Source organism: Elgaria multicarinata, chromosome 8, assembly GCF_023053635.1.
Source record: "Elgaria multicarinata webbii isolate HBS135686 ecotype San Diego chromosome 8, rElgMul1.1.pri, whole genome shotgun sequence".
Lineage (NCBI taxonomy): Eukaryota > Metazoa > Chordata > Lepidosauria > Squamata > Anguidae > Elgaria > Elgaria multicarinata.
In genome coordinates this window covers 20,473,222-20,545,069 of record NC_086178.1, presented here as the reverse complement: position 1 = coordinate 20,545,069, position 71,848 = coordinate 20,473,222, and the positions used below count along the sequence as shown (strand labels likewise).

Sequence of the window (71,848 nt, the reverse complement as noted above, 5' to 3'; positions counted from 1 at the left end):
TCTTGCAATACAACACATCTGGAAGGTGCCAGATTGAGATTATAATCCTTTAAAGGCTTCTGGAAATATATCGGTGTCTTAGGGCTTGTTTTCATGCAAGCTGCCCTAACCTGTCATCAACTATATATGTGCCTGAACCATAAAATCATGCATGGCATGGAGAGAGAACTTCTTCTCCCTCTGCTATGCCACTAGACCTTGAGGTCACCCACGTAAACTGGCCAGCAGTTTATTCAGGACAGTCGAAGAGTGGGCTTGCTTGCACAAATGCACCATCACCTTATAGAATTGGCTGCCTTATAGAACTGTGTGGATGGTCGCTGGCTTGAATGGTTTGCTTTTAAAAGGGGATTAAACAAATTCATGGAGAACAGATCCGCCAGCAACTACATGGGCCTTTGATCTGAAACAGTAGGGCTCTTCTTTTGTGAACCAGTTGATCACAAATGGGGCCTGCAGCAATATCTGTTTGTCAGCGATACTTCTTCCAGCTGCCACCATCATGAGAATTGCTTCTGACAGATCTGTCATAATTCACATGTCATTTCTCTAGACGAGTCTGCATGCAAAGTTATTACAGATGGTGTGCATCTGTAATAACAGAATGGGATTTAGGTGAACTACAGGGCCGGCACCACCATTAGGCAGAGTGAAGCAGTCACCACAGGCGGCAGATGCAAGGAGGCAGCACTGAGGTGCTGCCAGACAATTGGGAGTCAGAAATCTGCTTTGTTGGAACTCTTGTAATTCAGCCGAGACCGCAAGACAGCATAGGAAAGACCAGAATAAAGAAGAAAATCCACCATTGGAAGCTGGTGGCTCTGATACCAGTGGGGCAATGAATCTGCTCTGGTTTCACTCAGAACCGGTCAGAACTCTAAAGGAGTTATCCAAGGTGCAAAGCACTTTGGATAGCGCCATTAGAGTTCTGGCTCATTTTGACCAAAACCCAGAGCAGATCCACCGCCCCGCTGACCTCAGAGCCACCAGCCTCCACTGAAATCTACGGTAGATAGTAGGACACATACTTGCACTGGACAAGGCCCACCCTCCACCGTGGATGTAGACCACACTGCGCTTCAGCGTCTTCTCCCTTGCTGCGGAAGGTTCATACACTCTAACCTCCACGCCGTCAAACTGAGTGTCCGTTATCGTCACAAGTTCAGAAAACTGTGGATTATTGAATGTCTCAAATGTGCCGATGACAAAGTTCAGCACTCGCAGGTGATGGCCGAGTCCCAGGTAATGAGCCAGGTTACACTACAGGGGGAAAAAAAGCAAAAGCGAAAAAGGGAAAGGATTTGAAAGGAGGTAAACACACCCATGTAAACATTAACTTGGCTGTTTGCATTAGAATGTGCATTGACTTCTGTGTCTTTCTGCTTGTTCGAAAGAACATTCCTTGAAATAGACTTACAAGAACATAAGAAGATTTGAAGGAATAGGATTCCTTTAAAAAAAAAAAAACCAGAATGTTGTTGTACTTATGCTAATGCCATTAATTAATGTGGACTGGTACATTTGCATGTGCACATTTTTGCAATTTCCCCCAGAAAGTGAAAAAGCAGCTTGGAATCCACATGACTTGAAAAAAGCCAGTCTGCTTTGCAATCCGCAGATTGGATTCATAGAACTCGTTCAAATCTGTTGTGAATTTCTCTGAGATCCTTCATATACATGTATTGAAAGTGAAATAATTCAAATTTATGTGGCTACATTTTGTTCTTTTGTTTTGTTCTGTTGAAATTTCACAATTAAAATTTATTATTATTATTTTTAAAAAAGGATTGCAAGCGTTGAAAAGCGAAGTTGAAACTCACTGGTGTGTGCTATGCTTTTACTTCCCCTTTCTTCATTTTATCTTGTCCTATCATAAGATGAGGTTACAACATGATGCAAATGCCTCTAAAGCTTACTATGAGTTTCATCCCATGTACCTGTTTCCCTCGAATTATACCATAGTGTAAAGCTGTCCTTGTTATTGTTGTTGTTAGCTAAATCACGCCCCAGGTGGCAGCGCTCCTAAGATCCTTTGCATACCAGGAAAAGGGTTTAAGGAAGAGAAATGCAAAAAAATCATTAAAAAAATGGATGACCCAATCCGATTCAAATTTGGTATGCTTAAAGCCCTCCTTAATATCCATTACTGTGCCAATTTTGATGTCTTTATCTTTAAAACTTACGCAATGTAAGCATTTGTTTAATTTGTACTTTAAACATATCAAATCTTCCTCCTGCGCCCCCAGTGGCCGCTCGGAGAACAACAAAAGATTCGCTCCTAAAGGGGTAGTAAAATACGTCGGTTCTTTTGGCTAAGAAGCACAATTAAAGCAGGATGCATGGGAGTGCTTCACAGTCAAAGCAGATTATAAACTGGAAAACTTCAGAGTCCTTTGCACGCAATTCGCAGTGATTGCACAGTATAACGCTGGTGTGATGAAGCTCTATATGTGCTGACGATTGGCAGCAGGGAAATATACAAAGTGACGGAGCTTAAAATATATATAAAATGTAAGTGTCCCCATGGGGTGAAAAGCTTCACCTGATGTTTTTTACAGCTGAAGCCCAAGTGTTGAAGGCATAGTTACAGAAGTCAGTTGAAAGGTTGGCAACTCTACTCTCCCAGGACTTGAAACACAGACGCTTGGAGAGAGGCTGGCAATGCTAGTGTGAGCGAACTGAAGGAATGCAAGTTTGGAGACTGAAATCATGGCAGCCTGTCTGAAAGTTTTTTTTAAAAAAGAAAGAAAGTAGATACTCCAAAGGGCCGGGGAGAAGACAGAAACCTTTAGCAGAGATTTTGCAATGGATCAGAGGACTAACAACTAACAGTTGCAAAACAATTATGTGTCAGAAAGCACTTTTTCGCTGCGCAATGAAAATGGCGCCCGCAATGTCCCTCTTCCCTTGTGGGATTTTGTGCAGCTGTATAGATGCTGGGGCAGGATCGCAGAAACAGGTAAGTCTGTGATCCTCCCCCCTCCCCCCGCAACACCCTTAGGTGTAGATGAGCTCCAGTCACATTCAAACCACAAGCCTGTCCAATTATGTAGGGTTTTTACACATGATAGGTATAGCTCTGAACAGCCAAACTCAACTCTTCTACCCTAGGCCCAAGACCCACAAACACTCTTAGGCTCTTTGAATCCAGTCAACTCAAGGTCAGCACAGAAGGAATGTTGGAAAGGGGTTGTTTGAATGTTCTGCTAAGACCCTGCGGCTGATTTGCGATAGCACTACAAATGCTTTGAAATTCTCTCTGATCCTGATCAGATGACACACTAAGCCATGGTGGTTAAGCGTTTTGACCCAAACAAGATGGCTTAGCGTGTCGTGTCAACCATTCCTAACCATGGTGGCTACATAACCACACTGTAAACACGCTCAATAATCATTTGCTGCAAAAGGGTTAGCGGCCTAACCATGGCTTAGCATGTGTCATCTGAACAGGGCCTCTTTGGCTGGTAACAGCAACCAAAATTAATAGCAACAAATTGTCAGAACTCCAATGCTCCACGCTGGAAGGTGGTTAAAGGTGTGGTATATAAAACAGAGACAACTAGGGCTGCTATCTGTGCATAGAAGTTGGGAGACAGTGTCAGTGGGCTTTGTGAGGCTTGCTTCTGAATCGGAATAAAAATGCACACAGTCAGGGTGCAAAATTAAACCAGGAACATTCGTCTGCAAGCCACTTTTATGTCTCTGTGTGAAGAAACTTGTTTTTTTTTTTTAAAAAAAAATCTAATGTACATATTGTCGATACAAGATAATAGTTGCATTCAGATGTAACACTAAACTATGGATTCTTCTGAACTCCCTTCTCCTTTTCCAAAACAACCACAAAGAAATCAGAAGCTTTCAGTTCTCTTTTTAAGTTAACCAGAGTTTAGGGTTGCATCCAAACCTTAAACTGTGGTTAAAATTAACTATAGTTTATTGAAACAAGCCAACAGCATTAGCCAGTTACCCTAAACCAGGGATGCACAACCTTTTTGGCTCTGAGGGCCACATCTGGTGTTGGCAGGAGAACGCACATCCTCTTGCAAGCACAGACACAGACACAGAGGCAGAGTGGGGGCACAGACACATACACAAACATACAACACGCACACACCAGGGGAGAGGCACACACTACCTTCAGCTTCTTGGAAGAAAAGGCATGATATAAATGCAGTAAATAAAATAAATTTAGAACATTTAAATCTCCCCCCGCCTCCGCTCATCTCCACAAGATTAGAATTGCAAATTATCACAGCCTCTGTTGTTTAAACTGCAAACCTAGGGTGACCATATGGAAAGGAGGACGGGGCTCCTGTATCTTTAACTGTTGCATAGAAAAGGGAATTTCAGCAGGTGCCATTTGTATGCATGCAGCCCCTGGTGAAATTCCCTCTTCATCACAACGGTTAAAGCTGCAGGAGCCCTGCCCTTTTTTGTATCTGCCGTTGTGATGAAGAGGGAATATCACCAGGTTCTGCATGCACACAAATGACACCTGCTGAAATTCCCTTTTCAGTACAACTGTTAAAGCTACAGGAGCCCTGTCCTCCTTTCCATACGGTCACCCTATGCAAACTTTCAGACTGATGTGTGAAAGGGCAGATTTATTATACGATGAGACAGACGTTTCGTACTTCTGGGTGAAAATAAAAAAGCTTTGCGCAACTTGTATGGTGGGTAAGCAGCTTTGGCAGAACTGGGTAATACGTGTCTTCCAACAAAGCACAAGGGGGAACGGACTGGGACAAACGGTAGCAAGCTGAAAACACATCCAGAAATAGGGTAAAATTCAATGGCTACATTTCAAGAAACATAAGACCAGCTGGTGCTGTCCAAAGGCAGCAGGGAAGGGGAGTCAAACTTTACAGAAGTATCAATCATTAGCAAGGTGTTCAACATGAAAGTGCAACACAACACAGGGCTATGCTAGACGGAGGTTTCAGCCCGGGCTGACCTCTGTGCGTCCAGATGATGCACAGGGGATCCCGGGGTCAGCCAGGGCTGAAACATCCTTCAGCCCGGGCTAACCAGAACCTCTTTTGGCCCGGTATTACCCGCGGCCTTGGGCTGATCTTGAGACTGTGGGTGTCTAGCTCGTTCTGCTGCTTTTCCCGGCTACCACGCTTACTCACAAGTAGCTGGGACAAGCGGCGGAGCCCGGGGAAGGTGTGTGTGTGTGGGAAAGATTGGAGCTCAGGGGAGGTGGGGGGGAAGATCAGAGGCAAGGGGGAAGGGGATTGGTGGGTGGGCGACGGAGCTGGTGGGGATGGGGGGAAACGAAGCCAGTGGGAGAGGGGTGGACACATGGCCAGGGAGCGGGGAGAAGGTTGTTGTTTTTTTAAAGGGCCTTACCTAAGTGCAAGAGCGTTCCTGTGTCCGGCCCCTTTAAATAATAAAAAAATGGCGGACACGACGGGGCTTTGCTTCCCCCTGTCGCGTCCACGTCTAGCAAGGCGTGAAAACCTGTGCTACTTGTAGCACGGGCTCGCCGCTCCTCCCGCCTATATTAGGCAGTAGGTCTAGCAAAGCCCCCAGTAGCTGCCTAACAGTGAAATCCGATACACGTCTACGCAAAAGCAAGTCCCATTGAGTTCACTGAGGCTGATCCCCAGGCGTAGCGTATAGGACTGCGCCTTCAATCATTACTGTTAAATAATAATTTAAAATAATTAGATCATAAGAGAACTTCAGGGGGGGGGGGACCTTTATGGTTCCTCTCTTGGGTGGAAGCCATCTGCTGTGAAAAACGTGATGGCAGAGTTAATTTGAAAAGTCAAATAAAGGTCCATTTCCTTTCCCAGATAACTATTACTAAGCTAATCTATGCACTTGTTTCTTTTCTATTGCTTCTTCTGAGCCACATTTTCAATGCAGGGATGTCATTTCATTCATTAATTCATTGCATTTCTATACCGTCCAATGGCTGAAGCTCTCTGGGCAGTTTGCAAAGATTAAAAATCATTAAAAACTACATTATACAAAGTGTAAAACCATTTGCAGATAAACATATAAACAGACAACATACACACACAGAAGACATATATCTAAAATGATCAGCAAAAAGCCAAAATCAGGGCCTGATTAAAACCTCCTCATATGCTTTCAAATGCTGGAGAGAAGAGAAAGGTCTTACCCTAGTGCCAAAAAGATAACAATGTTGGTGCCAGGCAGGCATAATTGGGGAAATCATGCCATAATTGAGGGGCCATCACTGAGAAGGCCCTCCCCCTTATTGTCGGCCTCTGAGCTTCCCTTGGAGGAGGCACCTGGAGGAGGGCCTTAGATGCTGAACGTAGTGTACTGGCAGGTTCACAGCAGGAGAGGTGATCCGTCAGGTATTGGAGTCCTGAGCCATGTAAGGCTTTATAGGCTAAAACCAGCACCTTGCATCAACATACATTTAGGAGAAGGAGGGTACTGCTCCCTTTCTGTTTCTCCCCCACACTCCAGAGTCTCAGACTACATTTCTAAGGAGAACTTGTAATACTAGTGAACTCATTGGTTCTGCGTCTATTAAGTATTACATGGACCTACATACAGGTATGCAAGTTAAAGATACAGGTGCTCTTGCTTTAAAAGGGGGTGGTGGACCTATGTTGATAACATGGCTATAACATCCATCTCTAGCAGGGGTGCAGAACCTGTCACATGCAGGCTCAACCTGGCCTGTGGAGAACCACAATCTGGCCCTCACAGCCTCTTGGGGTTTTCTCTGAGGGTGGGCTTAGGACCTAAACCGGACCCCTTGGAGAGCATTCCATGCTGTTTATCTCTGATCTCAGATAACAATGGGGATTTCCCTGCTGTCGTGGACAAGCATCAGAACCCCTGATGTTATTGCCAATTGGGTATAGCGGTGGGGATGCAGGCCAGCCTGGGCGTTGGGACTCTCCCACACAGGGAAGAAGAGTTGATCTCCCTGGTGCAGGCGACTCCCACCGCCCCTCACTGGGACTCAGCTGCATGCAGGGAAGAGATAGTCTAATGTAGATATGAAGACCTGGGTTCAAGTCCTCACTCACCCGTGAAACTCAGCGGATGACCTTGGACCCTTCTCACTGACTCCTTGTCTCTTGCACATACGCTTGAAAAAAGGAACACTCCTGCCACCATTATGCTGCCCTCTTCACAAGGGCCTGTGTTCGTTTTATGGAAGACGTGAACACAGCTCTACTAGGTGATCAGTTGGCAGTACAGGGATGGGCAACCTGTCCTCCTCCAGATGTTGTGGGACTGCACCGCTCCCCCGCCCCTCACCATTAGTTATGCTGGCCAGGGCTGATGGCTCTGAAGTCCAACAACATCTAACTGGCCAGAAATGGCCCACAGCCGGCCGGCCTAAAGTGTCAAAGAGCTTTCAGAGGGGGTCAACAAGTGGCAGCTAGAGCAAGTCATTCCCCCTGACCTGTGCCTTTATTTTATTTATTGCATTTATATCCCACCTTTTTTCCTCCAAGGAACCCAAGGCAATGTACGTAATCCTCCTTCTCTCCATTTTAGCCTCACAACAACAACCCTGTGAGGTAGGCTGGGCTGAGAGTCTGTGACTTGCCCAAAGTCACACAGTGGGTTTCCATGGCTGAGTGGGGGACTAGAACCCAGATCTCCTGACTCTCAATCCAACACTTTAGCCACTACACCACACTGGCTTTCGAAGTGAGCCAGCAATGCTGATTGGCAGTGGCTTGCCAGGGTTTCAGAAAGGAGTCTTTCCCTGTCCTACCTGGAGATGCTGAGGACTGAACCAGGGAACTTTCTCATGTAAAGCATGTGCTCTACCACTGGGCTACGGCCATTCTCCTAATGGACCTCTATCCCCCCTCCACTGCCTAACAGAGCTAACGCAAGACAATTCGCTGGCACCAACCACCAAGTTCTCCATGTGTGTTCAAGTCCCTGCTACACCAGCTTATCCTTGAACAAAGCAGATTAAGGCTGCAACCTTCTGACAAAGACAGCCCAGCTTATTGTTGCAGAGCTCATCAGCCAGGAAGATGTTCTGTTCTGGGATTGGATTAAGCTGCAGGTGCAGAGCAGACATCCAATTTCAGGTGCATTGGCAGAGTCACGATTCAGAGGCTGCTTTGTTCCCAGTTTGGAAGATGAGCCCGACAACTGCACAAAGAGACTGCAGTGGGGTCCAATCATGACCCCTCGCCAGGTTGCGTCAGTCACCAGTCACATGCTTTGAACGGCCTAAAGCAGTGAGCTCCACCCACAACGACATATCTATAGTTGAAGCATCATGGTCAATTATTCTAGGATCAAAGAGGCCACTCAAGACAGAGGTCAACAAAGGTTAATAAAGGGATGGTTAAACTGCTTCTGCCCTGCTTCAGAGATTCCTGTGAAGATCAGGTTGGCCATGGTTGCAGACAGAATGGTGACTCAATGGACCTTTGGTCTAATTCCGTAAGGCAACTTCTCATTCCTGAGCTCAATTGTCAGCTCATTTCACTTCAACCTCCAGTTGACCCCCATCATGCAAACAAATGAAACTAAGGCCTTAGCTAGACCTAAGGCTTATCCCAGGATCGTTCCAGGGTCGTCCCTGCCTGCTCCTGGGATTCCCTGTGTGTCATTTACATGAACAGGGATGACCCCAGGACAATCCCGGGATAAACCTTAGGTCTAGCTAAGGCCTATTTATTTATTTATTTATTTATTACATTTTTATACCGCCCAACAGCCGAAGCTCTCTGGGCGGTTCACAAAAATTAAAACTATAATAAAACAACCAACAGGTTAAAAACACAACTACAAAATCTGTTCCGGAATCAGCCTACAAGAAGCAACTGTATATGGGGCAATTTTATAGCACGTGGTTCAAAGCACTTTACATATGTTTCATTCCTGCAAGAACCCTGCAATCAGGGATATTAATACTGTGTGCAAGAGAATTCACATTTAGGTTCACATTTAACCTGGTGCATTCCATATTTACTCTGAGCTAAGCCCTACTGAAGCCAATGGAAATTACACCTATTGAAAGGAACCTTCACTCAGTGATAGGACACGTATAGAAAGGTCCCAGGTTCAATCCTTGGCATCTTCAGTTAAAATATCGCAGAGAGCAGATGATGAGAAAGATCTTGGTCTGAGAGCAGCTGTCAGTCACAACAGCCCATATGGAGCTACATGGCCAAATGATCTAGCAGCATCACACCGTAATCACCAGTCCTCCCAAATGAGATGCTTTAGCCCAGCTTTCCCCAAAATGGGGCCCTCCAGGTGTTGGACTACAACTCCCAGCATTCCCAATCAGCCATGCACAACACCTCTGCAGCACAACACCTCTGGCGGGCACCATGTTGGGTGAGGCTGCGTTAGCCTTATGCAGGTGTTCTAGGCATGTGTAGCTTCTGTATATGAGGAAGGAAAGCATAGACCAGTGTGCTGGCTTCACCCCTCCTTTGGCAACCTCACCACCTTCTAGGTAGGGAGTGCACATGTCTACAAATCAGGGTTCAGTCAGCAGCCAGATACAGAAGTGCTCATCTGAGGAATAGGGGCCCCTTGTGAGGAAAGGTATACTTGTAAGCAAGGCCCTGCACACTTATGGGTCTCTCGTCAGCAACTGGGTCAACAGAGTGCTGGACTAAATGGACCTTTGTTCTGTTCCAGCACGGCTCTTCTTATGTTCTTAAGCAGACCTTGACTCAAGTGACATTATTGGCCCAAAGCTGTGCTCTGAGTGGAACTCTGAAGGCTCAGGCTTAAAAGCCTTCCATTCCAGTTTCATTTGTTTTTAAGTGGATAGTTGGGTAGTTAGGCCCTGAGCCTGAGAACTGATTCAGTTGTTGTTGTTGTTGTTGTTGTTATTAATATTATTATTATTTGTATCCCACCTTTTACCCAATGCTGGGCCTCAAGGCGGCCTTACAAGGTTTAAAACATACATTTGGTGGGAGGGAACATAAACGTTTAAAATGCACAACAAAATTATAAGACATTAACATAGATGGAGGGCCAGATTATTCTCCAAAGGCCTGCTGGAACAAAAAAGTTTTAGCCTGCTTCCGAAAGCCCATCAAGGAGGTAGCCAGCCTAGCTTCCCCGGGAAGAGAGTTCCAGAGCACCGGAGCAGCCACCGAGAAGGCCCTGTCCCATGTTCCCACCAAGCGTGCCTGTGAAGAAGGTGGGACTGAAAGAAGGGCTTCTCCAGAAGATCTCAAAGCACGGGCAGTTGCCTACTCCAGTCCTGAAGAAAACACAAGGGACTCAATTTGTTTCTGTGTTATTTGACTTAACATGTTAAAAAGAAGTGTTGTCATTAGGCCAAAGCACCATTTGTGCCAAGACCAAAAAAAAAAAAGAGAGAGAGAGAGAGAGAGAGATCCACATAATTGTATCTAAAGAAGCCAATAAACACTGCTTCCTGCTCAGAAAGGAAAGGTGTTTGAGCAAACTCATGTCTGTCCAGCCTCCCTTTATATGTTGTACATGTTGGTAGGATTACCAGTTTCACTAAACTGGCCCAACAAGGTTCTCCTTTTTCCTTCCCATACCAGAGTCCAAACTAGATGTGATATTTGTCACTAACAATGCAGTAGTTATTTTCAATGGAACTTACTCCCCAGTTAGCATCTATAGCATTGCAGCCTAAGTTGTATTTGCTTAGCTACTTTTTCTCAAACAAATAGCTGGTGTGGTGGAGCCACTAGAGTAGAATCAGGACCCTGGCATGGGGTGGGTGGGTTATCCCTTTGGTGCAATGTGATCCCAATTGCCTCCTCCTGTGCTTGCTATTCCTTTAACAGTTTGGCCCTTAGTAAACTAAAGGAGAGAGAGTAAATCGCCACCACTTCATAATGCTACCTATCAATCTTCGAAACCTACACTTTTTGAATGGACTAATAACTTTTACTACTCCACTTACTCAAGCATGAGCCCACCTAGCAGTTTCCAGTTAGTACCAGACTTAGCTCCCAGTCTGGTACTAAATCTGGCCCTAGACTAAATGGTCGTCTTTGCCCTTGTAACACAGACTAGAGCAGTTCCATTTTAAAGCAACGTTCTACAGCTTGGGCATCTAGTTGCCACAGGCTAGGGTGTGGTACCACAGGCCAGGGTGATTTGGAGGTCAGTTCAGGCGGTGCCACAGGCTAAGGCATCTTTGCCACCCTCCTCTCTTTGTTCAGCTTTTGAATACCTTTTTTTTTTTTTACTTGCATAATTGTAGCTCATTTCATGACTTTGATGCCCAGTTTTCATGCATGATTTAACCTGTCACAGAAGATGATGAATCTGCACAATCTCTACTTATTCATGCCATGTGAACTCTTGGCTTTGTTTTTCAGTTGTTGGGAGGGACAGTCAAGTCAATAGCCTGGCCATCCCAGGTGGTTGGCCTGGGTTGCCTGCCCCTAAATCCAGCCCTGTTTCGATACTCTTGCGGGTGACTGTTCTGGGATACTCTTGCACTCAACATGGGAACACTGTTCAGGAAACAATTCCACATTTCAGGTTCACAGTCCAGTTCTACTCCTTCACCAATTTTCAAAGGGGGAAGGAAAGATGCGGAACAAACAACATCAACAACAATAATAATTTTATTTCTTACACACCTCTCCCTCTGGATCTCCATGAGCCCTCTTTTGTATCTGGTCAAGAGGGCAGGGCTCCTGTAGCTTTAACTGTTGTGATGATGAGGGAATATCAGCAGGTGCTGCATGCATAGAAATGACACCTGCTGAAATTCCCTTTTCTATACAAGTGTTAAAGTTACAGGGGCCCTGTCCTCCTTTCCATATGGTCACCCTAGTATTTGTCTTAAATAGTGGTGCCATCAGGGAAGGGGGTTGGGGCAGGGTTCCAGGGCAGCTGTCCTCAGAATGAACGGGAGGGCTTCCAAAAGCAGTAGGGCTTCCTTATCACATTTTGAAGTGAAGTAATACCAAGAAAGACACCTCCTTTGAATTAAGACAATTATGTTCAGAGAGCCTTACTTAGGACCCAATCCTATGCATGTCTAGAGAGAGAAAAGTCCTACAATTCCCACCATGCTGGCTGGAGCATGCTAGGAGTAGTAAGATTTTCTCTCTCTCTAAATATGAATAAGATTGGGTCCTTAAGGTGCTTCCAGACTGCTGGCTCCAAAAACTATAAATCAAAATGCCTTGACCCAGTTCGTATGTAATGTGACAACTATGTGTTTTGTGCTGCCACCATTTTGAATATGAAACCTCTAATCAGCTGATGCTTCATGACATCCGAACCAAGATACTATGGGTTAACTATGTGTTAAACAACTGAAAATTAACCTACAATTCGTTGTTAGGTTAACTCTGGGTTGTTTAACCCACGATTAACCCATAGTGTCCCTTTTTGGATATCATGGAGCAACCTCCAATTGGGCCAACCTGGAGAGTGCAATGGCACATGTCGTGGCAAATCATTGGTTAATTAACCCATGATCTGCTGCTGTTATGTACAAACGGGGCCATTGTGTAGCCATTTAGTCTTTTTTCCCCCTTAACAGATTTCAACAGTTTTTTGAGTGTGGAAAAAAAAAATCCAGACTGACATAAGTAGCGACACAACACTGGAGAGTTGCAAAAGAAAAGCAATGATGTCTGGACTGGAACACCATCAAGATGACGCTCCTGTAAAATTCTGTGAATGAGGCGGGCAATTGCATGACAAAAGCATCACCTGGAAGCCCCGTAAAGTTACCTAAGCGCACTACTGATTGATGTTTTACAAAATTTCTACCTTCATAGAACCCTTTTCACACCACAATGTCTGCTGAAGAGCCCCTATGTCTTCCAGAGAATACATGAAATACACGAATTTCATGTAAGACAATGGCCAGGCCTGACCATCACTGCATGGAAAATGAGAGTGTAATAGAAGCAACACTTTTGGCTGCAGATTGTAGAGGGAACTCTAGTCGCAGTGGAGAAAGTCACCCTTCAGAGAAGCTTGCCAGCTATACACTGATCTGCTCACTGAAGAGTCCTTGCTGAGTTTCCAAGGAACCCCGGCATTCCCCGGGGCAGAGTTAAACTACCAGGGTATTAGAGTGAAAGCTGATGCACATTTTAAGGGAAGGATTTGGTATTTTAAGCTTTGCACACTGTCGCCTGACACACCTGCTTTTAAGGAGCCTTGGGAGGAAGCAAAATGTTATCTGTTATCCATAAAACAGTTTTATGGGTTTTTCTTGAATGATTGGGTCTGCAGATTACTAGGAAGCCTAGGAAAAGCAGTACATAAATACTTCAAATACATAAACAGCAATGCAGTATCCAAAGCACTGCCTCTTGAACTAATGTGCTTTGCTAGCATCAGGCTGCAATCCATTACATGCTTTCTTGGGAGTAAGCTCCATTGAACTGAATGGGGCTTATTTCCAAGCAAGCACGTCTAGGATTGCTCTGCAAGTCTGGAGGAAAATTATGATGGGAGCGGAGAAACGGATAACAAAGTCCCTACAGGTGGCCTAAAAATCATTTTCAACAAAATAAAAAACAAATCGACACAAAGGCTGCCTTGTGTGCATGCAAATTAACAAGGCAACAGGGCGAATCTCGTTTGCAAGAGACAGTGGAGTCATGAAAGGCCAATTCTTCACACACACACCCACACACACCCCAGGAAGTCATTTCTAACCAATACCCATTCTGGAGGGATTAAAAAAGATCCCTTCTCTTAATTATGGGTTCAGAGCAGCGCCTCTAAGATAGCAATCCTATGCATATTTAGTTAGAAAAGAAGTCCTACAATTTCCAGCATCGGGAGATAAATACAATAAAATACAATAAAAATAAAAACCGAGGCGCGTTTTTGCAGGGCGGCCGCGATGGCTAAAAGGGAGCGAGGCGTTCATACCCGGGGGCGGCGAAGGTTCGCCCATCACGGATCATCAAAGCCTCATGACCTTCCCGGGGAAGAGTGAAAGAGATGCAGGGGAGGGGAGGGGACGGAGGGAGGGACCGGGCTGCAAAGGGATCCGCTGCCGCCGCCGCCGCTTTGCTTACCGATTGCTGAACGACCCTGAAGGCCGCATCCAGCAGCATGAGCCGCCACGGATCCGAGACGGTGCTGGGCAAAGGCAGGTAGACGTAATAGGCTGTCAGCGCCAGCAGCCCGGCCAGCAAGACGGCGGCGGACTTCATGCCGAGCGACGAGGATGCTGCCGCTTGCTGCTGTCGCCCGGAGCGTCACCTTCCTCGCCCTTCCTCCTGGGCAAGCGCGGCGGGGCTGGGCTGGGCTGGCTGCGCTCGGGGCTGGGCTGCTGTGGGACCGAGCGGGGCTTCTTTTGCGGCAAAGGTTGCTCGCGGCCCCCATTCAAGGGTTTCATAACCTCCGCAAGCCAATCAGAGGGGGGAGAGGCGAGAGGAAGTCCACGCGCTTCCGTCCCCCTTGCGAGCCTCGTGCCCTTGCGATGGTTTTCATTTCGGGTCGCCGCTGGGGCTGAGCCGCGCGCGCGCGCGGAGACGCCTAGGGGCCGGCCGGCCGCGCTGCAGCCCTCCAGATGTCCGCCCCCAAAGGCCCAAACGGACGCTGGGCTCGCAGGCGCGGCTCCGTCCTTCCTTCACGTCGACTCCGGAGCGCTGGTGCGGCTCGGTCAGTGTAGACATAGGAAGCTGGCGGCTCCGATTTCGGTGGGTTTGTGAATCCAGCCTGGGTTTCACTCAGAACCGGCCAGAACTCCAAAGGAGCGAGCCAAGCTGCTGAACCCTATCCCCCAAATCGGTTCAGCACCTTGGATAGCTAGAGTGCCGGCTGGTTCTGGCCGAAACCCAGAATGCATTCACGGCTTCACCAAAATCGGAGCCACCAGCCAACATTGGAAGCTGCTTTAGGCTGAGTCAGAACCTGGGTGCATCCAGCCCGGTGGTGGGTTGTGGGTGGGTTGTGACCCAAAAGTGAGTCGTGAGATCAATCTAGATGGTCTGCTGCTGCCATGTTGGGCAATTGTGAAAGTGGGTCCCATGTTGCAGATTGGGAGTCTGAGGTGGGTCTCAGTTCTGGACCAGTTGAAGACGATTGATCTAGCTCTTGTTGACACTGACAGGCAGAGCAGTGGCTCTCCAGGAACTTCTGCAGGCAAGGATGTGCTCTCCCTCTGAGCTTCAGTCCCTGCAGCCTATCTATGAGGTCCATCAGATGAGTGTTTTATTGCACGCACGTTACTGGGCACTCGCAGATTTTCGCAGGTCCCTCTCATGACGTCGTCTGCCTCCCGAGCACCGAGCGCCCCTTCTAGCCTTCTTTGCACACAAACAAACAAACAAACAAAACACCCCAGTAACTTATTTTTAAAGATGGAAGTTACTGCTATCTCCTGCTGTCTGCGTGTAGGAGAAGTGGAGCAACAGAGAACACCTGAATGGGCCATGTGCATGTTGTTTACTTCTTCTTTCAAAGGAGGAAGTAATGAGGGACAAATTCGTGGGTGGAGAAGCGAAGGTAAGCAAACATGATTTTCCTCCTTGTGATGACACTCCATACCCTCTCCTGTTCTACTGATGTGGGACGATCACAAATGAGAACTCTCTTTTTTTTCCCTCCTCCAAAAGGAGAGAGGAATTCCAGAGAATTCTAACACCTGGATGTTATAAGTGGCTGCAGAACATTTGTAAAGATAAAAGGGGTTGGTGGAAGGACCTATGTAGGAGGGAGTGACCACCAGGAACTCCATCAAGGCCCCCCTCCACTTCTGTCACACAATACTTCCTCTTTCTTCTCTGAGAAGAAAGAGGAAGTGAACAATGACCATGTAGCCCATTCAGTGGGCGTTTTTATCACGACACTTTCCCTGAACACAGCAGATCACGACAAGTTTCGCTTCTAAAAATTAATCAGTCTTATTGGGGTCTTATTTTGTGAAGGAAAGAAGGCCCGAAGGAGCAGGAAACACATGGGAGGTGGACAGCATCATCAAAAGGACCCACGAAAAACTGTAAATGTGCAATAAAACACTCCTCTGGTGATGCTCTTAGACACATTGCTCCATAACCAATGGCATTAATCTGATGGTATCCCAAATCTCTTTCCACTTGAGATTTGATCTATCAGCCTCCTACAGTTGTTTCTTTTTAATGAAAAAGAAACATTTCAAATTTGGGGCCAAACTTATGAGACCAATTATGAAGCCAAATTTATGAGACCAAAACCAAAAGATAGTCTGATCTGAAAATGCTGGTACAGATGTTGAACTTGAGGTTTCATTTCAGCCTTCACCTGTTTACTAGATTTTGTTCCTAAGCAGCCATCTCACCAAGGATCTCCTCAATATTTTTTATGTTCAGTAAAATCACAAGGGTAAAGAAACAAGGCATTAACAGGGAGAGTGTTACCTTTGTGCCAATCCATAGGGATGAAGTTTACACAAAGATTAGTGTTCAAGTTATTTAATTCTTCCTGGGGATCAAACCAGGATATATGTGTGAAAGATACTTCTTTGTTCTAACTGTACAAGCACCAGCACATCCAGTCTCGGATACCTGCCAATTTACTGGCTTCATCCATCCACCCGTTTATTTATTTATTGTAATGCTTCAGTATATAAGTTTCTTAGCACCGTTTGGGGCTGGCCTCAGGGTGTTGCTCTCTTCCTTTTTATTCCAGAGGCTTTGAATAAGCCACCTGAAATAGCCGTCCCCGGTGTAAAAGCCCTGCAGGTTGGTAAGCCAAATGGTGAAGCTCATGCAGCTGCGAAAACAGTCTTTAAAGTGGTCAGTGGTCAGCTCCACCCCTGTGGCCTGTAGCTGTTCCGCATCAGTGTTGGAACTTGAGTCTAGGGCCCCATAGCCCCCTTCCCCCCACCGCTTTGCCACAGTAACCAATTAAAGAACAGCGTACAAGGACATCAGAAACGGACTCCATTCCTGTAGTCATGCCGGTACTACGACTTAGGTGAGTTCAAAACTTGACGTGATCGGAGTATTGTTATTTTTTAACTCAGGGTTGGCAACAGTTTCTTGTTCTTGTAACGTATCGGGAACGTAGAACAGTTTGAAAGTATGAAATGGTGATCAACGGGGCTGGGGAAGAGAAATGTTAGTTTCTCTGAAGTCGTCTAAAGGGAGCACCCATAAAACCATTACATTACCTGGCTGAACCGCTGTTTTGCATACATAAATTAGTCCATAATCACCCAGAACATAAATCAGTCACAAGTCAATGCATAAGTATTTGGCTGTGGTTAGAAAGCCTGTTTTCTAGCTAACAATAGAGCTACAAATAACATGGGCATTTCCTGGATTATTTCTACATTCCCTGTTGTTTATATTATGGTTTTGTAGCTCTTTCAGAACCTTGGAGGCAAGAGAGAAGTCCAATCTACCCATTCCCTGAAAAAGCTGGGGGCTGTCTTGGTGCCACATGCCCCCTCGCCCGTCTTCCGGGGTTGCGCCAGGTAAATCCCGCAACAAGGAGCAAGTGCAGGGTTTATGGCCACAGCCCCTTGGCCCTTCCTTCCTCCCCCCCTCCTGTAGCAATTCTGCAGACAACTGATAAACAAACATTTACAGGGTCCTCTGTAAAAGGGAAACTTCTCAGAGTCTTTTCTCCATGCTGAAGGCAGCGTGGAGACATTCTGGCGGCCATTTGGCTTGCTGGGCCACCCCCTGCCCTCTACCTGGGTGGATGGTGACCAATCAGGAGTCACCATCTGGCTGGCCACATGCCTGCATTGAGGATGGAGCGAGGTTAGATAGCTGAAGGGCTGTGTCTGCCACACTCCATCCTGAAAAGTCAGGGTAAGTCCCCGACTTTTAAAATGCGGAGCTTCTTTGGAAAGACCAGCAGTGGCTCCGAGGTGGCTGCTGCGTTGTATAATCAATGCAGCACCACCACGGAACTACCTCAGGGCTTCAAGAGTATATAGACTGCATTTACATCCAAGTCATACTAAAATCCCATGCATACTTACCTTTGAGCAAACCCCACTGAAAAGAGAGAGGCTTACTTCTGAGTAAGCAGAAGTAAGACCTCAGAAGTAAGCATAGAGTTGTACAGCACTTCTTTCCACTTTGCTATTTTAAACTTTTTTTTAAAAGCTTCTGAGTGACCACACTATTAAAAGTCAGTTCTATATGTGTTTTAAGAGGGGAAATTAAAAAAAACCCCTAAAAAATCAAGGGATGAACTGATCTGATTAAGACTTGGCATGCTGAAAGCTCTACTTAAGAGCTCTCAAGGTTCCACGTTTCATCACTTTATCTTTAAAAATGGGAGCTGCAGGCAAGGAGGGTGTGGTTGGAGCAGTAAAAAGTCCACTCATTCCAACATTCCATACGGAGTGCTGGAGGAGGAGAACACCCAACAAAGGAAAAAGCAAGGGGACAGCACTACATGGAGGTTTAAGAGCGCATTAAAGTCACTTGGGGAAAATAATCCAGACATTCCCCACTCCAAAAAGGAACAAAACATGGAGGGGAAGAAGCAAGATGGGCGCAGGTCAGGGACGACATCATGTGAGTACTGGGCTGCAAAACCGCATACCAGGCATGGTGAGTGTGCAACGAATTGCTGGTGTGATGGAGCTCAGAGACTGGAGTTCACAGTAGAGTGGAGTTCACTGCCCTGTTCCCCACTGACTCCTAGGCATCCTTATGTGTCAATAAGCTCCACTTTCCCCAGCAGTGAAAACAATCAGAAAGATATGAACTTGAAGGAATGGAAGGGCTAGATATTATTTGCTTTCTGGCTTGATTGCCTCATAACTGCTGAATGGAACCAAACATCTGTGCTGCAAAAAATATTCCAAAAATGAGGATCAAGGCATCAAGGGTCGTCATGGAGGGTTTTGGGGGTTTTTGAGCTACACATACATGGAAAACAAACACAGAGATAAAAATAAACACACATGGATAAAACACGCACATGGATAAAACACGCACATGGATAAGAATCCACACACAGAGAGATGGATAAAAACTAACACATGGAAGATCATGAATGCAGATTTCCTGCACTATGGCAGGTTGCAGCCTCAAGATGGGAGAGACTCTGAAATTGCAGTAAGTGGAACTTTGGTAGTCAATTATTCAGGTTCAGGTGGCTCACCGTTTGCTGTCTGAACAAGGAAAAATCAAATGTCTGAAGAATATTTTTAAAAATGCTCCCAAGAATTTAGCACATTAAGAGAAATTGTGCACACACTGCTATTTATATCAGATCCCCCTATCATGTTTATGCTGTAAGACAAATTTCAGGGTCTTTATCAATAAAAAGAATCAGTGAATGCAGAAGTAGTCTTTTCCAGCTCACAGATTTTGAGTACGAAAGAGAAATAAAAAGGAGAAACATTAAACGCATTAGATTCAGTCAGTTGTGTGCCTCTATTCATGTATTCATATTTCATTTACAGCTTTCCATATCCGCCCTCATTAGAAAGCAGAAAGACACCACCAATCCTACAGATGGCATGGCTTATTAGTTTTATATTTTGGTGCTTTCTCTGAATGTTCAAAGCAATTATTTCTAAATTATTGTTTTTATACCTTTCAGGGATGTTGAAAGGTTTTCTTGGCAGATTAAACAGGAAAGGTTCCTGGTCTAGATTTTAAGTCTGATGAAATGTGATGACATGCCAAAATATAGAGACTGAAAGGGCATGACAAAAAGGGATTTATTCGGTGTTTATTTAAGCCATTAATCTTCAGCTGGTGAGTTGTGACCCCAAAGAGGGTCGTGACCTGACCTCATGGGGTAAGATCATTCTATTGTGCTACTACTTGTCCCTTAAAAAAAGAGAGGCTTTTATCTGTGCCACTAATTTCAGGAAAGGATGAGGGTATTAAAACAAAAAAAGCCGTATGTGTGGAATATAAAATGGATGCTCTTGGTATTGTTGGCTCCAGATTTTGGGGTGCTCCTGAGCACAATACCCTCATCATAAGGACAAAGGAAGTGCCATGCCGGATTCGACCGAGGGTCCATCTAGTCCAGCACTCTGTTAACACACTGGCCAAGCAGCTATCAACCAGGAATCCACAAGCAGGATACGGGTGCAACAGCACCCTCCCACCCACATCTACAGCAACTGGTGGATATAGGCTTACTGCCTCGGATACTGGAGGTAGCACATAGCCATCAGGGCTAGTAGCCATTGATAGCCGTCTCCTCCAAGAATTTATCTCACCCCCTTTTAAAACCATCCAAATTGGTGGTCATCTGAATGCAGCCCTCCTTAACACTGTCCATTCATTCATTTGTCCTGTCCTTTTAGGGCCAGTCCTTGTCTTTCCTCTACCTCTACTCTGCCCAAAAGTACAGGAAAGACAAGTTGAGCCAGCTGCTCCTTTTCCTTGCTCTTCTAACTGCTCACACACTTGGAGAGGGCAGCAACAGAAAAGTGGGCCCTGGGGAAGTCAGCTGTGGGCCCTGCTAAGATGTGGACTTCAACACGTCCACAATGGTGCCAACTCCTGGTGTCATTCCTGGCTGCTGAGTGAAGAAAAAGGCTACAACTCCCAGCATGCACTGGCTGGGAGGGCTGAACCTACTGGAGCCCAGGGACAGTGGGCACTTGTGTCCCTCCCGTTGCTGCTATCACCCACTTACAAACGCGATCGCTCACTCGCTCACTGCCATGATCAGCTGCCCACCGCTGTGATCGCCCACTCCCTGATGCAATCTGGAATAGTCCCTGGTGAGCGAATAATTGCGGTGGCAGCAGCAGGGAAGACATGAGTGCGTTCCTAGTATTCTATACAGATTAGAATGGTTTCAGTCTGATGTGCGTCCAAACTCAAGAAAACTAGAATTGAAAGTTTAGCCAAGCCTTCCCCGTCCTGGAGCCCTGTTAAAAGCCCAGTGCCTACTAGCCCCACTGAATTCAATGAGAAATGCAAGTTAGTACACAATGGAACTGCAGCCTTAATAGTAAACATGCACAAGGTTTGAGTTATTAGCTGGACTGGCTGTACCCTTAGGCAGAGGGAAGTGGTCACCTGAGGCAGTAGATTTTGAGTGTCATGAAAGGATAGCAATTTGCTAGTTATTGTTGTATTTTTACTGCTAGAGATGGTGGGGAGAGGTGTTCATGGGATTATCTGCCTCATGTGCCAAAATAACTTGTCTGGCGATGGGTACTATGCATTTTACTTGGCTGCATATGGGGTGCCATTTGCCTCAGGCAGCAGAATGTCTTGGAACAACCCTGGTTATTAGGCGTAGTGATTGCAGACAATAAAAGGTTTCTAGCGGGGTAGCTGTGTTAGTATTGCAACAAAATCAACAAAGGGTTTTGTGGCACCGTAAAAAATGAACAGATGTATTTATTCTGCAAAAACTTTCATGATTCATTTTCTTTGAGATTCAGAGATGAGTAAAAGGTATAGTTCCCCCTCAAATATACAGTCATCTAGTAATGAAGTAGTGAAGAAGAATGTGTGAATTAAGCATCCTGGAGGGTTATTTTTTGTCTTTGCCCCAGAGCGAAGGATTGATCTAGGATTAAGAAAATTGAGCCAGCAATCCCCGAAATTACTTTGTGCGTCTAAGACAGGGATGGGGTACATATCACCTGTACTATTTGTGATAGGCCCATTCTTGAACTCTCCAGATGTAGTTGGAATGCAAATCCCATCAACTCTCACTATTGACCATGCTGGTTAGGGCTGATGGGAGCTGAAGTCCAATAACATCTGGAGGGCCACTTAATAGAATCATAGAATAGCAGAGTTGGAAGGGGGTTACAAGGCCATCGAGTCCAACCCCCTGCTCAATGCAGGAATCCACCCTAAAGCATCCCTGACAGATGGTTGTCCAACTTCCTCTTGAATGCCTCTAGTGTGGGAGAGCCCACAACCTCCCTAGGTAACTGATTCCATTGTCGTACTGCTCTAACAGTCAGGAAGTTTTTCCTGATGTCCAGCTCTGGCTTCCCTTAACTTGAGCCCATTGTTCCATGTCCTCCACCTTGTTCTCCACCCCTTGTGTAAAATTAGGATAGGCAAGAGTCAGCGCAAACTCTCCTGCCACTGCCACCCCGCTTTCCTCGCAACCCTTGAATCTGCCTCTCCCTTGCTATGACCCTCTTCTCCTGCCTGCTGCATCTGTCTCCCCCTCACACACGATCGTGATTGGCCACTCACAGAAGTTTGCAGGTCCATTACACAATGTTGTCAACTACCAGGACATCTGCCATGCTATCACCTGGAAATCCCGCTATTAAAAGAAACATGGCTAATGTGGTAATGTCCAGAAAAAAAGGAGATCTCCCAGTGTGTAACTCTGGTGTTGTGCAATAATTCCACCACTAGATGACACTGTCCCAATGGAAGTGAATAGAATAGTCAGAGATGGGAAATATTCAATCCAAGCCACTTGGCTGCCCATGGCTTCCCATGTAATTCAGCCTATTGCAATCCCAGAAAGAAAATGGAGGCAGAAAGCAGCGGGATTTTTAAAAAACGTTGAGAAGCTCTCAGAGGATCCACAGTGTGTGTGTGTGTTGGGGGGGGGGATCACCCTGCTTCATGGGAGGGCCGTTCCTGGTAGGCAACCTATCTCCTGATTTCTCTCCCTCAAAATTGGTTCTGGTAAATGTCAAATCAATGAATAATATTTCTTCATGATTATACCTGCAAAGAGGTGGCTATATATGAATAAGTACCAACCAATTGTTGCCCTAGAACAAGTCATGAGTTTCAGGGTGGTTTGTAAATCACTCCAACCACCCATCCTCACTGGGTTTGGACATCACGACAACCTGTGCTGGAGAAGGTAATTATGATAATTTAATTAAAAAAACCTTAGCAAAGAAAGCTGGAACTGCAGCTTCCTAATCTGAAAAAAAGCTTCTCTCACACAGCAAATAGTCCTTGGGCAGGTCATGTTGAAACTGAGTAAATATGAACATTTTATTTATACAGTAAATATTTCCTACATGTGAGTTACAAAGCTTGTGCCACAATCAGTGAGATGGAGCCAGTTATAAGCATGCTTACTTGGAAGTAATAGCTCGTTCTCACATGCTGAAGATGGGGGTAGCAAACCTGTGAATTGTATCTAATGTTAATCTAACTTAAGTCTCATGCATTTCAATAGGCCTACTCTAAAAGCTTCATCCCATGTACCCGTTTCCCTCGAATTATCCCCATAGTGTAAAGTTGTTGTTGTTGTGGTGGTGGTGGTTAGCTAAATCGCACCCTAGGCGGTGGCGCTCCTAAGTTCCTTTGCAAACCAGGAAAAGGGTTTAAGGGGGAGAAATGTAAAACTCAATGACTCAATCTGATTCAAATTTGGTATGCTTAAAGCCCTCCTTAATATCTATTACTGTGCCAATGTTGATGTCTTTATCTTTAAAACTTACGCAGTTGTAAGCATTTGTTTAATTGGTAGTTTAAACATATCAAATCCTCCTCTTGCACCCCCAGTGGCCGCTCGGAAAACAACAAAAGATTCGCTCTTAAAGGGGTAGTAAAACACAATGGTTCTTTTGGCTAAGACGCACAATTAAAGCAGGATGCATGGGAGTGCTTCACAGTAAAAGATTATAAACTGGAAAACTTCGGAGACCTTTGCACGCAGTTCACAGTGATTGCACAGTATAACACTGGTGTGATGAAGCTCTTAGTCTGCAAATCCATGTACACTTACTTAGTTGAAGAAACTCTCATTGAAGTCTGTGAGACTTAATTCCAAGAAAACATGCATAGAATTGGGCTTCTATGGGGCTTTCTGCCAAGAAACTGTGCATATGACTGCAGCTGTGTAGTCTGATGCATGTGTATTTGCTGAAAGTAAATCCCACAGACTCCAATGGGATTGGTGTAATTGCTAGAATGTCATACTAGGTCGGGGGACACTGGGATTCAGTTCCCCATTCAGTCATGAAGCTCACTGGGTGACTTTGGGCCAGTCATTATGTGGCAATCAAACCTACCTTACAAGGTTGCTGTGACGATAAATGGGGGAGCCACACAATAATCTGGTTCAGATTAAACACTTGTTGTAGAAATTCACTTTTAACAATAAAAAGGTTGTTTTACTAAAAGAAGTTCACCCTGTGTGCTAAGGCAAAAGGTAAATGTAGAATGTGCAGAGTCAGCTGTCTCTCATGGCCAAGAATATGGTGCAAAGGGAAATGGATAGATATTTCTTAAGGCTGAGACATGTGGAGGATGTGAGCCAAAGGGAGATACAGAATGTATAAGTCAGCTACTTCCCATATAACCAGGCTACAGGTTATGCCATGATTTCATGCTTAAAACATTGTAAGCTTTGTGATTGGACAATTGACCGCTGCAATAAGGCGTGCTCTAATTACATATGGAAACTGCAGAAATCTATAAGCGTGTTAGACCTCACGGTGGTGGCTAGTTCTCTTGGCCGGTGTGCTAAGAGACTCCATTGAGCGAGAGCTACCTGAGTCTTGTCCAGTCTCTTGACCGTGTAAAGAAATCCACAACACCACTCCTGCACACGCTGCCTGATTTCCTACAAGGGAGTGTGGGTTTGGGGTGATTTGTCAACCACTCCTGCTACCCACCAGGTTCACAGGTAAGGACAACCCATGCCTGTCAAGGCTAATTAGGGCAGTATGTGCGAGGTTGATTAATAAGCCGTGGCTTATTAAGCACCCCCATGTCGTGTGAATCAGGCCACCATGTACACCACTTCGATTTCCTTTGGGGCTAGAATATAAATGCAATAAACAAATACATAAATCTACAATAAACAAATACATAAATATACATTAAAATTGTGTGTTTACTTGAAAGTCCTATTGAATGCAGTGAGGGCTTACTTCTGAGTAAACATAGGACCTGTTCTGAGTGCAATGGGACTTACTTTCAAGTAACTATGCATACAACTGAAGCTGAACCTAGTCTACTTGGAAGAAAGTCCTATCAGATTCAATGAAATTTACTCCTTATCAAATGTTATCGCTTAGGAGTAAGTTATCCTGAATCCAATGGGACTTAAATTCTAAGTAATCACGTATATGGGGACCAGGGCTATTAAATCCCTTGATGTATCATAAATCATTGTCTTGTTATGGCACATAATTTCGCCTCATTTTGTGTGTGTGATTCCTACGCCATGAAACGACAACAACAAATGTTCTTATGGCATCCAGAAGACTAATGAATTTATTGTGGCGTGAACTTTTTATATATAGACCAGAAAGCACTATATATAAAATAAATATTTTTTCACTTCCTCTGATACAAGAAATAGAAAACCGCTTGTTTTATTCCCCCCCTCGCCCAAAGAACTCTGGGAATCATAGTTTTGTGAGAACTACTTTTAAGATTCCATAATAGGAGCGCTCACGTCACTCCCCGACTTCAAAAAACCACAATTCCCAGGAAGCCTTGCGCGGGGAAAAAAAACCCAAGCAGGGGTCGGAACATTGTTTTTAAATACGTAGTGGTCCGTAGACATGCCGCGAAGGCTCGTTTCAGACTCTATCGTGAGGGGGTGGCAACTGCGGTCTAGAGGGGAACGATGAACGGGCAGCTGCCGCGGGGCAATAATATCCAGGTCCTTGAGCCCTCAGCCGCCGTTACAACCGTTTGAAAAAAGATCCCCCCTCCCCCATCAACCAGTCCTCAGGTGAGTTCAGCCCCGTGATGGGGGAGGGGAACAAAGAAGATTGTGAGGCGAAAAGAGCCGCGGTTCTGCTGCAAAAGCAGAGGTGACCCGTCCCGCCCAATAGCAACGCGCCTTTCAAGCGAGCGCCGCTCAACCAAACATTCAAAACAAGGCCGTCTCCATAGCGACTTGTGGCAAAAGAGGAGAAGCCGAGCTTGATGTCCTCACGCCGAGCCCGCCGCTGAAGCCAACCCACCAATAGGAAGCTGGCAATTTCCGAGCTGCCCTTTGCGTCTCCTAGCACCTCCCCCCGGTTGGTCAGCGCAGCCAATGGGAGACGGGCAGGGAGCGGACGCTCGCTTTTTGAATTGGGGTGTGTGGGTGTGTGTTGTGTTGCGCTCGGCTCGCGGACGGAGTCGGGCCTGGAGGGAGAGGCCTCGGTGGATGGTGAGGCGAGGACGGGAGAGCGAGCGGGAGGGTGCTGGGGGTGTGGACGGCGCGGGCGGCGGCTGGGCCGAGGTTGAGGGCCTGGGCCGAGGGAAGCGACGGTTAGAGGGGTGGGAAAGGGAATGAACTTGAGTGACATCTGTGGAGGAGTCCATTGCCGAGGAGGAGCGGGGGTGGGGATGAGCCGGGGCTGCTTAATTTCTCTCCCTGGCGAAATTGGGCTGCGCGGGTGGGGGTGGGAGAATGAGAGATGCCAGGGCTGTCTGAACGCCGCACACTCGGATCTGGACGTCCCTTCCAAACCCTAGAATGTGGCGATTCTCTGTAGCTTTCCCAGTGGTGAAGCGAATGCAACCTGCGTTTCCTCTCGCACCTGCTTGCATCTCTTCGCCTTTCCTGTACTTAGGGAGCAGCCCTGTGCATGTATAGAAGGGAAGGGGCGCGCGCGTAAAGAGAAGCCCTACGATGCCCAGCACTCGCTGGCCAGCCATGCTGGAGAACTTTGGTAATTGTAGGACTTTTCTGTGTCTAAAGATGTATAGCATCGTCCCCTTAGTAGCTACGTTTCTGGCATTGGAAACAGGTTAATCATGACCGAGGCCTAGTGCAGGTTACTGGGTGAATAAATGGCTTGTATCCAATGTTTGTCCTTCTTAGAGTGGGACCATTTTAAATGAATGGGGTTTCAATTAGACTAATGTCGGAGGCATTAGTCTAATTGGATACAACTCCTTGGGTTTTTAAAGTAAGTTATAAGTTAATGGTTGCTGTGTTTTCTTTTAGCACTCTAAAAATGTCTTAGTGCTTTTGTTTTGCAAGGCTTACCTCTGCAGCATCTCTCATTTAGTCATTTGCCATTCATTTCACACCAGCTGCCATTTCACCCCTATTTTCAACACCATACTATACCGAAATATATGTACCTAAAGTTTGTGCATATCTTTCTATCTATGCCTCCATTTTTTTCTGCTTCCTCTGTTTTTATTTTTAGATTGTAAGAACATAGCAGGTGGGGAACTCAGCAAACCTGATTATTCTAAATAGCCATTTGTGTAGAAGGTGCAATGCCTCTGAGTATCTGCTAGATCAGGCCAGAGTTCCATTTAATCCAGTGCCATGTCCTAACAGGAGCCAGTCAAGATACTGGTGGGAAGCTTCCCAGCAGGGTATAATGGTGATCAGTATGCAGTGTTTAGGCTCAGCATCAGGTAACAGGAGAGAGAAACTCTCTGAATACAGAGGTTTTATTTATTTATTTATTTATTACATTTCAATACCGCCCAATAGCCGGATCTCTGTGGGCGGTTCACAAAAATTAAAACCATTCAATATATAAAACAACAGTATAAAACCATAATATAAAATACAATATAAAAGCTCAACCAGATAAAAACAAAACAAAACAGCAGCAATGCAAAATTACAAATTTAAAACCATGTTATTTAAAATTTATAGATTGTTAAAATATTGGGAGAATAAAAAGGTTCCCTTCTTAGCTATCATGGCTAAAAACCAACTTGACAGTACTATTCATGAATTTGTCTATCTTTTTAAAATAGTCACTCTTAAACTAGTGGATTGTTGCTGGCAGGTGCCTAGTTGCCTGACCTAAAATAAGAGATGTTTTAGAGTTGTAGTGTCTGAAATAACAGTTGCCACTTGTGCTCTTCAGCAATGTGAAGGGTAAAAATTTAGGACATTTATTGCCCTATGTACTGATGAGATACTCTGGAATAAAAAGATAGCCCTTCAGTTCACTACTGTGTAATGTTGTAGTTGAACCCAATTAAGTACCAACCTATTGCTGCTCTGCTCATTCTCTGGAAACTATTGGGCTATGTGTATACTTGACTTTATGAACCTGGTGTCAAAGTATATGCCCCAGCTTTTACCATATTGGTTCTTCGTAACATGACCGATGGAAATAGAAATAGTAGGAAAGATATCTCTCTGAGGTCAGAATCTGTGTGGTTACGCTAATGAACGGTCTGTCAGATTGGGAGAGCTGTGCTGAAATTGTTGCCTCTGCCTTAGACTTTGATTGGGAAAAAGATAATCTGTTCTTTAAATTGGAATACTATAGAATTATGTTCAGGGAGAGGATCAGGGAACAGCATTTAAAATTCAGCTCTGGAAAAATCGCAGGTCTGCATGTGATGCTGGAAATGACATTTCTTTCACAACTATGCTTAAAATCTTTACTCTTTTCTAGGTGGGTTTATGAATGGAATTATATAATTGTTAGAAATTGGGGAATTGTGTGCATTATAATGTGGTCATTTGAAGTTTCGAACTCGGAGCTTGATACTGCCCCTCTTTGCTTCATTTGGCTGATATTATTGTTCACCGATCTTGAGAAAAAAACCTACTCACATGTCTGGTAATTGCTGGAAAAACAGTCTCTGCAGTTCAGCTCGAAGTTGCAACTGTAATTCTTGGCTGCTCCAGTCACATGGCTTGCATGATTATTTCCCATACGGGCACCGCAAGTCCAGCAGGCTGCTGACACTGATACAGGAAGTAACCAGAGGAGTCGCAAGGAAGCATTTTTTTTTTTTTTGCAGCTACCACAGTTCATGGTTAATTCATGAATCGGGCCTATGTGGTGCTTGCAGGATCAGACTGTTCCTTCTTGCTTTCTTTTTGCTAGGCGATTGTTACTGTTTCTAAAAACTGGAAGAGCTGTCTTTCTTGTACTCCTGTTTGGGATTTGGGAGCAAGCCACATTTAAGTTGCAGCCAGTTTTTACTCTTTATTTAGCAAAACTCTGTATATCACAATGCTGATTAAGGATGCCAGACTGAGCAGCTTCTGTTTTGTGTTATAGGACAAATTATGCCATCTATTCTGTGCTGAAATTAAGCTTCTGGGGTTAACAATTCCTGTCAAAGGATTTGGAGCACAGGAGTTTGGGAGAAGGTTGTAAACTTGGGCTGGGCTAACTTCAGTCTTGCAGGTTTATCTCCTCCCTACTTCCACCCCAGGGCACTGTTGTGTTGTTATTATTATTATTTATTAAATGTATATACCGTCCCATAGCCGAAGCTCTCTGGGTGGCTTACAGAAGTGTTACATTTACATAGGAAGTATGTATAGCTAAGGTGTAACTAATTTGTGTAAAGTAACCTTTAGCATGCACTCTTTTTTTAAAAAAAGCTTAACTACACTACTGGTTCAGATCAAGGTTCAACATTCTTTGGAAGAATCCCAAAAGGCTTTCAAGCTGTTTAGGGGTTTAAAACATCAGGGCTTTGAACTGGGACTGGAAACTGGAAGAATAGGCAGCCAGTGCAACTGATCCAGACTCGGTGTGATAGGATTCCACTTGGTTGTATCAGATACAATTCTGGCTGCCACGTCTGCACTAGCTGAAGCTTCTAGGTCAAGTGCTGCTCAGAACAGAATCTTGCTATTTTTTACTTGATCAAAAATTGCAGTGGAAATGAGAGTAGAGATTTGTGGTGTCAGTTGTGCTGTTCACCAGAGAGCTGTGTACATTTGCCCCTGGTGAACTGGGGAGTGGATTTATAGATGCCTGTAATTATACATGTATCTACTCTTAGACACTTTCCTCTGTCCCTGGGATCTAGTGCTAGTTTTTCTATGGACACCAGAGGCTTAACTCATTTGTTCTTGCATATTCTGGGGCTTGTAAATCCTTTCAGAAGCACTGATTCTTACTGACCTTCTGATCTCATTAGTTCTGGTTATTGTTGTGCTTCGGCCTTCCTCCTGCTGCCAGTCAGTTTCTTCACCCTCTTGCTGCCTCCCGCCGGTTCATAAAAAATGCCAGCAGGAACTCTGGAACGTCTCATTCTTAAGCCAGTATGTCACATGGTCACGCAAGTGCTTGTGATCCCTGCTAGAGAAGGTCCTGAGTTTGCAAGAAATCCATGTACACAAATGGCACAATATGAACAATAGATTCTTCAGAAAGTTACTCATGTGGCACCAACACATCTTAGAAGATCTGGACAGCTGATATAGATTCAGGGAGATAAGTCTGCATAAACATCTTTAATTATAATCTTCAATTCAGCTTTCCCCACTATTACTGTAATAGATTTGCATCCCAGGTAAAATGTTCTTCCTCCCTTATCCCTGTTCTGGGACCCTGTATATCTTAATAGAGAAACTGGAGAGGAAACAGCATGGTAACGGCATGGATGTGGAATAGGAAAAGAGAGGCTGCAACTATGTCCGTTGGTAGCAAGCTTCGGTGATGAAGTGTGGGATTTCCCTTATTAAAATTATACCATTGCTGTATTTGTTTCCTAAAAGAAAGAAAGAAAAACTTAGTGTTTTTTGTGTTTTTTTGCAGCTGTAGAAAGGAAATGTCATTTTGACCATGGCTGAAAACAGCACAATCATGTCTGATATAGGGAGAAGTCTCTTGGCGGATTCTTCTATACTTGACACCAAAATTACAGAAACTTCCAAGGAGAACATATTCACTCATTCTACTTCAGATGGAGAAGGTAATGGAGAAAACAGTATTGATTTTGGAATGTAGATAGTATTTATTATTTTATTTATTTATTACATTTCTATACCGCCCAATAGCCGGAGCTCTCTGGGCGCTTCACAAAAATTAAAAACATTCAAAGTATAAAACAACAGTATAAAACCATAATATAAAATACAATATAAAAGCTCAACCAGATAAAAACAGCAGCAATGCAAAATTACAAATTTAAAACACCAAGTTAAAATTTATTTATAGACTGTTAAAATGCTGGGAGAATAAAAAGGTCTTCACCTGGCGTCTAAAAGCATATAATATAAGTGCCAAGCGAACCTCCTTAGGGAGCTCATTCCACAGCTGGGGTGCCACTGCAGAGAAGGCCCTCCTCCTGGTAGCCACCTGCCTCACCTCCTTTGGCATAGTAGTAGCTTGCAGTAGAATATCTGGTAGTGTATCATCCTTGCAGCATTGTAATATCAAAAACATCTGACTGCTCTTCTCTTTGCATTCTTCTGGTCTTTGGGATGCGAACACTTGAATGCGTACTTTTGTGGCAATTTTATTTATGCAATACCAGGGTGGATTTCATTTAAATCAATTTGATTTAAATCATGATTTAAATCACTACTCAGAAAGACTCGATTAAATCATGTGACTTCCCCCCCCCCCCAAAAAAGTGCACACTGTTCATTGGATTTTTTGAAACTTAGCACTTAAGAGGTAAGGGGTTGATTCTGTGTACATAGATTAGCAAAGGAACAATGGGATTGTGATCTCTGCAGACACAACTTCACAGTTTTGAGAACTGTAAAACCAAGCATCTGTGATAATATCTTCTTGATAGAAAAAATTGCCCAATAATCTTACAGAAACCTCTGGAAGAGCATGATATTGTGAATGGATTAATGGAATTCATTTACCCCAAAATTTAAACATTGCATGAATATACAGCCTCATGCTACATAATTAAAAACTAATCCTTATTTCATGATGAATAACCTTTGGACTATAGAAAACTATCTTTAGATTTTTCCTTAAAAAGTATTTTATTAAAAAATTCCAATTTAAATAAAAAAATCTGATTTTTTTAAAAAAATCATTGATTTTTATCCACCCTGTGCAATATCTAAAACACCTAAGTGCTATACAAAAATAAAACCATAATGCAGGCTGTGCCCACAATTTTTTAATTAAAAATTAAATTCTACTTAATTTTTATTTATTTAATCAAATATTTTCTATCCTGCTGTTTGGCTTCACCAGATAGTGTATGAAGGACAGTCACCACCTTAGTAAGCTGATTGAATTTCTCTACAGCATTTGTATTTTATAAGATTGTCCCTGACAAAAGAGCCACGGTCTCTGAAACACATTGGGCTTAAAATAAACAAATTACACTTCGGCTCCTCTGAGAATTTGTTCTTTTTTTGCTTTTTGCTCTCTGTGCTCACCAATTGCATCTCAGATGGAGGTAGGCAATGCAGTAGGTCCTTCTCTGAAGGCATAATCTAGGAAGATGCAAAAATTAAAGAGAATGCAGACAGAAGCACTAGAATAATTACCAAGACTGGTAGCTTTCAAACCCTTTGGGGAATGGGTTTCTCAGATGCGTGTAAGGTTTTTCCTCAATGATGACAGTAGTAATAGCAATCAAAATTCCCTAAAAGCTAACTGGCATGCCACTAATGCAGTATGTGGGGAGAATTTGGTGCATTCTTTCTCTACCGTATGAAAGTCAGACCCAACAGACCTTCCTGGTACCCCAAGTGAACAGAAAGTGAACCCTATAATGGGTGGGCAGACTGGGGAAACACTGAGGCTACATGATTAGCTCAAGGCCAGCCACAGCAGAGATTTTTTTAAACTTGCAATTTTAATAACTATTGTTAAGCTATGAAGAGTCAGAAACCTTTGCCTATCTAAATCACCCAAAGATGTATCAGGCAATCCTGACCTACCTTCTGACCTACCCCTTTTCTAGAATATACCTTCTGCAACATGCAGACATTCAGATGCTCCTCTATAATGTAGACAAGGTTTCTCTAAAAATAAACATTTAAACACCTTTGAGTTAGATCAACACAGAAATAAGCCACAGTCTAAGTTGTTGTGGGACTATAAGTTTGTCTTCACAAGACAAATTTTAATGAGTGTATCAAATCCTTTGTTCAGTTAGTAAATATTTGGCATATCAGCTGGTAAAAGGTATTTGATAACTTTTCCTCAAACAAGTGTGGTCTTAAGCAAAATACTTCCTTGGTCTTTGTATTTGGAAACCTTTCCTGGCTGTTCGAAAACTGCATAATATTTCTTATTCTTCCTTTTTTGTTTTCTTAGCATTCTTAATCCCCATGGAAGCAGAAAGCTAGCCATGCTAATGACCTATATCTGTGGTTTCATAGCCAGCTTCTGGGTAGATACCTTGAATTCCATAGTGCTGTTTTACATAAAGAGCTGCTGCAGTGAGTTTATCTCTTGACCCATACAATCCGGTGCAGTCTTCTGTGAAGATCTAGCTTTTTGGGGATCTTTGCAGACCCTTCAGGTTCTAGTAATATTGGGAACTGAGCCTGACACTTTGGGTATCCAGTCAATTGAGATGTAGCTCTTCAGTATATGAAAAAAATGGGCATATATGCTCTAAATCTTGTGAATGGGCAGTGATGTGATTGCTAATTCATGGCCAGAATTGTTCTTGGGTAACTGTACTTTCCATAAAATATACGTTATTTCAAATAAAGTGATGCATGCATTTGGGAAGATCAGCTCTCCCCTCACCCCCCATTTTTGAGAGAGAAGATAAATAAGTTTAATTCTGTAATCCATAAATTTGTCTGGATGCTGATGATTCTCTCTTCTGCTCCACTAGAGGAAATGCCCCAGATTGAAACCAGGGTGGTTCTAGTTCAAGAGGCTGCAAAACGTGAAGAACTCCTGAAAGCTTTGGAGGCAAGTAGCTTTTCTCATTCATGGTATTGTAATCCTGTTGTTGTTGGGACTTGGGAGTTATCCTCTCATTCTTATACTGAAGTTCTCCTTTTCTGCAGACCATTAAGATAATGGAAGTTCCAGTTATAAAGTTAAAGGAAACTAGTTCTGGTAAATCGGAAGAAAATCTAATAAAAAGTATTATACATATGGTATGTTGCAGCAGCTGTGCGTATGAATCTGCATGAAGCATGTTGCACTACTTGGGACTGAAGTGGGGGAAATCACTGCTATCGTGACTTGACAGAAGAATAAAATGCACAATAGAAGTAAATGGTGCACAGTGAAGCTAGCTGAATTGAAACTTAGGCCAGCTTTGAAATTGTTCAGAATTTGTGTACTTATAACTGTGAAATCGAATTCAAATGAGATATATACCAACTCTTGTTTTTGTCTGGGAAAAGCGGTCATGTTTCTGTTGAGCTAGCTTCAAATTTAATGAGTTATTTCTGTTAAAAATACTTCTTAAACTACTATTTCTTCTGATGTATAAATTATGGGCACAAAGTAACTTTGTATTATTGCTTAAATAACATTTGGATTCTTTGTAAACCACTGAAGGAGATTAAAGTGCCCTACATAAAGACCGATTCGGTGGAAAAGTACGAGGACTCTGAGTCGCCAGAATTTGAGACTGTCTTTGTGATAGCAGACTTCCAAGATCCTATTTTCAGCAACTTGTACAAGGCAGACAGCAGAGTCCTTGGGCCCCCAATAGTATTGCAGTGCGCCAGAAAAGGCGAGGTAAGAATACAGATCTTGAAAGATCTTCAATCCTATAGATGTCCTTACGTATGTATTTTAATGCACTAGTGCCTGCTTAAATATGTATTTATTAGGAGCTTCCAAATTGGCCCTGATTTGACTTGGATGCCTTGGTGCCGGTGACCCGCTCGGCCTCTTCTTTTGACTGCCATAGTTTACAACACTAATTCTGTGGCAGGCTGGAGGCAGTGGCTGGCCATTGGAACGAATCAGGCTGAAGCAGTTTGGTTGTTTCAGGCCAAGGCGGCCCAATCTAGTCCCGAACCAGTTTCGGCTGAGACGGTCTAAATCAGTCCACTTTGACTTAGATTCAGACCTCCAGACTAAGGTGAAGTATTTATTTCTTAGTATTTATATACTAAGCCCTAGTATTTATTTACTTGAACTCTTGTGCTGTTTTTCTGACTCAAAGCTCATTTAAGGTGGTTTACAAATAAGTGGAATCAATAAAACTACACTAAAGTTAACAATAAAAACATAATCAACTATAACATACAATAAAACTGTTTAACCACCCTGTTAGTCTTTACGGTGCCACAAAACTCTTTGTTTTTGCTGCAACAGAGTAACCCGGCTATTCCTCTGGAATCTGGTGGCTAATCAATCTAATTTTATTTCAGCCTCTGCCTTTCTCATGTCGGCCACTGTACTGTGCAAGTATGCTGAATCTTGTGTTGTGTTTCACAGGATTCAGAAAGAAAGAAGAATTGGTAAGATTGTTTTCCTTCCGTACATCTTAGAATAATGCACCTACTTTGAATAATCGTGAGCAAGTTGTCATACTTGCTCTATATTTAATATTGCAAGATCTGTTCTGAGCTTGGAATTGACTGCTATACTAGTGTCACTTAAGTGTTTAGTTATTGAGGTTTTCTAGGCACTTCCAACAGGCTCTTCAACTCTTGACATGTTCATACTACGTATAGAGGAGTAGAATAGAGACGTAGTGGATATTAGCCAGGGAGACCTGGATTCAAACCTTCACTTGGTATTTAAGTTTACTGGGTGACCTTCAGCTGAGACATTCTGGCTGGTTCAACTTGCAGGGTTGATGTGAGGCTAAAATGGGCATAACACCATATATAGCACCATGGGGTCCATCTGTGGAAAGTTGGAACCCAAATAAGTTGGTAATGGTATTCAAAGTGCTTAACGTATTGTGGGGTAGTAACTGTGGATGCTGCATGACAGAGTAACTTGAGTATCTATGCAAACTGGAGGTGGGGAGGATCCATGTTAACTTGTGTTCTAGTTGGTTTACTAGTTTTGGCTAATAGCAATTGTATTTCAAAGATAAACATTAACTGTATTCCAAATTTATTCACAGGTGAAACTGGTGACCTTGGTTCATCATATGGGAGGGATTATTCGACGAGATTTCAGTTCAAAAGTTACGCATCTGGTGGCTAATTCTACACAAGGGGACAAATTCAGAGTATGTACATTTCAGTTTCTAAATTTAGGGTTTGGGTGCAGAAGATCTTTTTTCTGCGTCTGCCAGACGGTACGCCAAGGAATTTATTGAAAACACAACAATAAAAGAAATAAATGGCACCCAACCAGTTAAAATTCCCTTCAGCAACAAACTAGCTTTTATTCAGGCCTGCCTGAATAAAAATGTATTTGCCTGCCAGTGGAAGGATAGCAAGTAGGGAGTCAACCAGGCCTCCCTCAGCCTGGGAGCAGCCACCAAGACATTCTCTCTTGTGCCCCCACCAAATAAGCTTCTGATGGTGATGGGACTGAGAGAACAGCCTCCCCCAAACATCTTAGAACTACTTTGGTATATGGGATGCACACCCGAGAGGCAGTGATTTGCACTGCTTCAGTCTGGATCGGATCCAGAGATCCATTATTATTATTTATTATTATTATTATTATTATTATTATTTATTGCATGTTTATACTACCCAATAGCTGAAGCTCCCTGGCTCATTTCCATGAGTGCAGCTGCAACCTGTATCCAGTACTCTATTCATTGACACATCTGGCTGCTTTTCATGGGTGTGGGTCTTTGTCCAGGCCTCTCCTCTCCTGTTGATCAACTGGATAGTAGTAAGGAAAGAGCTATGTAAAGGTATAGAGTTTTTGTTGTTGAGGAACTTTTCTTTGAATTTTTTTTTTAAAAAACCCACACATTTTGGTATCTTATCTCTTCATTCTTTTCACTGCAACTAGAGACAATCGTGCCTGATACAATAAAGGGTGCAGGAGTGAACAGATTATGAATGTAAGGCTCCTGATCATGCAGCTTTCTGTTAAATGGTCTTTTAGGATGTCTTGGAGGCATATTAGGCCAGCAAGAGCTCTCAAGTTAAACTGAAAACATTTATAAAATGCAACTCAAATCCTTGACGATACAATTCGTGAAGACTTGACAGTAAAACTCCGGCTATTGGGCGGTATAGAAATGTAATAAATAAATAAAGACAAGTGTTTGTCTTTTGTCGCCAATATCTCTACCTTTAGCCGGATGCCCTGATCTATAGATCTGGGGGTGTAATAGCACTTATGAAATTACCTTGCTACCAGGTGGCAGGAGATGCTTAATAACTACAGTGCAGTTTTCTCCAGTTTATCCATATTAAAATAAATCAATTGCTTTCCCATCGGAATGCAATTACTATATAGCTTGAATCTCTTCCATGATTAACTGCGCGTTGTATGTGAACTGCCTCAAATACAGTTGGCCCTCTGTTTGTGGCCTAATCAAGTAATGAACTTGCCTCTTTTCAACTATATGATAAATTTAACTGGGACTGATGGCTCATTTTTAAATACTAGGATGGAGATATATATATATATATGATTAAGTTGATGTAAATCCCTCTCCCCTGATTCCTTTTAGTAACTTAAATCAAAGAGATTTGTTGCTCGGATTTATATTTCCTGAATATGAAATATGGGCTTGCATCTAAATAAAGCTTTCATGCTACCTTGGAGTATCATGATGGCTTTTTAGCAAATTAAGGTAGTGTAAAAATCCAAATAATAACTAAGTCATAGGAGCATAATCCAGAACCACTGTCACGTAGCCTGCGTGTGCAACTGTGTGCTTCTAATCTTTGCCTGCAAGGGGTTGTGGAGGAAGAAGTCTATGGATCTGATGTCTGTTGCCGTAATACTACATTGTGGTTAGTTGTTACTTCGGAATGTCACATTTATAATGCTTAACCGTAAATGTAAGATTTGCTTTTCGTTTTTTTTTAAAAAAAACCTTTGTGCATTGATAAGAGGTCCGTTCAGTTGGTTTTCGGAGTGTGCAGGCTTATTTAACACATATTTATAATCTGCCTTTCCATTTTTCAAAAAAACTTCAAAGCCGAGTAGGAACTTTAAGGACATCTTAGTGTGGGTAGCACTTTAAAGTGAAACCTAACTTAAATACAAAACATGTTAAACTAAGTCCACTTAATAAAACTGACAATTGAAAAACCACCACTATCACCCCAACTTAAATAAAAAGTCAGATTAAAAACAAACTAATCTTCCTTTTCTTTTTTATAAAGTGTGATTTTTATTTACTTTGCCAAATACTATGATCTTTGCTAGATGTTAATGCTGTTGGCTAGTATACCGGGATGTTCACTGGGAACTGCCTGTTTACTAATTTATTTATTTATTTTTGCAAGTATGAAGGATAAAGTATTATTCTTCGTTATCTCATCCTGTTTTGGTTTGTAGGTAGCTGTGAGTCTTGGCACACCAATAATGAAAGCAGAGTGGATTTATAAGTCTTGGGAAAGAAGAAATGACATGTATGTATAATTTTTTTGACACGATGTCTTGTATAACATTAGTATTTGTCATTACACTTGCTTGAGAACAACCATGGCAGAATAGTCCACAGAGGCCTTTCTTTATGTAGCAAAACATGGTGCAGCTGGGTCTAAATTTTCTTCCCAATCCTTTTCTCCTGTTAGTGACTTTTGTGCTGCTGATGAGGAATTCAGGAAAGAGTTCAAAGTTCCCCCATTTCAGGACTGCTTGTTAAGTTTTCTTGGGTTCTCTGATGAAGACAAGAAGAATATGGAAGAAATGACAGAAATGCAAGGTAAATGTGAAAACGCTATTTGGGACAGAAGGACTCTATGCAATGCTTTATTCCTCACCCTGCATCCCAACAAAAACACCACCATTGGTACAAAGATTAGCTGTGGGGGGGGGGGGGCGGGGGGGCACACAATAGCCAACAAGTCTTTATGAGGTTCTTGATGATACAGGTTTCCATGGTGGAAATCTGAGGACACATTGATTACTTAATATTTGTATTTGTAAATGTATTGCAGCAGTTATTGGCTTGTTTAACAAGCTGTCCACTAGCAACGGGTTACACCCATACATGGATTTGTATACTTTGTGTCTGATTTGCAGAAGCAAAGAGGCTGATTTAACCATCTAAAGCAGGTCTAAACGTTGTGTTTGATCCAGAGGGCATGTAAATCTCAAATTGCAGTTGCACAGTTTTCTACTTACTCTTTAATACTCTTGAATTTAAAAGTTGAGGGCTGTCAGCTTTGTATCATATGGTAAGGGTGGGCAGCTTGTGGTCCTCCAGACGTTTTGGCATACAGTGCCCATGATTTCTCATCATTGGCTGTGCTCCTAGGATTCATGGTATTTGTATGCAGAAACATCTGGAGGGCTGCAAGTTGTGCACCCGTGATATGTAATAATGAGAGCTTGAAGCTGTATTTCAGGAATTTATACTCTTGATTCAATTATAAGCAATCTTTCTACTACTAATCATACTTAGACATTGTTTATAGTGATCTAGAGTTGTTGGATCACTCTGTACTTATTAGTAACCCTTACAGCCGTCCTGTATTCCCAAATTACAGATTTATGGGCACTGTAGTTGAGAAGTGGGCTAGTTACCAAGGCTATGCAGTGAGTTATGAGATTTCAAGAAGGGGCTTTGTGGCTCATACTCCTGGGCGCTGTCACCATATGGCACTCGTTCTGGAGATGCTTCTCACCAAACCCTCCATTACTTGTGCCATTGAGATTTAGCTTACTTTTGTTTTTTCCTTTCTAAACCCATTCTTATCCTGAATAAGTTTTGTCAAATGTGTTTTGGGATCTCAGTGCTGCAAATGCAAAGGATCTCTACCTGTTGTCTTGAAACGATTCTTTGAGAAGAGCTGCTCAGAGCTATATGGTGCCCGTTTCCCAGTGGTGTATAATATCACTACCAAGGTTACTTTTCTTGACATTCTTGTGCTGGTGTAGTCTCAAAATTAATGTTAGAACTTAGAAAGGAACAGGTTAACTTTGTCTTCTGTCTGCAGGTGGACAACATCTGCCTGTTGGTGATGAAAGGTGTACTCATCTCATAGTTGAAGAAAACACAGTAAAAGACCTTCCATTTGCGCCTTCACAAAACCTTTATGTTGTAAAGCAGGAGGTCAGTTTTAACAGAATATTCTGGATCCTTAAACACACTCATAGTAAATTATAGCACTTAATAGCATGGTTCACAATTTAGTTATTGTTTCTGGGGAGGTATATTTAATGTTGCACTGATGGCTTTTTGTATAGGGTTGAACAAATTAATAGAAAATGCTTTTTCTCCCTCTAGTGGTTTTGGGGAAGCATTCAGATGGATGCCAGAGCTGGAGAATCTATGTACTTATTTGAAAAGGTGAGCTGCTACGGAAAGAAATCTAGAATTTGAAGCAATTTGTGACATGGATTTAGATTTTAAAATTTGTTTGTGACCCATTTTTAATATATAATTGAGTTGGGCAATTTCTTAGCCTTTTAATGCAATTCTCAGTATAAAATGTTTTTTTGGGGTAACTTAAAAAATTCTCAAAGCATGTATTTCTTCTGTTTGCAGTCATTCTTTTAAGTGACAGTGCTGTGCAACTTTGTGCAGTTCTAAGCTGTAGACTAAAATTACCAATCTGATTTTTCGTATTTCACTACAGCCAGACAGTCCTGAACTGAAAACATCAGTCTCGCAACTGTCTCTGAATACTCCAAATAGCAACCGGAAGCGACGTCGCTTAAGAGAGACCCTTGCTCAACTGGCCAGGGAGACGGATATGTCTCCCTTCCCTCCTCGGAAACGGCCATCAGCTGAACATTCCCTTTCTATGGGATCCTTACTTGATATTTCAAACACCCCAGAATCAAGTATGACTAATGGAGGTACAGCTAAGCTAGATCTGTGTATCGTAATAGTTCTGGCTAAAATAAAGCACTGCTGAATCACTCTACTTGACATAAGTAACATCCTTTTTCCTTTTCAAACTATGCAGGGAACAGGTTAGAATTGAGGAACATGGATAATGATAGAAAGAAGGGCAACTCTCATGTCATTAGACTTAGTCGAATGAAGAGGAAATCATGCAGACTTGTCAGTTGTATTTCTCCGGATAACATTGCTCTTAAACGTTGTCTAAACTCTTTAGCATGTCTACAGCAAACCATCAAGGCAGCTAGCAGTAACCCACCCGAAAGCCTAGTTAATGGAGCCCCTCAAATGAATCTCCAAAAATATATGGAAAGTGAGGAAATTCCTGTAAGGCTTCGTTCCATTCCAGTTTTACAAGATGTTGTCTTATGTGAACACCATCCAGTTAGAGATCTACCAAGAACATCACAAGGTGACGATGAGTTGACCTCAACATGTTTAGATAGCAATGACCATTTAGGTAATGGAGAACTTAACTTGATGTGCGATACTTGTACCAAAGAGGCAATCTCCAAATACAGATTGGATCAGTTTGCGGAAACTGACTTGCAAAATAAACCAAAATTGTCCCAGGAACAGGAGAGAGGTATGCATTGTACTGATGGAAATAAGCATTCTCCAACTTGTACAGAGTTTAATACTGGTGTCCAGGAAGTGAATTGTGAGAGAAGCGACCAGGAACAAGATCATAAGGACAAATGTAGTTCTTATGACGGGACGCCTGCTAATGATAGTAATAGTTGGGTAACAGGATCTGAAGCAACCTTTGAGTCAAATTCAGATTCCAGTTTCACTTACACTGTTGCTGTGCTGATAACAGGTAAGTATTAATTAGATGCCATTTAGAATGTTAATTCATAGTGCGCCTGGAACTCCTGGCAATTAATCTTCCAGTGCCTGCTGTATTATTAATTTTATAATTAGGTAGCACAGAGAGAAAGTGGTGGGCAGAAGTGCAAGATGTTGGATGGTGTTGCAAAGAACCTGTACAATGCCTTTCTTTGACGTGAGAATTCTTTCCTTTGCACAGCTTTTAAAACACGAGCAGTACTCGGATCTTTCTGTTAAAATGGATTGATACTAACTGGAAATGTCTGTTTTAGGAAGACTATATATTAGAATCTGTAGTTGTGTTCCTGCTCGTCAAAACACTTTTTGCATATTGTTTCTCCATCCCTCCCAGAAACTCCGAAACCATGTGCAAGACCGTCCAAAAACTCCACACCTCTTCCTCCCAAGCAGTCTGCGAGGTGGCAGGTTGCAAAGGAGTTGTATCAGACAGAGAGCAACTATGTCGATATCCTGACGACCATAATCCAGGCAAGTCAATGCAAAGTGTTATTTGTACCTTATGAAAACTTGCTGCAAAATGTTCCTTTAAAAGACTTGTTTTAAGACTGGTATTGCAGAAACTATTTACTGGCTGATTGACCTCCTACGCGTCAGGCACATTTGTACGTATGGTGTCGGTTTCCAAGTGAAAGCTGGAGAATGGGAGAATTGTATCTGTAAAAACATGGGGTAGAATCAAATGGTGCCATTCTGCTTGGGAAGCGACTTTTGCTGATGCCCCTGTGTCACCCTGCACAGTGTTTTGGAGGGTTGCCTGATCCTCTGGAACCAAGTTGGGTGAAAATAATCTCCCTTTATGTTAGAAGAGGCAAGAGCTAAATCAAAAGCCTCTCCACGAGTGGAACAGCACCATTGGGTTTTACGTCATGTGTTCTTTTTGCTCACTCGGCCCATCCACTGCATATTTAAAGATTCAGATTTTGGCTTAGCTAGACTTGAGACTGGATAGGCAGCTTTTCCTGGAGTGAAACTTTAAGAAAGAGATGAAAGGTCGTTGATCTGTGCCTAAAGGTGGTCTGTCAGCAAGTTCTGTTACCATGTCACCTCTTGCACCTGTGGTTTGGCAACTGAGAGCTAACAAGAATGAGGAAAATGTCCACTGGTGCTAAAACGGTTTACTGTTTGTGGGTTGAGGAATGAGGAGGGAAGAGTGTATTGGGCAGCATATCTCAGTGTGGCAGAGATCTGGCCCAGGTGCCTCCAGTTGATAAACAATGGCATGAGCATATGGGGCATATATACCTTCTGCTGAAGATAGGAATCTGTCTTGAGTATGACTTCCAAATATGGTAACTTTATGGTATTAAATGCATTTCATGAACTTACTGTCTGCTGAATTTCTTTTCGTTTTTAGGTCTTTCAAGTCCCATTGGAAAAGGAAGGACAACTTGGAGGCCCCATCCTTGCACCAGAAGAAATTAAAACCATATTTGGCAGTATTCCTGACATCCTTGATGTACACACCAAGATAAAGGTTGGTTGGGGTTTTTTAAGCCTTGAACAGTGCAAATCTTTTAAGTTGAGTTGCTTAACGACCGGGTTTCAACTTGCTTGTGCCATCTTGAGAAGTTTAACATTTGCTTAATTTTGAAGTTTGCTAAGAGTAGAATTGGAAACAGCTTCCAGTCTCACTTAAAAAAAAAGTGTGCTGTTTTGTGATAAATTTGTGCCGATGTGAGAAGTCCCCAGTGTTGTTGTGTAAATTACTTTTTAATTTGAGTGTTTGCATGACCACTGATCACATAATCTTCTGTGATTTTTTGGTGTTCTTGCACAATCCCTAGTGAGTGAGCACCCTGAAACCAGCTTGTACAGATCACAAAATTTAAAAAATTAAGCACTTATTTCCCTCTTCAGCCTCCAAATGTGGCATCTAATTAACAGTCATTAGAGAGTGGGAAAGTAGCACATGTACAAGGAACTAATGAACCTCAATCTTTTGAATTATAAACACTTGAAGAAAATAAGCAGTATGTAATTATTTTCTAGGAGGACCTTGAAGATCTCATGATAAACTGGACTGAAAGCAAAAGCATTGGTGATGTCATACTTAACTATGTAAGTCGCTAGCTGTGAATTTATGCTATTTGGTGCCTCCAAGACCATGAGGCTCTTTCACATGTTACGAGTATTCCCCCTTCCCATTACATGTGGAGAAGACTCTGGGTCAGGAAGCCACTAGTGGGAACATAAAGTGCAGAGTTAAAATTATTGCTCATGTTAACAGCACTGGGCAAAGTTTTGTGGGTGCACTCTTGTACTATTGTATTCTGTAAGCTGTGGACCTGGTGAGCTCAGTGAATTAAGGAGATGCATTATTCCCACCATAGTTCAGCTACATATTAATTCCTAGGCAGGAACTAGGCTGTTGTATAAAATCAGTTTTTGTGGTGGTGACCTGTCCAGTAGTTCTCAATAGGCCCTTGGAATTAAAGATATTAAAAAAAAACACCCTACCATACACTAGGGAAAGTGGAAGGCAAAAGGAAGAGGGGCCGACCAAGGGCAAGATGGATGGATGATATTCTGGAGGTGACAGACTTGACCTTGGGGGAGCTAGGGGTGGCGGCAGCCGACAGAAAGCTCCGGCGTGGGCTGGTCCATGAAGTCACGAAGAGTCGGAAGCGACTGAACGAATCAACAACAACAAATACGCTATGGGGTTTATGTAGTAGCAGAGTTGAGAATAATCTGAGTTCTGAGATGCTGTCAGTAAGAGCATAGTGGAGATACAGAACCCCTTTCCTTTGACCACTGAAAGTGCCTATAAAGTTTATTTGGGGGATTAAATGATGGGGATTAAATGATTTCATACAGTGCATGCTACCCTTGCAGTCCATAACCACTTTGGGTGTCAGCCTATTGTTGTTAACAGTAGCTAAATAAAATTCACACCTAGACGGCAGCTGTTGGTATCAGAATGTCCATATTTATTTATTTATTTATTACATTTCTATACCGCCCAATAGCTGGAGCTCTCTGGGCGGTTCACATATTCCCCTTCACTTTTGATTGTAAGGTCAAGAGCCTGGTAAGTGACACATGGGGCATTTGTTATAAGAATCTCTGCAGAGTTTTTAGAAGAAGGCCTCCAAATTAGAAAAGAGACCGAAATGCGTTGGGCTTTCCACTAATAAGATCTTTGCATCCTGAGATGTTTTTCTCCTTTTTTGGGCCTACCTTGGATCCTTATCAGCCTTTGCATACACGTAGAATTAACCAAAGAAGGATTTTTGATCCAGATTACATTGCAGGAGAACTGTGAACTAGCTGCCCGTAGTGCAAGCCTCCTGCGGCCTTCTCATTAAACGTGGTTTTGAATACAACAGGGCTGCCTTCCTGCATTCTTTGGTTAGGTGATTAATTTACACCTCAAATATTGAAAGGACTTTCCCTTTTAGAGAGGAACTCCTAGAAAAGATGTGTAATGCCCAAGTATATAGAATCTTTGTGCATAAACTTCCGATAAACATCTCTGTCGGGCAAGCCCAACAGGTACTATTCTTTGGGCATCTCTCAATGGCCGAAGCTAAACTATGTCGTTGCACTTCAGTTCATTTATTTCATTTCTATGCTGCTTAATGTCCAAAGCTGTCTGGGCGGTTCACAAAAATTAAAACCAAAAATACAATGTGATAAAGAGAATATGTATATACAATAGGCAACAGTCCCTACTAATCCCAGCATGGCACCACTTCACCAAATTATGCATAGTGATGGTAGAATCTCTTTTGGCTAGTTCAGCAGTAACTTAAAAGTATTTTTAAGATATCAGGGGGAACTTTCAGCTGGTTGCTGTAAAGCACCAATATTTCTTAATGGTATTTTTCCATACTTCCACTGCATGCACGTTGTAAATGAAAGTTCTGCATCCTTTTAGTCAAAAGACTTGCTGAAAACATACCCTCCTTTTGTGAACTTCTTTGAAATGAGCAAGGAAACTATTACTAAGTGTGAAAAACAGAAGCCAAGGTTTCATGCTTTCCTAAAGGTAATTATTTTTGTGTGTGTTTCTGTTTCTCTCTGGCCCTAATGCAGTGTGCCTCTTTGTGAAATGTTTGATTTTCTGGAAGTGGAGACAAGGGGTTATATCTGATGCTAGTTTAAGTCCCATTTATTTCAATAGGTCTGCTCTAAGTATATTGGATACAGCCCATTCGATCATGATTTTGGGCACTGAAGAAGCACCAGCATGTTAAAATAAAATCTTGCTTTGCTTCGCCTTCAGCACTGAAGTCCACAGTAGGAATTTAATCTATTGTTTCAGAGCAGGGGGGCAGAACTTTACGCCCAGGGCCATATCCAGCCCTCCTGGGGTCCCTATCCAGCTCTATGGTTTCCCAGATGGCCATGCACCCATCCTATCCCCACCCCTTTTCCCTCCAACTATTGATTATTTGGTAGTTTTCCAGTTTTAGTGCATTTTTCTTCATTCTAAAAGGTTGAAATGCCTCTCCTAAGGCTTAGTGTCTGGCAGTAAGAACTTTAAGCTAAAATATGCTGGTATTTTTTGTATTTTGGCCCAGCCCTAACCATCCATGAAAGCTTATCCAAAATTGAATTTGGCTCTTGGGCTGAAAGAGGTTCTGCACCCTTGACTTAGAGCTTAAGTTTGACTTTTGTGGAAAAATATATCAGCATCTGGTTTTAATGCCTTTAGAGATGAATAGAAGGTAGTTTGGGATTGATTGGTAGGTCACTGGGTGTTTTGAATAGATTGACAAGGGTTTCTCAGTCTGACTCATTTAACAATGGAAACCAGAACAATGTATCCCCCCTATATTAGACTGTTGATAGTCTGATGATGATGTTATAGTAAAAAAAGCAAAGTATATCCTGCAAGCCTGAAATCAGCCTACACTTTTAGAACATAATCCTAGTGGCAGATCACGAAGAGAGATGATCTTGGTGGGCCTTAGGGAGCTGGGGGGGAATTAAATTCCCTGCTTTTGCGTGGCCAGAAAATATTTGATCTAATGCAGTGCAGGGCAACCTTTAGATTAGGGCAACCTAATCTGGCCCTCCCAAGTCCCACCCTCTGGCCTGGAGGCTTGGGAGAGGAATTCCAATATTATGTCCCATCAGAGATGGGAGGGCATGCAGCACCATTTTTTATCTCCAATGAGAGATTGAAGATAACATTGGGATTACCTCATGCCTGGAGCTGGTGTGAGTGGCTCCTACATGCCCTGTGGAAGTCTCTTCTTGCACTGCTCGAGCTGCAATTGGGGCATGACTGTTACAGGAAGGAGGTGACTGAATTGGCTGGTCCTTGAAGGATCTGGTCCTGCAAGCTATGGCCAAGTCCTTTCCTGTACCGCTCACACCCCAGTTGGGACATGAACAGTATAGGAAGGAGGTGCCTGACTTGGTTGCCATTTTCAGGAAGTAGCCCCCGCAAGTGCTCGCGTCTGAGTCTTAATGTAGAGAGAAGTATAGAGCTCTATCTCTCTCTCTGTATGGAGAAAAAGAAGTTTTTAAAAAGTGGGTGCATGTGGATGATATCAACAGTTGGGGGCTGGGCTTCAGGGCTGGGCTTCACCCCAGTGATGGCATTTGGCCTGCCAGCTTGGTCCCAAGAGGGTGGGGCAATCTAATCCCTGGACCAGAAGTGGTTGCCTGCCATTCTCTTAACACTTGACTTCATGCTAGATTATGGCCACTATTTTGCCAGCTAGAAGTAGCTGTCTTTTCCATGGGACTTGGAGGAGGCCCAAACTGGTAGCTTTAAGAACTGGCCTGATTGCTCCTTCATATACAGTGGGCGATAAGATTTGTGTTACCCATCCTGGCCTAATAAAAACAAGTATCTGATTGCTTAACAAAATGAATGGATGAGATTGTTTACGTGCCCTGATTTCTTTGTTTCAAAATATAAGAGAAGTAGCTAAGCTGATATAGCAGGATTGAAAGAATGGGGGGAAAGAATGTGTAATGCAGCAGTTGTGCATAAATACTTGTCTTTTGAGCTATTGATTTAGCCAGTTGAAAATATTAACGTCTACTAGGGTTGACAAATAGGCAACAACAAGCAGGTAACAAATATATGGAACATGCAGGATTTGGGTTTTGGTAAAACATAGCAACTTGTAAGCATGAGAATTGAAAGTTAAATAAATAAGAATTTATCACTTAGCAATGGGAAGGGTCAGGATTTTTAAAAACTAGATTTCTCTAGGGTAAATAACACCAGAACTTTTCTCGCAATAGATAAATCAAGCTAAACCTGAGTGTGGTCGCCAGAGTTTGGCAGAACTCCTCATCCGACCCGTTCAGAGGCTTCCTAGTGTTGCCCTCCTTCTAAATGGTAAGTAGGTGGACTTGTCTGCCTTGCTTTTAAAATAACTTACGAGCTTTATTAGATTAAGTGACCCGAGGTCTTATTATAGCTGCTTCCAGTTGGGCGAGGCAAACATTCCGCAACTTTATACGTGTCGTGTACATTTTAAGAAGAAGTTCGTATAGGGATGGAGAGTACTTGCATGTGACTGTCTTTTAAACTTCCCAAAGAATAGATAATTTGTTACGGCAGTGACTGTTTGGGGCTCTAATTTTAAATTAAAGAGATCCCTAAAACATGTTTTAATTAAGAAGCATAATGGAATGTAAGTGGCCAGTAGTTTCAGACACTTTTTGAAGTGCTGTTAATGTTCTTTGTCACCAAAACACCTGCACTTCCTTAAATTAATTGGTTGCTTACTGTAGGTGTTGTCTTAATGAGCAGCCGTGGGACTTCTTGCCATTCCTCATCTAGACGTGTACACTTTCACAACTGAGCCAGACCTGCAGTATTTTTAACATTCATAACTTCAAGTTAGACACTCTTCTAACCATTTAAGCCTATCTGTATGGGGAGAAGTGGTGGTAAACAGTTCGTCTAAGCCTCTATGGTACTACATTTAAAAACATACTTAAAATTAAAGATATTTTTCCTCCATTGACTTGGTGGAGATGGGCCATTGTTCAGTGGTCAAGTGCTGTGAACTTTTCCCTTCCTCTGTCTACTTCTCTTTTCTCTCTCTCTCCCCCCACCACTCCATTTCTTGGTCTTTGAGCCTTCATTTGTACATATAGGTACTAATCCCTATTAGGGTCCATCTTGCTGTTTTGACTCTGGTCCCAAAAATAGGGTTTAGAACATTTCTGAAAGTGGCAGGTTCCCCCCACCCCCACCCCTCCATATGGCTTTGGTCAGTTACTTTTATGTGGGATGGGGAAGGGGGGGAAATCATACTAATGTTTCAATAAAAATGGGCTATATGGTCAAATTTTCATCCTAGGAATGGTCACCTTTCAAAAACTAAAAGCTGAGTATGTTGGGTTTCTGACATCTCAGGTTCTTCATCTAAAAGTCATGTGCTGTATGCCTATTTTCAGTCGCACAGATTTCTCTTGTGTACATCCTCTCAGAATTTGTACTCTCCTACAGTAACATGACCAGCATTTACCTGATTTGCACATAATGGTAAACCATGGCTTATTTAACCCATAGGGTAACCCATGGTTTGTTGTCCTACCCAGGATTTGTCTGGCAGACAATCAAACAAATCTTGGTTTGTTTTCTCAATCCTTTGGTTGTTTTTCTCCTCCTTTGCCCACACCTTCCCTGTATCCCAAATGTCATAGTGGTATTGTAGTACTGGCATGCACAGCAGCTGGATTTATTTATTTTTTACCATTCTTGCCTGCCACCTCTGTAGCTGGTGAAACAACCCATAAACAGCCCATGGTACTGGGTTCACATGTAATGTCATCCCATGGTTTAAATCACCCAGAGTTTACAGTTCAACAATAAATCATGGGTTCTCGTTCTGGGTTATTTGTGGTTAACAAACTATGTTTTGTTAGCATGGCTAGGTTCACACATCACAACAACCTAAAACTTAACAACTCATACCATGGGCTAGAGTTATGTGCAAGTCCAGCCATTGTCTTGACATCATAAAAAATAATAATGCTATTTTAATACTTTCTTACTATAGACATTAAGAAACACACAGCAGAAGACAATCCTGACAAGGCAACTCTAGAAAGAGCCATTGAATCATTGAAGGAAGTAATGACGTAAGTGGTAGTTTTAGTCAGTATAACCAAAAAAAGAATAGCACAGATACTAGTATAGTAGACTATGCAATGTGTACTGTCTACTTGTCTTGTGGAATATTTATTGATTGCATTTCTATACCGCCCAATAGCCGAAGCTCTCTGGGCGGTTCACAATATTTCCAGCTTCTGTTTGCAAGTTGCAAAAACAAAGGGGCAAGGCGGGTGAGCATCCGAGATAAACGCAGAAAAGAGAGAATAGCCTCAGGCAGCTATGAATGAATCTTTTTCTGAAAAACGCGTTTCATCCTCTTGCTTTTTATTAGGCCTTCTTCAAAGGGCTGTAACGGATATTTCCATACTTAATCTAAACCATAGCAATTTATAGTATTTTCTTGTCCTTTTTTCAGGCATATCAATGAAGACAAAAGGAAAACTGAAGCCCAAAGGCAGATTTTTGATGTTGTTTATGAAGTTGATGGTTGTCCAGTAAGTAAAGATGTAGCTGGGACTGAGAGGAAATGTTATTGGTGTGTGTGTGTGTGTGTGTGTGTATGTACACATGTGTATGTACAAAAAAATGATGTATTGGAAAGGAAAATGTTAGTGGACAATGAAGGGGGCGGTCCTGTTTGGGAGCTGCGGAGATGGCATCGAGTTAATAGACTTTCTTCCTCCTGTGTATTTTGACTTGATGCTTTTGAGACAGGGAATTCTTTGGTAAACAAATAACATTACTGCTTGCCTTGTGATAGGATCTCTATCTATAGTACTGAAAAGTACTATAAATTAACTGTCCAGTGGCTAACAATATATGTACTGTATTCAAAAATCTTTCAGGTTGAAAGACCACTCTGTTTCATCATTATCTCTTGGTGATGCAGCAGCTTCCTGAACTTTTTTTTTTAATGAGCTTCTCCTAAACCCCACAGGCCAATCTCTTGTCGTCTCACCGAAGTCTGATTCAGCGCCTGGAAACGGTTGCGCTTGGTGATGACCTCTGTGACAGAGGGGAGCAGGTCACTCTGTTTCTTTTTAACGATTGCCTGGAGGTAAGTCTATAGATATTCATTTGGCTGTGACATTCTGGAATGACTTGCAACGCAGAGGAATAAATAGGGGCCCCAATACCTGGAATCTATGAAGGACAACTAGAACACTTTCTTTTTGTCTTGACAGAAAGCATTATGTTATATGTAGCACTCACTCAGCTGGTAAGAACTGCTGCACACATTGTCAGAAGGAGCAGTTTATTTCCGTAGAGTTAATGCTTTGTAGCTCGATAGTGGGGGGGATTAGTGGGAAAGGCGGAACAACTTTCTCCTGCTAAGTCTTGCTACTGGCCTTGAAAGAGTTGCTGCAGAGAGATGCTGTCATGTAAGGAGGGCTTCTCAGTAATTCTTCCTGAATGAGTTCTTTAGGAAATGGAAGTAGATATGCATTAGATGTGTTATCAACCTATGACCAGGACCATGTGTTTTTGAAAGAAAAGAAACCCACATTCTCTGACAAGAGGCTGAATTCTGCAACCTGTATAACGTCATGCAAATTGAACGCATTTGTTTATCCATTTGGGGCCCTGGAACTAGGCTCCTGATTACAGAAATCCTATTCAGCTGCATATTTTTGGCATCTGAGGTTTTGGTAGGTTTTCCCACACTGTTTTGCAGCCCATAAGGGCTTGGAAGTATTTTTCCCATTTTTAAATAAAAGAGACTCATTGGAAGCTAAATTCTGTAATTGCTAAATGTGCACTTTTTTTTTGGCGTTCCTGAGAATTGCAGTAGGCACACAGCTCTCCCTATGTTCAGGAGCCAGTTTGCATAACTGTTGTCGTTGCTAAATTAATAATTGTAGTGTAAGATGGTTGTGTGAAATGGTATCTGTTTCGGAGGATGCTTGGTTACCCTGTGTAAATGTGCGTATGGTGGAGACAGTCACTTTTATCGCTTGATACCTGTTACCTTTCTGACTGTGTGAATCTACCTTCCTGTACCATTGTGTTTGATTTATAAAAATATTGGTAAGATCCTTTGTATATTTGTGAGAGTATAGCCCACTGAGTTCAATGGGGCTTTACTTATTGCAGGGTGGATTGGAGGAAGCAATCAATTGGGCTGATCCTTTTGAACATGGCTTCCTGCACCTTAGAATTTAGGTGAAACTCTTGTGAGTACCATGCGTGCTTAGGAGACTGGGGAAAAAAAACCCTGCTTGAATCTCTTCAATTGGCTTTTTGGCTCTCCTTTTTTGTTTTCCCATCTCTAATGTGCACTTGACGCAGAGAAAGCAAGCGAAGATACTAGATTGGGTTTTTTGCAACATGGGGATTGATGCATCTTGGTTTCCCTAGTGTAGCTCATCAAAATCAGTTGGGCCCCTGTGCTGCTTACAGGCCTGGCACTGTTTCAAGTTCTCAAGACAGTGGCTAAGCAATACACACGTTCTCATGGGGCTTATTTGTATGTAATGTGAATAAATAACGGGTCTGTGTCAGGTGAGTCTGTTTTGCTTCTGCTTAGGCTATACAAAATGGGCACATAAAGTGTCCACACAAGCAGTATAACCAGTAATTGCTGTTGGAAGGATACTGAGCTAGGGGGAAAACTAATCAAGTTTCGGAGGCCTGAGTTTAGCATGGGAGACGCCATAAAAAGCACAAGTTCATTGTAGTCCATACTAGTTGTACCATTAGGGATGTAGAACTTTTGATGCGAATCTGCCTTAAATGGCCATGAGTAAGTTTGAACCTAGTCCTTGATCAGTGATGTTAAATGCTTAAGCCAGATGGCCCATTGAGCTTTAATTGTCCAGGATTATAGCAGGGTGGTGCTTTTTGTATATAATGTAATGATTGGTTACAGAACCCAGATTCCTAAGAACCTCTGCTCTTATTTCACGTAAAAACTAAACAAAACACCCTGCAAATTCTAAATTCTCAGCCCTTAAGCTTGGGTAAAAATATTTTGTCCTGCGTTTCTGTCACCGAAAAGGAGCTTCAAAGAACCAAACAATCATATATAATCATAAAATGATCATGCAATCATGCTTGTTGGTTTGATGCAAATAAAACTGTCACGACAAAAAAGCAACAGCATTAATGAATCAGCAAACAAATGCCAGATTATTGGAGTGTCCACTGAAATGTGTCTAAATAGTAATTTTTTATTAACTAGCGTAAAGCCCATGTTGCCATGGTCTCTAGCAGTCCTGCCTCTTTCCTGCTTCCCCCCACCCTCAGTCCCCTCACCACATTCATAGTGAATTCCCCCTTCTTAATTTGCATGCAGCGCAGCCCTATCCCTTGTGCGCCTCGATTGGCCCCCTCCGGCCCCCTCCACTGCCCCGCTGGTGGTGACACCCTAACTGTTCAGCTGTGCTTCTGCATGATATTGATTGGCGGAATGCTGCCCTGCTTGTTTGACACAGAGGAAATTAATTGCTGTTAAAGCTTGAGCATTTAATATTTTTGAACGTAGCAAAATTTTCTGCACATCTACACTGCTCAAGCTTCAGCTTAAAACACAAATGAGCAAAATCCGTCTGGTAGATCTCGAGTAAATAAGCCTTAGGTTACTGTATTCGTATATAGATTTAAACCATTTTTCCCCATTCCCAGAGTGGCTTACAAACCAGACAATCCCTGTTGTCAGTCTTGTACGTGACACAAAAAGAAACAGGGAAGGACAAGGAAAAAAGCAAACTCAGGCTCCAGTGTTTAAGTTGCAGAGTTCTTTTAATGACCAACTGAGATGGAAAATAGTTCAGGGAGACGAGCAGCCCAAAGGAGGAGTTCTCTCAGCAGAGCTGATGGCGTGGCCTCACCTCTCCCTCTGCTGCAGCCTGATGTACCTGCTGCTAGGTGACGAGGGAGAGGAAGGGTTAGGATTTTATCTGGCTCTTAAAGGGCAGTGATGGAGTTGAGGACTTTTCCTACAGCAGGAAATCACACAGTCTGTGTGCCAACGTTAAGAAGGGAAACCACATGAGGTGCAGTGGTGGGACATGAAAGCCTTTGCCCAAAGACCCATGTGTGAAGGAAGATTCACATGTTGGGAGGCAATCCTTAAGCTATGCAGGTCCCAAACAGTTTAGGGCTTTAAAGATAGATGCACTTTGAACTGGACCTAGAAACCAATAAAGAGCCAGTGAAGTTGATATTGTGTGGGCATTATGTAATCAGGAAAAGCATTTTGTACCTTTTGAAAGGTAGCCGCACATAGATGCTGTTAAAGTATTCTAATCTGGATGTTGCCAAAGTATTGTGACTATGGCAAGATCTAGTTGAGAAGATATGCTTTAAAATGTGTAGGCAATGCGTGACGAGAACAGAAGTCAGTGGGGCTTCAATACCCTCCCCATAATTACCATAAATAGTTCTCGTACCTAGCAGAAGCAAAATAAATCATGCAAATTAAGATAAGTGATGCAAATAGCCTAATTAATTAATTTTATTCTCCCAACATTTTAACAATCTATAAATTTTAAATAACATGGTTTTAAATTTGTAATTTTGCATTGCTGCTGTTTTTATCTGGTTGAGCTTTTATATTGTATTTTATATTATGGTTTTATACTGTTGTTTTATACTTTGAATGGTTTTAATTTTTGTGAACCGCCCAGAGAGCTCCGGCTATTGGGCGGTATAGAAATGTAATAAATAAATAAATAAAATAATTCATTCATTATTCATTCAAATATTTTATATCCTAGTTTTGAAGGCAAAAAGCCTTAACAAAGCGGCTTATAATATAGCTAAGATACCCTAAATATAATATGGAAACAATGACATTCAACATTAAAGATCATTTAATTACCTTAACTCAAATATTGAAGAATCAGCATTCAGGCCAGGAGAATTGCAGCATTCAGGCCAGGAGAATTGAAACACTGACATCATTTCTTGGCTTTTTAGTGTCGTATCTACTCCTGGATTATAACGAACAAATGCTACATTTCACTTGGGTATTTGAGTTGACATTGTTGGGTTGATGATTCTTGATTTGGAGGTAGGAGGATACCTGTAGAACGTACCACGTAGTAACGCAACTTAATTGAAAGACTTGACCAAGGACTTCACTAAGGTGACAGTCTACAGAAGTTGCAGGCAAGCCAGTGTGTCGTCCACCTAAGTTTAGATTTTGGTATTTGTGACAACTCAGGCTTCAAAGCAGAGGTCCTCGAGATATTATCTTCAAAGCCGTATGTGTGCTTCCTTGCAAGTTCTATCAAAATTGATGGGCCTTAATCCAAAACACATCAACCTGTGGGAGGAAGTGATCACCCTTATTTTAAGGTGCTTAGTGCGATGCCCTAGTACTAGACATATGCAGCTCTGGAACATTTTGCAAGTAAAGGCAGAAGAGAAGAGAGACATGTACTAGAATTCAGCATGTGGTGTTCAGTGAAACATCAACTATGAATCTCTCTCATAAAATATGGGGGACGTGACATTATAAGCAAAAACATTCATCCATATGTTGGAATTGCTTATGATTTTCAGAAACTGTTGTTTGCTACAGAATTTGCCAGTTAAAGATTTCTGGGACTATCTGAGCTAATTCCCCGCCCCCCTGTTTTCTTTTTCACAGATTGCCAGGAAACGGCACAAAGTCATTGGTGGTTTCAAGAGCCCACATGGCCATACCAGGCCACCAGCCTGCCTCAAGCATATCATCCTCATGCCCCTGTCTCAGATCAAGAAAGTACTAGACATCAGAGAGACAGAAGGTTTGAACATTTGGAACGGAATGGGGGTGGGAGGTTTAGAGGACTAATACATGGAGTGATGACTTCAAATGCTGATAAGTTTTGATGTAGCTGAACTTCAAGATCTCTTCCAAAGAGGTTTCACTTGGAGGTCAGGGAATTCTAAATCAACATTAAAAAGAGCCGTGAGGGAAGACAGTCAAATGTCAGTTTTGAACGTGTACTTGGAGAAAACCACTCTCAAAGCTTTTAGAGCACAACACTCTTGCTTTATTTCCATGAGCTTTGGCACAATGCTTATCTAAAAATAAAGCGTCATGTGTGGGTATGTTAACCTTTAAGAACAAAGGTTTATGTGACTGGCACTTTAATCTTAAAACGGGAGTTAAGCCCATATTTCTAGCCTAAAATCCTTTAGCGGCCATGGATAACTTTCTGTAGATTGATTTCAGCATGGCTTATATTCATAGGAATGACAATGTAGCTTCATTGTATAAGCGAGTGCTGCAGTCTTATTTGTATTACTTCCATCAGTGTTTATTGTAGCAATATTCTATGCTGCTGAAAAGAAATGTTCCTGTGACAGTGGGTGGGGAACTTGTGGCTTTCCAAATGTTTGGGCCGACACCTCCCATCAGCCCTAGCATAACCAATGGTGAAGGACAATGGAATCTAGGCTGAAACATCTAGAGGGCCACGAATTCATAGAATCATAGAACAGCAGAGTTGGAAGGGGCCTACAAGGCCATCGAGTCCAACCCCCTGCTCAATGCAGGAATCCACCCTAAGGCATCCCTGACAGATGGTTGTCCAGCTGCCTCTTGAAGGCCTCTAGTGTGGGAGAGGCCACAACCTCACCAGGCAACTGATTCCATTGTCGTACTGCTCTAACAGTCAGGAAGTTTTTCCTGATGTCCAGCTGGAATCTGGCTTCCTTTAACTTGAGCCCGTTATTCCGTGTCCTGCACTCTGGGAGGATCGAGAAGAGATCCTGGCCCTCCTCTGTGTGACAACCTTTTAAGTATTTGAAGAGTGCTATCATGTCTCCCCTCAATCTTCTCTTCTCCAGGCTAAACATGCCCAGTTCTTTCAGTCTCTCTTCATAGGGCTTTGTTTACAGACCCCTGATCATCCTGGTTGCCCTCCTCTGAACACGCTCCAGCTTGTCTGCATCCTTCTTGAATTGTGGAGCCCAGAACTGGACACAATACTCTAGATGAGGCCTAACCAGGGCCGAATAGAGAGGAACCAGCACCTCACGTGATTTGGAAGCTGTTCTATTAATGCAGCCCAAAATAGCATTTGCCTTTCTTGCAGCCATATCGCAATGTTGGCTCATATTCAGCTTGCGATCTACAACAATTCCAAGATCCTTCTCGTTTGTAGTATTGCTGAGCCAAGTATTCCTACAAATTTAACCACTACAAATTTGCAGTGACCAAGGCAAGGTGCAGGATCCCAGGGGACAGAGTCAGCCATAAAGCCATGTAAGCAGATGAAAGATACAGAAACTAAGTATTCACATTCAGCTACAACACACACTGTCACTGCAGAGAACTCAAAAGCAAGAAAAGGGTTATGTCTGGCATGCCATCCACGTCAGGGGTCAAAACCTTTCGGACTTTCTCCCCCTCCCCGCTATATGATTATTGTAGTCTACAATTTATTTTTTTAAGAAGAGCTTGCGTTTTGCAATCATGCCCTCAATTTAAAGCACTGTTAGACTTCAGGTATGGTAGAGTACCTAATAAAACGATCCTGCCTGCCAGTCATATAAAATCCATCAGGGTCTCTCTAGGAGCTGAAGTAAATATACAATTAATTGGGGTTTATGTTTCAGGAAAGAGCCATGGGAAAGAGCATTTTCTTCTCCTGCCATTGAACGATAGTTTCCTCTCTCTGCCCAGTCAGTGTTTCAGGTGTTTGATTACATGTTTATTCCTACCCTTCTTTCCAAGAAGCTCAAGGTGGCATGCAAAGTTTTCCCCCACCCTCCCATTTTTTCCTGCCCCATAGTCACCCAGTGAGCTTCATGGGGAAGTGGGGGACTGAACTGAGTTCTACTTGGTGCTAGACCAACACTATGGCCACTATATACCATGCTGGTTCTTTAGCATACAATCAATACCAAGCTGGTACCATGCTGGTTCTTTAGCATACAACCATTACCAAGCCAAGCTGAAGTGAACCTGGCAATGCTCCTCAATCCACTCCAAGAACCTGGTTTTATTTAGTATTGTCAAGATGCATTTAGCAATGACCTTGGACTCAACTTTAACCCAAGATGGCAACAGTAGCACGTCATGCCAAACTCAGGCTAACGAGGTATTTGCAGGCAGGGAAAGAGTGAACATAATTCCGTAGCCGGCTCCCTAAGCACGAGTTTGTGCCGAGCAGCCTGCCAGTTGATTAAGAACACAGTTTCTTTAAGTTATAGCAGGGAAGGACTGAAAGAACTGGGCATGTTTAGCCTGGAGAAGAGAAGATTGAGGGGAGACATGAGAGCACTCTTCAAATACTTAAAAGGTTGTCACACAGAGGAGGGCCAGGATCTCTTCTCGATCCTCCCAGAGTGCAGGACACGGAATAACGGGCTCAAGTTAAAGGAAGCCAGATTCCGGCTGGACATCAGGAAATACTTCCTGACTGTTAGAGCAGTACAACAATGGAATCAGTTGCCTGGTGAGGTTGTGGCCTCTCCCACACTAGAGGGCTTCAAGATGCAGCTGGACAGCCATTTGTCAGGGATGCTTTAGGGTGGATTCCTGCATTGAGCAGGGGGTTGGACTCGATGGCCTTGTAGGCCCCTTCCAACTCTGCTATTCTATGATAAGCGAAGCATTCTGAAGCCTTGATGCTGCTTAATGCACCTTGTTGAACTTTGTCCTTTTGCTCTCTGTGGGTGGGAAAACTGACCCACAATAGGTCGCAGAGATGGGAGCTGCTACAAAGGAATGGATTCCTTGAGGTGGCATTGTCTTTGGGTTTAGAAATCCTAAATTTAAGTTTTGCATGGGTGAAATTCTCTTCCTGGTGCCTGCCATAATGCACAGGAGGCATTTTTAGACTTATAGCATCATAGAATCATAGAATAGCAAAGTTGGAAGGGGCCTACAAGGCCATCGAGTCCAGCCCCCTGCTCAATGTAGGAATCTACCCTAAAGCATCCCTGATAGATGGTTGTCCAGCTGCCTCTTGAAGGCCTCTAGTGTGGGAGAGCCCACCACCTCCCTAGGTGACTGGTTCCATTGTCGTACTGCTCTAACAGTCAGGAAGTTTCTTCTGTAAGCTATACAGATTGCTGCTGATTGAGGGAGGAGGGGGCAGTCCAACTACAGTAGAATTCTGTGCTGAGATAGCTTGTGGGCTGATTTGTTGACGATCAGGCTTGTAACCTGATCGTCTGTTCACATGTTGTCCTTGTGCTTAGATGTCTAATATTCACTAGTCCATGCTCTCCTCCTTGAATTGTTAAGACATTTAAGAACTGTTGTTCTTTGCAGACTGCCGCAAAGCATTTGCGTTGGTTGTACGGCCACCGACAGAGCAGACCAACTTGTTGTTCAGTTTCCAGATAACAACTGAGGAACTTCCCAAGGAGGACTGGCTGAAGAGGCTGTGTCGGCATGTAGCCAACACAATATGTAAAGCAGATGCAGTAAGTTCTTAATATTAGAGTTGATGAGAGAGAGAGAGAGAGAGAGAATTGTACAATGAATGTGTTGATGTGCAGATTGATATTTAAGAGACATATGTGTGATAAATCTTCTTGATGCCATGTTGGAACCAATGGAATGGCAAATGGAGCACTTTTTCATGGCTTGGCTTGAACAGTCTTTGATGATTTCTACAGAACCTAAAATGTTCTGTACACCAAACATGTGGCTGGTTACGGCTATATTACTGCCAAACAATGCAATGTCCAGGTGTAGCAATGCTTTTGTTTACATGATCTGCTTGGAGATATTGACATTACAGGTGCAGCACATCTGTGCTGGGAGTTCAGTAGTATATCAATATCAGTATATGTAGACCTGTTCTACCAGCCTGCCTGTTTGAATGAATGAATGAATGAATTTTATTTATTTATTTATTTTATTACATTTCTATACCGCCCAATAACCGGAGCTCTCTGGGCGGTTCACAAAATTTTATTTACGGTCACAAGATCAGCAAAACAACACAACAATATGAGCACAGATAATATTCCCAAACCGTTTAGAATGACATTAAATGGCACAGTAGGCATCATTTCCAGGAAGCTTTTGGGCCATGCTCGTTTGCTCTTTCGCCAGGTTATTTTGTAGGAAGCTGTCTGATTCAACAGTATTTAATGGCTATTTGTTAGCCTCTTTTTATTCCTTTGTTTTTAGTGTTTGTACTGCTCCTTTTATTTTATGTTGTGTAAATCGCTATAATTTCTTGGCTGCTTTGACCATTACCTTAAGAAAAAGCAGGATCTAAATGTGTTAAAAATAAAACATCATGTTTCTAGCAGGATTTGTGTATGTGCTGCTGGATTTGTAATGATCATGTAAATTAGGGGTACGGAACATGGCGTTCGTAAAGGTTCTTTACTGAGACTTCCACTGGTGCCCCATGAAAGCCCTCCACTCTCTGTCCCCTTAGTGTGTGTGTATATATATATGTGTGTATATTTAAGAAAAACCTTTAAAAAACACACTAAAGCACCAAGTTCTCTTCCTGTTCCTGTTGTAGATCAGCTGTTGGCAGGCCGGCAGAGAAGGAAAGAGTTTCTTTCTCGCTCCACTCAGTCTTCGGCCTCACATAGACCTTTCCCCTTTGCGTTCTCTCTCTCTCTCTCTCTCTCTCTCTCTCTCTCTCTCTCTCTCCCCCCACTCCCAGTCTCTAAAATCAGTATTTCTCTCCCCTCTCTCCCTTTTTTCTTCCTATTTCCCCTCCTTCCAAGCCTCTAGCCTTGCTATTTCTCTCCCCTCCCACCTCTTTAGCTCACTATTTCTCCTCCTCCTAGACTCTAGCCTTGCTTTTCCTTTAGCTCCCTTTGCCTCACTGTTTCTCCCCCATTACCAGCCTCTAGCCTTGCTATTTCTCCTTCCCTCCCTCCTAGCCTGAATTAAGGAACTCTTGGTTGTTTATACGTTAACCCATCCAGTTTCGTTGTTGGGTTAACTCTGCCCTCTCTCACGCAGCCAAACCAGTTCCTGGATTGTTGAACCCAGGAATGGAGGATTATGTACAAACCAGGTCTCTGTTTTATCAGTAGTTCATCTTTGGTTGGAACCCTAAGTCACTTATGAGTGCATGAGCCACCTTGAACTCTTGGATTCTCATGAGTATGCCTAGGATTTGACTCTAAAAGTACAAACAGACCAGCTTTGGGCTCTTGCAAAATAGTGCATTTAGAACTAAGAGAATGCTGCAATTGAAAAAAGGATCACGTTGAGTCATTCCTGTCTCCGGACAGGAGTAGAATTGCAAATGGGCTCTAAAAATCTTTATCACCTTGTCACTTGGAGTCACAAACTTTCCCTGCTCTTCTAACCCTGCATGGTTCGCATCCCCTTTTTTAAAAATGAGGAGAGCTTATTATTATTTTGAAAAAGATTGAACATTGACATACACACCCCACATGAGGGCAGCAAAGTCTTTAACTTTGTTTTGTTTTTTTCCTCCTTGATGGCTAAGTGGTAAAATGCTCTGAAGCAATGTGGGCGTGCAACTCCTGTGTGGGTGTGCAAAAATAGTATGCAACGTCTAATGCACAATAAAGAAAAACGTAAGGACTTGAACAGACCTGGATTTTTGAAATGTGGCTCTTAAATTCAAGGCGCCTTTCTTTAATGGTCAAATTTTCTTTCTGTTAGGAAAATCTTATTTATTCAACTGATCCTGATTCTATTGAAGTAAACACAAAAGATGTGGACAGTACCTTGAGTAGGGCCTCCCGGGCCATAAAGAAAACATCCAAAAAGGTAAGAGGTTTAGCTAATAAAGAACTATGCTGAAGTTATCGCCTTGCATTAACTGTTCACATTTGGGGGCAAAACCCACACAGTTCTTTTCCCTGTAACACATTTTTCTTAAGGTTTATTTATGTTAAGTATTCCTATTCTCCTTTTAGGATAAAGCCCTTCCCAAGGCAGCTGACATGAAAATAAATAAATAAATAAAAAACTACAAGCTTCCTTTCCAACAAAGTACAGTCATTTAAAGTACAATTATTCCAGTGCAATAAAATGTTTTTAAGTTGAAAGGAGTCATTTGCACACATTCTGCACTTTCGAAGAGAAAATGAGTATTGTCTACTGACAAATGTCACTATTATTTTTGTAGGGATGTATTGTGCAGTAACCCACAATTTAGTAAAGAGCTTTCAACCACCGTGTGTGTTGTCTCCTGTAAACATCCTATACGTTACTACTTCTGGTGCAGAGTTTGAGGGTCTGAATCAGGGTTATCTTGATGTTTTGAAGTTGGGGAAAAAGTGACCTTAACCCATGTTAGCCAGCAAAAAGCGGCAAAAGCACAGTCTGCACTTTCTGCCATTTGATGCAACTATTTTCCATTGGGATTATATAACTATCTATAAAATAAATAAAATGTATGCCAAAAGAGTATAACCCTTCAAATATCTGGGCTCTATTCCACAAAACATTTATGCCATAATAAATTTTCTAGTCTTTAAGATGCTGCAAGGCTTCATGTAGATAAAGTGATTTGCCCAGCAATCCTAACTGGGGAAGGAATGGTGAGTGACAAGGTGAATTCTTCATCTGTTCCCCAGCCCTGCTGGCTTGTGCTGGCCAGGGCAGTAGGTGGGGGAGTCAGGTCTGGTATCCCTCCTGTTAGAGCAGTGGATCCAAAGTCAGCTCTGACCGGCCCACACTGGGGCTTGACACTTGCTACCAGTGCCAGTGATACCTTTATACTGGTGGAGCTTTAGGCAGTAGAGCCTACCTCTTAACTAGGGATGTGCTCCGCTTCTAATCGGACCGGAGAAGCAGTAGCGGAGCGGGGGGCTTCGCCTGCCCTTAAGGCGGAGGCGAAGAGGATTGGGGGGCCGGCGGAGCGTGGCGAAGAGGATCGAGGTGAAGGCGGATCCTTCGCCTCGATCCGGAGCTCCGCCGGAAAGGTAAGTGGGGTTTACCGGGCCCTGTCGCTGTCGCCCATGCGGCGACAGCAGCAGGGCCCGGTAACGCCCCCCGCCCTCCTCTCCCTTACCTGCCTCCGTCCGCGGTCCGTCAGCGTCTCCAATTGAGCCCGTGGTTCCAGCAGGAAGTCTGGGCCGCCCCTCCCCCTTGGTCCCTTACCGGGCTCTGCCGCCGTCACCGCATGGGCGGTGATGGCGGCAGGGCCCGGTAACCCCCCCGCCCTCCTCTCCCTTACCTGCCTCCGTCCGCGGTCCGTCAGCGTCTCCAACTGAGTCCGTGGTTCCAGCATGGGCGGCGATGGCGGCAGGGCCCGGTAACCCCCCCTATGGGGGGGGGGACCGGAGCTCCGATCCGGATCCGGAGCTCCGAGCGGAGCGGAGTGGGCACAGGCGGAGTGGGGGCGGGGCGGAGCGGGCCGATCCGAAAATGGCGGATCTTAAAGTGAAGCGGAGTGGGGGGTCCGTGCACACCCCTACTCTTAACCCAGCTGGTGGAATTCCCTCTTCATAGGCAGAGGCCAGCAGAGGGCAGTCTGCCAGATCCTAACGATTTCCAATGAGCAACTCTGCTGCTTAGGATTGCATTGGTGGCAAATGAAATGTGAGCTTGGAATGTGCACAATCTAGAATGAGATGGTTCGCATTTGGTTTCCATTTTTAAACGGTGGCACAATTTCATTAAATTGTCTCGGTTCACCTAATAATGGCCCTTGTCAAACTCTGCAGGTTACACGAGCGTTCTCTTTTTCCAAGACGCCAAAGAGAGCACTTCGAAGAGCTTTGATGGCACACAGTGGTGCAGAAGGAAAGAATATCTGCACAGCTAATGAAAGTTTCTTAGGAGGGCGACTTGCCAGTACTTCATCACTAGCAGTAAGTGCCTTGCTTGGAGAAATCTTGAATAATATAAAAGTCCAAGTGGGACTCTGACTCCTTCACTGCACTTATTTAAATAATGAAGCTTATTGTACAATGTTTATTAATCTCTTTGAAGCCATAACACCTATGTGGTTGATATGATTAAAAGATCATATCAAACGTAGTAGAGAAATCCATTGTAAACATCAACCAGAAGTGAGCATACATGGTGGAGATATCAGGGAATGTATTTAATAGAAGGAAATATGTCCTCATGTGGCTGATAAAAGACTTGAGATAACAAAGCATTTAGAAAACTGAGCTTGGAAGGTTCTCAGAGGTTCTGCAGCCAATAAAGCATAATCTCTGCACAGGGAAATGCCAGCTGATTATAAAGTTTGTGTGTATGTGTGTTGGGGTTGGGAAGGCAATAGAATGGGGTTGGGGAATTTGGATCTTTTAAACACTCGGTCTCATGACTATACAATTCAGGAGTCAGGTACTTTGTCTTGTTACAAATGAATCTTAAAAATGTTGCAGGAGAAACTAGTAGTTAAAAACTCTATAGCTATAAAGTCTAATTGAAAACATAGGATGAAATTGTTCCCGTGGGATGAATCTGGGAGGATGGAGGGCATCGCTATTAGTGTGGTCACGGGAAGGGGGAAGTATGGCAGAATGTGGATAGGGAGACATTTTCCTCCCTCTCTCAAAATACTAGAACCCAGTGGGATCATCCCATGAAGCTGATTGGTGGGAGATCCAGAACAGATAAAAGGAAGGACTTCTTCACACAGCGCATAGTTAAATTATGGAACTCACTACCACACAATGTAGTGATGGCCACCAATTTGGATGCCTTTAAAAGGGGGTTGGATAAATTCCTGGAGGCTAAAGCTATCAATGGCTACTAGCCCTGATGGTTATGGGCTATCTCCAATATTCGAGGCAGTAAGCCTGTGTGCACCAGTTGCTGGGGAGCATGGGTGGGAGGGTGCTGTTTCACCATGTCCTGCTTGTTCATCCCTGGCTGATAGCTGGTTGGCCACTGTGTGAACAGCGTGCTGGACTAGATGGACCCTTGGTCTGATCCAGCATAGCTCATCTTATGTTCTTATGGCATTGGGAGGGTTAACATGCCCATTTAAGAGGAGGATGAAGATCAGATATTTTAGGCCTGTTCCCTCTTCTGGCTTTCCCCTCAGCCTAGACTTGACTAGAGTGATTGGTTTTAAAGCATATGCAGAATTCATTGCGGAGAGGATGGTTTGAGACAGTTCATCTTGGCCTTCCTGTGTTTAAGGAAGGCTTACCAGGAGTGAGCAAATGCTTACTTCTATGGATATCTGAGTTCAGTAAAAGTTGGTCCCTTAACAGACAGTGATTCTTATTTTGTCCAGGCATGCGATAGCCTCCATTTCTGATGTGATTGGTCTAGCCAGCAAATCAGAAAATTTCCTAGTGGCTGAACCCACTTTCCTAATGACTCTAAATTTACATCTCAAAAGACCCAGTTGGTTTGAACCCGTTAGCCTATTCTTTTAAAGAGTTTAGGTTTTGGGATGTGTATAGGCAAACAAGAAGGTGAGAGAAGCATCCAGACACTCTGCTGGGAACCTGTAGGAGAGCCTTTGAAAATGACCTATATGTCTGGTTAGATACATATGCAGTAAGATGTTCCTTTAGATACTTTGAATGCAATAAAGAGGAGAAGCTGGCAGTCATCTGCATATTGATGACATTTCAGCTCTCCCTTCCCACAAAATCTCCTCGTGCTTTTTCATGTAGATCAGAGATGGGGAACTTTTGGCTCACTGGCTGAATTCAGCTTGCCAGCCATCAATTCCGACACTTGGAGGGAGGCCTTGTGCAAGACCCTTCCCCCTTCCAAGAAGGGAGAAGCGACAAGAGTGACCACTCCTGGAGGCCATGGCTCAGTTGACTTTGTTCCTCCTTTGCCTTCTCCAATTGGGGAAAGGGAGGGTGGAGCAAAGCCAGCTCAGAATTCAGCTGGCCCTTGGAAATTATTGAAATACAAAACCCAGCGGATTAGTCGTACTGATTCGAGTATCATAATCTCTGAAAGGTAAATCTAGTTCAAGCTGATCTTGAACATGGTGGACTGAAGGATTCAAAGGGAATTGTTAGCGTGTTGCTACTGATGTGTGGGCTACCTCAGCTTAAAATAAATGGTACTGGATGAAATGTTGCAGGAGCTTTAAATGTGGGTTGAACGCACCATGAAGATTAACTGTTTGTGTGTGTGTGTGTGTGTCCCCTCCCCCCCGTAATGTTTTTAGATTATTCGTTCCTCTTCTACATACAGCTTAAGTGGGCCAATTAAGCACTTCGTTAGTGTGCAGCGTTCCAACTCTGTTGATGAGAGCTCCCAAAGTTCTAGGCCTCGACTTCTCATCCGTCCTTCCTGTGGTCTAGAAGGGCAAACGGCTTCCAGCTCTGAAAACTTAAATGGCTTCTCCCTCGCCAGTTCTTGCCCTTTGATCCCCAGTGATGAAGCCGGTGATGACCAGAGGCCTACCTAAAGTGAGCTCCATCACCACCTCCGTTGGGCACTTCCTGTTTAAATCAGGCGCACAGTCTATCCCATGTCCTCTCACCTCTGGGTCTGTCTTGGGCTCTGTATTCACAGTTTCATTCCCAACATGAGATATTTGAGTTACACTTTTGAATTAAATGCCTATGTCAGACAAACTCTGTCACCACTTATACTGATCTGTTCTGGGTTTCTTTCCATGTGTTCTGACATTTAAGATCCAGGTGCTTTTTTATATAGTATGTAGGGCTGTTAATTTGAACCTTGGTCTTTTTAATCCGGAACTTTTTTTGAGCAAAAGTCAGTGCGGCTGTCACATTCAAGAGTCCATCTTTTCACAATCTTCACATTTGCAAGTTCTGTATAGTGCTTCATTCCCTTGCTGCAAATCTGTAGCAGAATCATTAACAGAAGTTTACATCCCAAAGTGAACTGCAGATTAATAAAACTTTTTGCGGGGAGGTTAGGTTCATTGCAGTAGTTTTTATCCCCTGTAGGCCATCAAGACTTTTAAACAATCCTGAAGCTTGCCCTATTCAAAAATGAAAGATTTGAGCTATAAGATATAATGAAAAATTATATCCATTTTAGCAGTCTGAGTAGATAGCTGTTTTGGGAGCCTTTTTTTTTTTTAAAGACGCAAGCTGGCCATTTTATTTGTGGACCTGAAAATACAGCTTGGGCAGAGCTACCTTTAGGATATGTAACCAGTAAGGTCTAACCTTTTCTCTTGAGCCTTGGATACATTGGAAAACCTGGAAAGAACTGGTACTTAAACACATGAACCTTACAGGTCTAACGGCTTACAAGGAAAGCACCTGTTGACATAAATGCAATGCATTCATATCTCTCAGCGGTGTCGCTGAAGATGTGTATCCAACTAATTTGCCAGAACTTTAAAAGCCTGATTTTCCTTTAATTCTCTCCATTATGCCTGGGACACGTTGAGAGGTATTTCATCCACAAGAGAGTATGCAGTTAATACTTCTTGATTTCTTTTAACAGGGCATCCACTCTCCTTCCTTGATCAACCTGCCATCAGTGTTTGAGAAGAGGAGTCATACCTTAAGTCGATCAACTACTCACTTGATATGAAGTAGGCAGAAAATGGAGCTGCAGCTTAAAATGGTGACTGACCAAAAAGGTGGTCTAGCTTCTCAAGTGACCAGATACTGACATGAATGGTGGTACTTAGTTAGCACTTAGTGGCAATTAGTAAACTTCTAGATAACACTAAGTTGATCACCAAGAGTTGTCTAGTTTGTCTATAAAACAAGGACTGGACCTTGGTTTGTTTGAAACGTATTCATTTGCACAAATTACTCTACCAGCATAATGGAAATACTCTTGGTGTAAAGACTTCATGAATAAATGGTATTGGAATTGATTTCTAAAAACCCAATAATGCCCCTACTAGTCGAGGATGTTGATTTTTGTTTTTAAAATTGTATATGTATGTTTATTGGCTATGTCCAACTTAACTATTGCATGGACCAATTATCTAAAGTGAAATACTTGCGTCATATTTAAAGTACAGACAATGAACCTGGTTTTATAAGCTATCATTTAATCCAGAATATACTCTAGGCATGACAGTGCATTGGTGATAGTCTAGTGAAAGCATGCAAAGTTTTCACCAATATGTCAACTGGTCTAACATTGCTTAGCTGCTAGGTTTAACTTTTATCCAAGAAAGTGGGAAATCACCAGAAATGGAAGCCCCTTGAAAAATCACTGTAGTCAATTATATTTATAATCTTTGAATGGAGACCATTTAAAAAGAAGCTATCTCTAAAATTGAAAACACATTTTTGTACAGACTGTTCATGCACAGATTTCAGTATGGAAATGAAAATGTAGATCTTACTTCGATATCTACGGCTGCTATTTTTTTATTCATAGGCTTTCATATAAATTACTCTGAAACATTCACCCTGTGTTTTGTATACTTCTGTTATTTTGCTATAAAACAAACATTTTTAGAATAATCAAGTTTTTGTAATATATTCCTATACATGCTCCAGAAATTAAGGCTCTACACTTAATGTTTCTTGCTGCCTGTATTTTGGAATGGTGATGGGTGGGATTTCTATCTTCCCATTCAGTTAATCACAGATTGTTCCTTGTAAGTGTAACTTGGCCACTTTATTACTTTTGTATCTTTATAAGTTCTATACTGGTAGAAACTTTTGTAAATAAAACTGAACTGTTTACTTCAACTTAATTTGTGATATTAATCCCACGGATTTTCTTCCTCCCGGCTCATGTAATAATTGTGCCATGTCCGGTGCAAATGATGCAGAGTTTGTTCAGTTGCTTTTGAAGGTTTCTTATAATGGAAAATAAGGCAAGGACGTGTGTGTTCCTATCTACTCTTAAAATGTGTGGTGAAAGCATCTCCCTGTTGAATTACTTCTTAAACGTATCTACTTCTGATAGTTACTCGGACAAATAGGTTGCTGCTGCAATACTGAAAGTTTCTGATTGACTTGAGTAATGCATTATACTAGAGTTCCTCAATTCCTGTTCTATTCAATGTGGATGAGAAGATAAGAGCAGAAATGACAGTATACAGGGGTTGGTTGGAAATGGGAAGTTTTCTGTGTCGGGTTGTGAATTATCATAGAAAAGCTGTGTCCCAATTCTAACATGACTTGTTAAAATGAATAAAGGGTTCAGTGAAAAGGTGTTACTAAAGCCAATGAGAGGCTGGCTGACTTGGTCAGCTTTATAAAGGGTAGGGTTTCCAAGGAGTAAATTATTGCATCAAATCTTTTCCTTGGCTCCACAAAAGAAGTATAGCAGGGTTAATTCAATGCAAGCATGTTGTGCTTCGCATTCTTCTTCCAGGTTGAATGCGGGTGGAGGCAAGGAAAGAAGCCTCGTGTGGTGGGAGAAATCAAAAACCTGCTGATAGATAAACAACTTGTCTCCAGGTGAGCAGAGCTGGGTTTTTTTTAGGCTGCAATAGTTTGTCCACCCACGGTCTAGCAGTGTAACAAACCCTAGTATCAAAATTTGTCACCTTTTAGGGATGGGATGAGAGATGTGGATGAAATTATCCATGGCCTGAAAGACAAACAGCTTCCACCTGTGTCGTCATTGTGTGCTCAAATGTTCCAGTCAACTCAATTCTATTTAAGATTCTTAGTGCTGTTTAAAGAGTCATAGATTCTCACTGCAAGCTATTAAGGCATTGATGGGCTATGGTGATTCATCCATGTTCCTTTATTTAACCGAGGTGGTGGAGAGATTGGAACAGTGGTGAGAGCACCGGTTTCTCAATGTTTTTAATGGGAGCTAAGATGGCTGGTCTGCACTGTGCTAAAATAGCAGTTTCTGTTTAATTTCTTTTTAAAAAAATCAGTATGTAAAGATAGAATCATACGCCAGAACTAGCTGGAAGCTGTTGGCTTTCTTTTAAAAATGTATGTGCACGCACACACACACACACACACACACACACACACGTTTAACATAACCCCTCCAAAACCTGAGATGGCCTAATTTGAAACTATCTTGTGCCTGCTTAGTCAACTGGCTTCGTTTTTCCCTTCCTGGCAGAGAAACAGAAATTTAACTAAAAAGTGACATAGCTATGCATCTGAAGCTATGGCTCTCCAAAATGAGTATTTTGGAGAGCCACAGGAAGAACCCCTTATTTGATTTCTTCAGTTCTAAATCCACCTAATGGCCATCTTTGGGGCTTGATCTTAAGTTTGAATTTATGTAACCCACTAAATGTCCATGATGCCTTATAAGCAAACTCTATTTTCAGATGGAAAGTTTCTTGTTCTTAGTGCTCCCCATAGGAAAGGCTGCTAGTCTGGAAGGACTGCTGGCCCTTTTGTTGTTGAGGTGGCCACTTTTGGAGGCTTGCTGAAGATACATTCTGACACAAAATGTAACCTAGATGCCATCCCATATGTGAAAAGGGCAAGTAGTATCTCAAAGAGGACTGTACTACCTCAAGACACCAATTGTTTTAATTGGCCCTTAGTATGGACTGTTCCATCCATATGCTTATAATAGGGATGTTCTTTGCAAAGCAAGTGAACACGTCCTGTTTGCAACCACTGTGCCCTGTGTGGGCATTTGCCTGCAACACAAGTAGAGCTAAAGTGAGGACCGGATGCCCTTCCCACGAACGTTCTTCAGCCCCTGACTAAGTCACAGATCTTTGCATGTTCAGCTCCAAGCTCTATGACTGCCTTCCCCAATCTAGTGCTCTACAGATGTTTTTGGACCTAGTCCAAACATCTGGAGGTCACCAGGTTGGAAAAGACTGACCTATGATACAGCTGGAAAGTTTGGGGCCAGGGCATTTTAGCCTCAACTCATTTTGCAGGCAAACACCTGCATAGGGCTTCCCTGTTGCTCTTTCTCCTGGAAAGCTCCAAATGTATGTTCCACCGCTAGCTATTGGCCACGTCTTTCACAGGCAGGCCCTACCAACCTTCCTCAGTTGGTAGAGGTCTGTACAGAGGGTGGTGCTAGAGCTCCACCTTTTCTTGATGCACACCTTTCAGCCCTAAAAGCTCTGCTGCGTCCTCCATATCCTGGTTGCATTGGGGTTGGCTGTGTGTGTGTGCACTCCAGGGTTCAGCTATTTGTACTTGGATTTATATACCTGACAGTATGTCTCTTATATTTTATTTGGTCTGTAGAGCATTGATATCGTCAAGACGAACAGTTATTGGAATATATGGAAATGGAAGCTTTGCCCTCTTTTTGTTGCTTCCATATTTTTTTAAAAGAAGCAAGTGCTAAATAATATATGTGTGTGCTCCTTGCAAGTGACATTGCTGCAAGTATTGGGAGGTGTCCCCCAATGATACATTGATGCATGAGAAGCATCCCTTGGTGGTGGTGGTGGTGGTGGTGAGGAGTAATGTGCTTATGAGCAGATGCTCTGTTCTAATGAAAATGGGAATGGCCAAAAGCCCCAGCCTGAAGGGTCCCAGCCACACTGTTCAACCTCAGTTCACTTCTGCTTAAGCTCCATGAGCTCACAGAGGCTGTGGACTTCTAGTCATACTCCACCAGTTCCATGATCTCGACCATGTATATGGTCTGATTCCATTGGAGCATGGAGAAAGCATTACAGGTTGTGCAGAACTCCAACTTCCTGAGAATCTTGGCTCATGCTAGTGGAATCACAGAAGCCAATCAGGAGGCTGAATACGTTTTCAGGGTCCTTGCCCTACTCTTCACTATAAAACCAGAGTAAATGATGCTAAATATAGTTTAAACAAAAACAAATTATGCAAAATGCCCAATTGATGTAATTTATTGCAGGTTGCAGACTTTCTTTGGCACAGAGCTCGGATTGCCTTGGTGCAGAATTTGAACAACCTTTTCTCCCCTTTTTTTCTTTAAAAGGGGAGCATAGTACACAAAACCAAGATCCTGATGTTACTGGCTTTGATACAAGGATTGTCCTCAAGCAGGGAGAGGATGGTGCAGCCTCTTACTGCTTCCCAGTCACGTGTGTAGCAACTTTCAGTTAGATTAAAGCAAAGGGATATTTGTCTTTGACAATGGACCAACCAAGAGACATCCTGAGACACAGGTAAGAATTATTGTATGATGTCCACCTGACAAAGGCAAGACTATAATAAATAGATCTAAACAGAGCATAACTACACGATAGGCATGTGCTCCGCTCCGATTAGAAGCGCAGAAGCAGGAGCGAATTGGCCTGCTCCGCCTTGCCCAGAGGCGGAGTAGAAGCAGACCGCGGACCCCTAGAAGCAAGGCGAAGAGAAGTGCCCATTTTTCGGAGCTTCTCTTTCAGGCGGACTGCTCCGATCACCTTGAAACATTTCGCCCATAGATAACTGGGTTGTTTTTGAAGCTATCGTTATGAAAATTCTTGTGCTTAGACAGTCGTGGATGGGGTCATTTTGAGACTACTCTCACCTCTCTGCGTCGTGCGGGTTGCGTGCTATATTTTTTTAAAAATCGGGTAAACGAACATTACAAACAGGGACAGCGCGGGTCAAATGGCGGTTTTCGCCCATAGGATTGCATTGCGGAAAAGAATCGGGGATAACTGGGTTGTTTTTGAAGCTATCGTTCTGAAAATTCTTGTGCTTAGGCAGTCGTGGATGGGGGTCATTTTGAGACTACTCTCAGCTCTCTGTGTTGTGTGGGTCGCGTGCTAGAATTTTTTAAAAAGTAGGGTAAAGGCGGGAAAAAGATTACCTTTTTGATTGCTGAGGGGCAGAGTCAACTCCCGGTCATGATCACATGATCCCAAAGTTGGAGGAGGGGATAGGCAAAACAGGTAACTTGGGATTCTGGGAACTTCTCTTTCTTAGTCTGAAC

General features: G+C 42.9%; 2 protein-coding genes across 2 annotated transcripts in view; one reads left to right on the top strand and one right to left on the bottom strand.

Annotated features, from left to right (window-relative positions):
- Positions 1-14,164, bottom strand: part of NCEH1 (neutral cholesterol ester hydrolase 1) — a 24,214-nt gene extending 10,050 nt beyond the window's left edge. The window contains exons 1-2 of the mRNA XM_063131970.1: positions 13,983-14,164; positions 1,029-1,260 (exon numbers count right to left, since the gene is read on the bottom strand). Of these exons, the coding sequence (XP_062988040.1) occupies positions 1,029-1,260; positions 13,983-14,120 (370 nt within the window). The 5' untranslated portion in view covers positions 14,121-14,164. The remainder of the gene's footprint in view (positions 1-1,028; positions 1,261-13,982) is intronic.
- Positions 14,165-25,940: 11,776 nt separating this feature from the next.
- On the top strand, positions 25,941-67,065 carry ECT2 (epithelial cell transforming 2). The gene is made up of 25 exons (XM_063131444.1): positions 25,941-25,950; positions 30,278-30,428; positions 33,285-33,364; positions 33,463-33,555; positions 33,965-34,147; positions 34,789-34,878; positions 35,496-35,603; positions 37,853-37,926; positions 38,092-38,222; positions 39,460-39,575; positions 39,750-39,812; positions 40,102-40,324; positions 41,554-41,690; positions 42,577-42,696; positions 43,212-43,280; positions 45,103-45,213; positions 47,433-47,529; positions 49,205-49,286; positions 49,676-49,754; positions 50,198-50,317; positions 54,857-54,995; positions 58,478-58,632; positions 60,821-60,928; positions 62,833-62,979; positions 66,524-67,065. Exons 1-25 carry the CDS (start codon positions 25,948-25,950, stop codon positions 66,611-66,613), a joined length of 2,769 nt encoding a protein of 922 aa, XP_062987514.1. The 5' UTR covers positions 25,941-25,947; the 3' UTR covers positions 66,614-67,065.
- The last annotated feature ends 4,783 nt before the right edge of the window (positions 67,066-71,848 follow it).

Coding starts and splice junctions, on each gene's coding strand:
- ECT2 (XM_063131444.1), top strand. Junction 47,530..49,204: donor TGTTGCCCTCCTTCTAAATG/GTAAGTAGGTGG, acceptor TTCTTACTATAG/ACATTAAGAAACACACAGCA. Junction 49,287..49,675: donor TCATTGAAGGAAGTAATGAC/GTAAGTGGTAGT, acceptor TCCTTTTTTCAG/GCATATCAATGAAGACAAAA.